Source organism: Hyaena hyaena, unplaced genomic scaffold (genome assembly GCF_003009895.1).
Source record: "Hyaena hyaena isolate Hyena2069 unplaced genomic scaffold, ASM300989v1 scaffold_461, whole genome shotgun sequence".
In the NCBI taxonomy this organism is placed as follows: Eukaryota; Metazoa; Chordata; class Mammalia; order Carnivora; family Hyaenidae; genus Hyaena; species Hyaena hyaena.
In genome coordinates this window covers 592,845-664,933 of record NW_024081095.1, presented here as the reverse complement: position 1 = coordinate 664,933, position 72,089 = coordinate 592,845, and the positions used below count along the sequence as shown (strand labels likewise).

Below are 72,089 nucleotides of genomic sequence, written 5' to 3'. Positions count from 1 at the left end.
TTATGAGACAACATTGCATTAATTGCTGTATTTCTTGGTCTCTCTGGTCTGGACATTTTTAGTTTTTTTCTTATTTTTCATGGCCTTGATAGTTCCCTCCCAAACCTACCCCTCTTTTCTTTTATCACCAAAACAGTTTTATTTATTTATTTAAAATTTTTAATGTTTATTTTATTTTTGAGAGAGAAAGAGCATGAGCAGGGGAGCAGCAGAGAGTGAGGGAGACACAGAATTCAAAGCAGCCTCCAGGCTCTGAGCTGTCAGCACAGAACCCGACCTAGGGTTTGAACCCACAAACTGCAAGATCATGACCTGAGCCAAAGTCAGATGTTTAACCTACTGGTGCCCCAACACCAAAACAGTTTTAAGTGATACTGACTGGGTGTTCTGTTGAAGGTTCCTCTATTTGGGTTTTTCTGATGTTGTTTTCATGGTTTAACAGTGGTGATGGTTTGGGGGATTTTATTTGTAATGAAAAAGGTAATGTAGGATTGAAAGGGATAAAGGGTAAAAAAAAAAAAAAAGCAAGAGAGAGCACACAAGCAAGAATAATCACTCTATTTCAATTTGGTTGCTTAATTAGCTCTAACTACTGTCCTAGTTAGCATGCCCCTGTGGCAGAATAGAAGTTTGTACATTAGCCTTATAAGGTACCTTTGAGAATGGCAAGAAGCCTCCTTCTCTCTCCTTATACCCCTGAGTGGATCTAGGCTATCCATTTACTCTCCCCTCCATTCATTCTGGAAAAGCACCTAAAAAGCACTAGGATATGAGTCTGGAACTTGATGGCAGACAGTTATCCAGTGGTATGAGCATCTTGTCTCATGAAACAGAAAATAGTCTATTTCTTTTTGGTTTCTCTCTCTCTCTCTCTCTCTTTTTTTTTTTTTTTTTGGAAAAACTTTACTGACAGCTTCAAGGCCACAGTGAACTGGTTGGCAAACCCTTAGCATATTGAGAAGCTTTTTCTTTCTTTCTTTCTTTTTTAATAGAGAGGAGGGAAAGGTGGAGGAAGAAAGGGAGAGAGGAATATTCCAAAGGCAAATACCAATTTTAGGTAAGTAAAAAGATAAGAGTTGGTGAATTTAAGATCTTGAAGAAAAGTTTCAATGAAAAGTTTCAATGAACAAGGAGGCTAAAATATTTCCTTGGATGCTGAACTAGTCTGACTCCCCTGACATAATAAAGGGAAAGCAATATTTTGATTGGGAGAGGAATTAACTTACATATTTCATTTTGTATTTATTTTTCAAGGTGATCAAGTCCTGGGCAAGAACCTGCTAGGCAATATTGTTTTTAATATTTAAGTAAATATATCCATCTGGAATGGCATTATGATTACAAAAAATGTTTACTATGTCAATTCTTCTCTGGCTATAGAAAGCCTTGAGTATACAAAATTCCCATCAGTGTGTACACATGTGTGTGTGCACACACACCTATATTTAAAAAAACATCTAAATAGAGAAAACTATGACTAGGAAGGATCTAATTTTGATTAAATCCAGAGAGCATTCTTTGGAGAGATCTTTTAGTTAAGTGATCAAATCTAATCCGTGGATAGCTCTGTATTGTTATCTTTCATTTAAGATCCATCCCTGGAAATCTTGCCTAGGCGTAAAAGGCAACAACACCTCAGAGAATACTTGGCATATACAATCTTTGTCAGCATCCATTTTTCTCTGTCAATACCTGGCTTCCCTCTGACTATTAATCTCCTGTTGAGCACTATTTCCCTATATTCCCATTTCTTCCCCCACCTAACTCCCTCTTCCTTCAAACTCACATCTCAGTTTTCATCATGTCCTGCTGAGTCTGATTCTTAAGTGCATCTTAATTCCATCCATGTCTTTCTTTCTTTACTATTGGGGTCTAACACTACCACTTTTCTGGTGTGACACTCTACTACCATTTTTCTTCTTCTTTTTAAAAAAATGTATGTATGTATGTATGTATGTATGTATGTAATCTCCACATGCAGCATGGGGCTTGAACTCAAAACCCTGAGATCAAAAGTCATATGCTCTTTGGACTGAGCCAGTCAGGTGCCCCTGTACTACCACTCTTCTTCTGGACTAATGCACAGTCTCCAGTGCAGTTGCAGTCATATTTCTGAGACGTGATTCTCTTTGTATTGGTTCCACATGTGGCTTTTAAGTAGCTTCATCTCCTGATCCCCATAAGGAAAAAAAAAAAGTTCCTGAAAAATACTGATAATAGATCTAGCCTTGCCAGATCTGGTCTACCCATATTTTCCCAGCCAAATGTTTGGCATTTCCACCTTGTTGTTCCATTCACCATCTCTCTCCTGTCTTCCTCCCTTACCTTGCTCATTTGTCTCCCACCATTGGCCCCTTGGCCATTTCTTTCTGTCCTAAAAGATGCCCTACTTTTCCCCTCTCTTCCTACGACCTTCACTTACTCTCCAAATCCCTTTTCTCTCATCTTCAGGATTCCATGCTCCCACTTAGCCCCCAGGAGAATCTCCCTGACCCTTGTCTTCTACTAGTTTAGGCTGGTTTCTCAACTCTGCATCCAAAGCATCCTCATCTTCTTCTTTAATAAACTATCCTCTTTATTTGTGGGCTTGTTAAATCTTTTGTAAATAACTAAATTTCTTAACAATTTCAAAGAAATACATACATCCTAAACCCATAGTGGACCACATTATAGAAGAGTAGAAGATTCATCAAAGTTGTAAAATATGGCAAGTAAATGGTAACAGGGTCTAATACCTATCCCTTCTTCTCAGTGCCAAAGTTTTCTTCTACTATACAGATATTATTGAGAACTGTTCTGCATTGCACTCTAAACCTGTGGGAAAATGTCTCCTTAATTAGTATGCTCTGAATTTAATTTTCTCTACCTCCTTTACTATCCTAAATGAGAGTGCACTTAGGAGCTCTAAGTAGGAGGAACTGGGCAGTGTAGTTGAACAGGTTATAATTCTAATGGAGAGAGTTTAAGAGATGTCTAAACATGCCTGGGATTACTCACAGAAAGTCACTGGCTATATCTGATTACCACATTGGTTTTGTTACATGCCTGCATATACAATAGTTATATTCTTTAACTGATATCCAAATACAGTTACCTGTAATAACTGTTGGATGCTTCTAGAGGATGAAATATATCATGAAACAAAAAGTATAATTGTGGATGGTAGGTAGCAATTCCAAAAACATTAATAATCACCGGTCTGTTTCTTGTCTTCTAAACCCTTGTGTTTAAGCTTCTAACTTATCTCTACATAACATATTCCCCCACCTTCTACCTTGATAAATATGTTTCATAAATACATTGAAAACATATATATTTTTCCTTGATTATTTCTAGAAGAATAGTTTTCAGTTTTTAGTTATTAAAAAACAGCCTTAAATTTAATCCTGGAAAATTTGCTTTTGTAGCAAAAAATGTAGATGTGTTCTTTGGAAGCTACTGAACACAACTCACAAATTTCTGTCATCTATATCTATTCACAGTGAGAGAAAAAGTGCATTTAGATCTATTTATAGTGTTAAGTCACTAGAAATTCTGTATTTTATTCCAACTGAACATAGTAGATTATGGAAAAACAGACAGGAATGTCTTGGTATTTGCATTATGACTATGATTGACTTGCTGTGGCATTCCATTCTCCTAATGAATATAAAATTATTGCTAAAATGTCCTCATTCAACAGAAAGACATAAACAATGAAGGAAAACTAATTTAATTTTAACTTATATTTGACTGAATGGTTACTAGTTTGGGCTAGGAGCCACAGAAAGCCAGGCAAATTTCCATGATGCCAGGCAGTGACTGGCAATAACAAGTGATTACAGTTTTCTTCTTAGAAAAGTCCCCAGATATTTCATAAAAAGTACTTAAGGTCGAATAAAGCATATATTCTCTTGCTTATGAACATGCGTTCTATAAACATCCTTTATGTACTTTTTCTCGTTTGTGGCTGCCATGGAGTTCCCTTCTTTCTCTGTTGTGAGGGACTGGCTTCTTCCAGCTGACAAAGTCCTGTGGTCACTCAGACCCTGCCCTGCAAGTGCCTGCCACCTCCGCCCTCCCAGCCCCACTGCCAGCACTAACCCATTTTGTCACTCCTGTCTTCTGGATGCCAGGGCAGAGTTGAGTTTCACAACTCTAGGAATATGATGTACTTGGCACAGTCTCAAATGGAACTCTAAATGTGTTCCCCTTTAGGAATTACACGGTAGAATTCCTCCATAATGGGGTGAATAGGTTTTCCCCTGTGCCTTGGAACCTAATCGCTACATAATAATGGTTGCATAGAAAGTATGTTGAACAACTGACTTGGGGGAAATTGTAATTGTCTTGGCTTCTGGCACTATTCATATTCGTATACTCTTTATATTTACTTAGTATCAAAATGAATGGTGATTTTGAGAAATATAACACTTTGGAAACAATCAAAATAGACTATTGTTATAGGCGTGGTATAGCCATCAAGTCAACAGTGAATAGCAAAGCTCAGAGGACTGACCTCTGAGTGTGGCCTTTACCCCGTATTTACAAAGTGTAATTCTAAAATTTCACCAAAAGATAACTATGTGAAACCTGTGAAATCAAGATAATCTGGGAATAATTTCAAGTTTGACTTTTCTTTTTTAACCACTACTGCCCCTAAAACTTATTGTATATTTAGAAAGCAGACTTAGCTCCTTCTCTGGAAAGATACCAAATGGTGGATGACACTGGTATGGCCCTGGAATGGGAGGCCGCAGCGACTTTTTAGGGGGCGTGTGGGCTTCAGCAGCGGCATCTGGGGCTGGAACCGGCTGGGACTGGGGCGGGGCCGGGCGGCGGTGGGGGGGCGGGGCTGAGACCCGGCCGCAGAGCTAGTGGAGGCAAGGCCGAGGGCAAGGAGTGCATCCCAGTCACCAAGCTGGGCCACCTGGTCAAGGACATGAAGATCAAGTCCCTGGAGGAGATCTATCCCCATCAAGGAATCCGAGATAATGGATTTTTTCCTGGGGGCATCCCTCAAGGATGAGGTTTTGAAGATTATGCCTGTGCAAAAGCAGACTGTGCTGGACAGTGGGCCAGGTTCAAGGCATTTGTTGCCATCGGGGGTTAAAATGGACACGTCGGTCTGGGTGTTCAGTGCTCCAGGGAGGTACCTGCTGCCATCCGTGGGGCCACCGACCTGGCCAAGCTTTCCATCATCCCGGTTTGGGGAGGCTACTGGGCAAGCCCCACACTGACCCATGCAAGGTGACCGGCTGCTGTGGCTCTGTGCTGGTGCACCTCATCCCTGCCCCCAGAGGCACTGACATTGTCTCAGCCCCTGTACCCAAGAAGCTACTGATGATGGCTGTTATTGACGACTGCCACACCTCGGCTAGGGGCTGCACTGCCATCCTGGGCAACTTCACCAAGGCCACTTTTGATGCCATTTCTAAGACCTACAGCTATCTCACCCCTGACCTTTGGAAAGAGACTATATTCACCAGCTCTCCTTATCAGGAATTCACTGACCATCTTGTAAAGACCCACACCAAAGTCTGTGCAGAGAATCCAGGCTCCAGCTGTGGCCACCACAGAGTTTTGTACAAGAAAAATAAAGTGAACTCAGCTTGGAAAAAAAAAAAACCCAGCAGATTTAGAAGTATATGGTGTTTTATTAGGTTATTTATAAAGATATTTTTATTTTATTTTATTAATTTAAAAAATTAATTCCAATTAGTTAATATAGAGTGCTATATTAGTTACAGGTGTACAGTAATTCTAAGTTATTTATGTTTTTTAGAAATTCTTCCTAAAGGAAATGTTGTCAGTTGAGCCTTAGTCATTGTTGTCCTTTGGAGGTTAGTGAGAAATAAATGGGTGACAAAGAAAAGAAGTGGTTGAATTAGTGAAACTGAATGTACAGGTTAGAAAACTCCTGTGGCTTCAAGAATGGGAATGGATTTTATTAATTAAAATTAAAAGCTTGGACTGGAAACCACATGGGAAATAAATCTTTAGAGTAAAGAGAGAGCGGCTTTTCAGACAGGAATTAAGTGATTAAGTGGCCCCAAAATGGTCTATCACATAATTGTATAAAAATATGGATATTTTCTTTGATGGAAGGAAGATAATTTGAAGACTATAAATAAGGAAGCAGAGTGGGACAAATAAGCCAGATATAGGAAGGTCTTTTCTTCTTCAGCCAAAATCTTCCTCTTGATGCAGTACCTTTATTAATAGACGGTGGAAATTAAGTTTTCTCTAAAGATGAGACCTCTAGCATATGAGTTACATCTTTTGCTCTTCTATTTTTGCACTCTAAATTCTTTGCCTTTCTAAAGGCAGCTTTATAGAAAGATACTTTGAAAAGTATCAGGGGAATTGTGAGTAACAAGCTGAGAAGAACCAGGACAAACTGCAAACTTGAGGAGCTAAGACTGCAAAAAGGAGATTGCATCTTAGTGTAGAAACATCTGTTTATGGAGGAGAAAAAGTGTAAAGGGTACTCGGCTTACAGAAAGGAAAATCAAAGTCAAAATGTCCTGCTAAACTAGTGTTAAAAAAAGAGGCAACAGGGGTGCCTAAGTGGTTCAACGGGTTAAGGTTCTGACTCTTGATCTCAACTCAGGTCATGATCTCATGGTTTGGGAGGTCGAGCCCTGCCTGAGGCTCTGAGCTGACTACGTAGAGCCTGCTTGGGATTTTCTCTCTCTCTCTGCTTCTCTCTCTCTCTCTCTCTGTTTCAAAATAAACAAATAAACTTAAGAAAAAAATAGAGACAAAAGGCCCCCAACGAAGTAACTTGTATTAAGCCTCACATCTGCAAACCAAGATTTACTACTTAACCTTACCGTAGTTTCTATAATTTTATCTGGCCAGCACTAGTGAGGTAATCTGCCCAATAGACACCTGCCTTCCTCTAAAGGGAGGTAACCTTGCCTGGAACTTGTCTTTGTCACATCTGGGTCTTTAGGACCTAGAGCTTGGAGCTGAGTTGTGGCTTAATGTATAGGACTCTTTAAAAGTCTTCAATTGTGATCTGAGGGGAGCACAAACAGATCTGAATAAATTAAAACAGGTTCTAGGTATAGTGAATTGTAGAGTATCAAAGTATTAGTTGAGATGCTGAATTCAGCTTACAGGCTTATGATATTTTTTTCCTTTGGCTTAATCAGCTCAGCTTTTTAAAAAGCAATGAATTTTGATTCCCTGGAAGGGAGATGCACCCTCCAGTTTGTCTTGCTTATTCTATGACAGGATTATTTTACCAGCCTCATGCCTGAAGCCATTTGAGTTTGACCCTTTGTCTCTAGCTGGGAAGCAAAGAAGCACAGTCAGCTGAGTGAGCTGATGTTAGTGAGCTGATATGATAAACAAAATTTCACAAGTTCAACTAGGATGTTTCCAAAATCACATCACTACCTCAAAACTAGGAGCAGAAGGCTATGTCCTCTTATTCAATTAGTCTTCAGTACCCACTTGCCTATCAATAGAAGCCTAGAACCTCTTTTTTAAGGACCCACCGAATTGATTGAAGGACTGTAGCCAGGTTGGTCATATTTGTAAACACCAGGATTTGCAAACAGCATCCAAAACTGATTGTACAGTTGGTTGACACAGTTTTCTTGGTGGTACTCACAGGCTTAAGTGCTTGTTAACTGCTGAGGCCAGGTTCACCAACTGCATGCTGTGCTCAAACTAGCACTTCCTCCTCCTCCAACAAACTTGCGGTGCTTCACCCCAGGTCTTTAGCCAGACTGACCCTCCTTTCCAGATAACAGTATCCAGGGGCCTCCCTGGTTCACCCAGTCAGTTTTCACACTTTCAGGGCTCTGTAAGTAGAATTGGACAATGGATACCTTCTCTCCCAGAAAACTTTTTTTTTTTAAGTTTATTTATTTATTTTGAGAGAGACATAGACAGTGCGAGTAGGAGAAGGGCAGAGAGAGAGAGGGGGAGAGAGAATCCTAAGCAGGCTCTGCACTGTCAGCACAGAGCCCACTGTGGGGTTCAAACCCATGAAACCATGAGATTATGACTTGAGCTGACCAAGGGTCAGATGCTCAACCATTGAGCCACTCAGGTACCCTGACTCTGGATTCTTTATGTGAAAAAATTCATTTTTCCCCCCAAGTGACAGCTTTGCTACCTGCTTTTTCCTCAAACAATAAAATCTTGTTTGAAAAACTACTTTTTTCTGTGGAGTCCTTCAACCACCCTATGTAGGCCTGTGGCCCTTGAGGTGATTTGCTAACTAAGGAATACCAATGCTTCCTAAAACAGAGATAATTTCCTTCTTTGTAACTTTCTCTAATTTATTTTGAAACCATATCAACCTGTTTATCCCAGACATAGGCACCCTATGGAATCACATTTTTCATATAAAGCTCTGCATTGATTCAGAAACAAAAACTCAGGTATAAAAACATTAATGTGGAAAGAATGATCAGATTTAGTAATCTGAAAAAATTCAGTGAAATACTTACCTGAGTTACAAATTATGTTAGTGAGGCTGTAGAAGTTCAGTTCTTAGAAGGCTCTCTTTTACCAAATATGATATATAGGTTCAAATTTGACCTATTTTTAAATAGGTCAAATGCCATAACTTTGTAGATGTTGAGGGCTTTCCAACAGGGTCTCCTATATGTTCTCTTCTATTTTATACATAATTTAAAAATCTCAAAGAAATTACCTGGGAAGACTATAAATGCAAGGGAACAAATCTTAGCCAATTAATTTTTTTCTTTCTAAAATCAGTTTTACCAGTGTGATTCCATCTGGCCAGATTGAGAAAGTACTTTATTATATTTGGTAAAAGGGTAGCCCTTTTACTAAATTATAAATATGTTAACTAAATGGAAATATCATCTAAATTACATGCCTGTTCCCTTCCTGATACACTGCAAGTCTGAGCTTCCAAGATAAGCATTCTATAAACAGGCTTTCGACGTAGGGCTTCTATTACTGATCATCAAAATAGTTAGGTATAGAAATGTTTTAGAAAAATACAGACATTTATGATTTTAATTTGCTTGTTTTTGGCTTTGACTCAAAGCAGACTTAATTATGGCTTAATTTACATGTGCTTAGTAGACATCCTGTTTAAAAATTTATAAATTTTTTTAAGTTCATTTATTTTGAGAGAGAGAAACAGAGTGAGGGGCAGAGTGAGAGTGAGAGAGAGAATCCCAAGCACGCTTTCCACTGTCAGCACAGAGCTTGATGTAGGGCTGGAACTCATGACCTGAACCAAAATTAAGAGATGGATGCTTAACTGACTGAGCCACCCAGGTGTATTATTAATTGTTATTTTAAAAATAACAGACCTGTTGATTAAAAATACCTGTAAAATTCTGTACACTGAGAAGGCTCCTACCCACCCAATCCTCCCTTGTTTTCCCTTCCTTCATTTTCCTTACCGTGTTTATCCTCCTTCTAATAAGGTGATCACATTTATTTCATTAATCTTGAAATTTTCATTGCATTTTAATGGGGGAGATGGGGAGAGAGAGAAATGAGAGTTACCTTTATATATATAAATAAATACAAATGTTATTCTCTGCCCTTTTTACATACATAAATGACAGGCAGCATACTATACAAATTGTTCTACATTTTTTTTCATATTTATTAATATATTTGGCAGATAATTATATAAGAGTACATGAATAGCTTTCTCTTCCTTTTTATAGCTACATTATATTATGTTGGATTGTTTTCAATTTTATGCTGTTACAAAAAGTGCATCCGTGTTTAAGTGTGTACATCTCCCACTTTACATATGTATTTCTGTAGAATAAAATGTTAGAATTGGCATTGTTAATACCAAGAGTATATTATGAGTTTGTTGCTCTTGTAGATGTTGTCTAATTACATTCCATGAGAGGTTGTACCAAGTTATAACCCCACCAATTTATGAGAGTGCCAATTTTTCCACAGTTTAATCAACACTGTGTATTATCAAACTTTTGGTTTGTTAATTCATTCAACAGATAAAAATGACAGTTTTAATCTGCATTCCTTATATGAAGAGGGATATTACACATCATTTTCATATATTTGAGGCTCATTTATATTTCCTTTTTGGTGAATTATCTATTTATATCCTTTATCCATTTGTATTACTTTTTTTCTTGTTTGTTGAAACACACTTTATATTTTAGGAATATCGTGTTTTTGTCCACAGTACATTTCAAATATCTTTATCAATTTGTCATTTGTCTTAACTTTGCTTATGGGTTTGTTTTTTTTTTTTTTTGATCTCTGGTTTGTTTTATCACACAGTTTTGATTATGTGGCTGAATTTATCAATTTTTTTTTCTTTTAAGACTTTTGGAGGTTGGAGTCATTGTCAGAAAGATCTTTCCTTGTTCTCTTCTAGTACATTTATAGCTTTATTTTTTATTTCATTTTTTGATTTGTTAAGAATTTTTTCTGATGTTTATTGAGAAATTTGAGTTCTATGTTAGTTTTCCCCCCAGATGGCTATCCACTTGTCCCAGCAGCTTGTCTTTTTCCCTACTGATCCTTAATCCTCTTATGTATTTTTATCTGTTTTTAGACATTTTATTCTTTTACTTGATCTGTTTATTCATGGGCCAGACAACATTGCTGTAACTGTTAATTCCCATCCTCCTATATTACTCTTCATTGTTAGTTTTCCGGCTGGTTTTGCCTATTTTCTTTTTAAAAATGTACTTCAGCATTATCTTATCTAGTTTTAAAAATGTTATTACTTATTGTATTAAAAGAATGAAAAAACTTACAGATAAATGTCATTTATATTATGTTGATTTTTTCTCATATTAAAAGTATACCTTTCCTTTTGATCAATTCTTTTGTGTTCTTCAGAGGATTTTACATTTTTCTACTTTTAGTTTTTGTTTATTTCTAAAGATAATTCTTCGGTGTTCTGCAGTTTTTGTTGGTATTGTAAATGAGGTCATCCCTTCAAGGTTGTTGACACGTGTAAGGAAAAATACAAATTAAAAGTAAAAGTTTTAATTATTCCTGTTGAAAATAAGGGAAGAGATTCTCCTCTCCTTCTTTTTCTTAGAGCATTTCCTTTAGGAACTTATAACTGGAAATGTTTTATTTTTTCTTTGAACTGTATATAAATTCTTATGAAAACTCGATAGGTCTTTTGTCAGCTTTTCAGCTGGGGAATGCCTTTCTCAAGAACTCAGGAACCATCTTTTTTCCACGTAAACATCCAAGGAAGATAGCACTCTATTTCCAAGGTTCAGCAGGAAGGTAGGAGCCTAACTCGAGTTGGCCTGGCTCCCAGTTGTAAAACTACCTCCTATGACAAAAATATGGGAAGTTTGTTTATCCTTTGTCAGTTAACCAACACAGATGGGAACTTCAATTGCCAGGTAAATTTAGAATGAACTATATGAAATAGAATATTGTTGTCAAGTCTGATGGCTTAAGGACCGGTTATTTTTTTTCTTGAGAACATGTACGTAGTGAGTTGTGTCTGCCTGACTTTGTGGCTGAAGGGTGGACTTTCTCTCTGTCTCTACAATTTCCTATCAGATTCCCTGTAATATGTATCATGTTCTAGTTTAATGCTTATTAAATAATAAAACTTTTCTTTTTCTACTGCCTTTGTAGAGAGGATTCCTGGATTGGAAGAAGATTTTGTTTTTTATTATCTTTCCTCACATTCAGTGTCGAGTTATATCCCCCTCCTTCTCCCTCTTCATATTTGGGCATGTTGACAGAAGCTGTGGCTGCTATCTTAGCCTCTGCCAGTGACCTTGAAGATGGAAACTTCCCTAAGATGGCTAAGGTATTGAGAAAAGAGAAGAATTTTGGAGCCTGATGACTATGGAGCCACTGTACCAGCCCAGAATTGTTTAGCTTTAGATTTCTCTCATGTGAGAGAGAAATAAAATTCTCTTGTTTCAGCCACTGTTATTTTGGTTGTTCTGTTACATGAGGCTGAATCAGTTATTCTAACTGATACACTGCCAGAAAGACTAACTTCAGACAAAATTAAGCCAAATCAGCTTTCTTATTTAAGAATCCTTTAACATTTAACTGTTTTTTTGCTTACACCCATGTACTACTGGAAGTCAACTAACTTAGTTTGCAACCAGTTTATTTTTGGTCTTTTACCATGAAGCCATTTGGTCAAATTTAAATCTCCTCTGGGTGCTTTTCTGGCTTTAAAAAACGACTAAGATGGACTTTTGATAATACATATCTTTATCTTCTACAGATAAAAATACTAAACTTTGGTCACATTTTGAGCATCCATCCACCATTAATGCATATGTTGAAATGGGCCTAAAACGTTCTTTAAGGGAAATCTTAACCCTCTTATAGGCTCACTTGTAGTAGATCTTCTATTTCCACATGGGGCTGTAAGTGCCTTCAGCTCTTGTTAAAGGATGTTAATTCAGTTCTGGTGCTGCTGATGATTAAAACCCATCATTCTGTCCTACAGCAGCACTGGAGAATAACTCCAGGCACTTGTCAGGAAGTATAACATTAAATTCACAGCCACTCAGTATGAAGCAAAAGCCCTCTGAGAAGAGTAATATTTATGGATGATAGCTTGAAGAATATGCAGTCCTTCCCTTCTTCAGATGATCTGAAATCCATCCTTAACTTAAACAGATCCTCTCAGGGCTCTTTGTCTGGATTCCATTGTTTTGGTCCCTTGTACAATGACTTTTATATGTTTTGCTGTTATGACTTCTGCCTACATGTAAAGATATTATAAATAATAGCTATGTGAACATATTTAACTACAGTAAGGCTATTGTTGACTCAGTTATTCATTTCATGCCATGGTGTTTTCTTTATGAGGTCACATGCAATAACTTTCTCTCGTTATAAAATTGCATTTATTGAGTAAGTGACTGGTTAGTTTTTATTGAGCAATTGGTTTGTTTTGTGAATTATAGATTATTTTGTGCCTTTTTGGTGTGGTATATAATATACTAAGTCTGATGACATCTTTTTTCTGAAACAGGAGCATCAAAATAAACCCTTGGCTTAACGTAGCTTCCTGTTTCACATTTCCACAAATTGTCCTCCTTTTTCATGATCACTATTCCTGTGATTTTTTCCTCCTTGGCTCATCTCTTTTTTTTTTTTTTTAAGGTTTTTTTTTTTTTTTTTTTTTTTTTTTTTTTTTTTTTTTTTTTTNGAGTGAGCAGGGGAGGGTCAGAGAGAGAGGGAGTCACAGACTGAAACAGGCTCCAGGCTCTGAGCTGGCAGTCAGCACAGAGCCCGACGCGGGGCTCGAACCCACGAACCGTGAGATCATGACCTAAGCGAAAGTCGGACGCCCAACCGACCAAGCCACCCAGGCGCCCCTTGGCTCATCTCTTTGGTTTTGTCTCTGTGGATTAAGGATAAAGAAGGCTACTTGTATTCATTCTGTTTTTCTTAGCAGGATTAAAAAAAACCCAACAAACAAAAATACTTTCTTTTTGTTTTTTACAGTGGAGTTCCACTGAGCTTTTAAGAAAAAGAGTGTCAAAGTTGACAGTCTTTTAGAATGATTATTTTAAGAAGAATTGGAATTTTGACTTGATTTTTCAGGATAATAATTTAGTTATTTATTTTTTAAACCTTTTTAGAATTGTTGTTTTACTTAATTTTTTGAAAATTGACAATATAAGTGTGGCTGGGTGGCTCAGTTGGTTAAGCATCCATCTCTTGATTTCAGCTCAGGTCATGATCTCACGGTTTGTGAGATGGAGCCCCATGTAGGGCTTTGCACTGACAAGCCTACTTGGGATTCTCTTTCTCCTTCTCTCTCTGTCCCTCCCTGCTCATGCTCTCTCTCTATCAAAATAAGTAAATAAACTTAAAAAATTGATAATAAATGGGGTGCCTGAATGGCTGAATCAATTGAGCATCCAACTCTTGGTTTGGGCTCAGGTCATGATCTTAGGGTCATGGGATTGAGCCCCATGTCAGGCTTCACACTGAGTGTGCAGTCTGCTTAAGATTCTTTTTCTCTCTCCACCTCCCTTCCTTTTGTCCTCTCCAGTGCTTGTGCTCTCTCTCTAAAACAAAATTTAAAAAAATAAAAAAAATTGGTAATACATCCATGCAGCTCTAAATGCAAAAGGAACAAAAAAGCATAGAATGAAAACTCCTAGCCCCCAGTTCCTTTCCCTTGGAGGTTGCCAATATTATGTTTCTTTTGTGCTATATTTTTGGGTATATTTTTTATATAAGCAAACAAATACATATAAACTCTTTCTTCTGATTTTTTTATGGTGACATACCCATCACATTGTGTTGCCTTCCCTTTTGGTCAGAAATGGTATATATTAGAGCTTTCTCCATATCAATACTAGAGTGCTTCCCTATGCTTTGTTCCGGTTGCCAAGTATTTTATGGTTATACTTTATTTAACTACTTCTCTCTTCTTGGTCCTTTTGGTTGTTTCTAATCTTTTAAAAAATTGTTAGTATGGACAGTATAACCTTGTACAGAACCAGGTTGCCTAACTGAGTGTATCTGTAAGATAGAGTCCTTAGAAGTGTAACTTTCAGCTCACTTTGTACATGTATTTTATGTTTTGATGGGTATTGCCAATTTGCTGTCCATAGAAGTAGCAGTAATTTACATTCCCCTAGCTATTTTGTTAAACTTCTTAAATGAGGCCCTCAAAGCATCAAATTACTTTATATCATTTAAGTGCTATACAGAATTATATAGATGGTCTTTGCCCTTAGCAACTAACATTCAATAGAGATGAATGTTTTCCAAGCACACATGTATTTTTTAATTGACTGTTTAGCTTTTTGTAATTTACTTGCCCACATTTCTTTGTGTGGCCTTAGGAAAGTTGGGAAGAGTAAACATGTGAAATGCGCAGAAACAGCTAGAAAGGTAGTTAACCAATGGTAGTCCTCCCTTGCCCCAGGGGCAATCACGTTGTCTTGGTTGTCTCTTGTTCCAGGATTTAAAGAGGCCTGTGGCTGCCGGAGATGAGGGTGGAGAGAGATGAGCTGGAAGTCTGGTATCTAAAAGCAGAAGCTTAAACATAGCCTTGGTCAGGAAACTGTCCAAACTACAAATTACTCGTAAAAAAAAAAAAAAAAAGCCTCAAACCACTCTCATGAAGGGTTCTGATGTGAAAGAATAAAAAAGCAATTTGCAAACAATGTCCTGTGCACTGGATACAGTCATGAAGAAATATCTACTTTCCCAGGGGTGGTCCTGACAAAACAGCTCTGTCTCCAAATGATTCTAGACCTGTTTCTGCTAGAATCTCACTCTACCTGTGAAATAAAAGGACAACTTGGTTTTTCTCTTTGGTAAAATAGAGTCTCCGAGAGCTTGTTATAGCAAACACTCGGCTCCCAGGAAGAGACAAGCTACACGCACTCGGGGCATCAGGAAAAGACTATTGTGCACTGGTGCTGGCCAGCAGAGTCACCTCCAAAAGCTGAGCCCTGAACCTTGGCATCGGCCTCCTTTTATGGCTGGGATGGTAGAGGGTTGAGAGACAAAAGAAAAACAGAAGGGGGTGCTTATCAGTGGTGCTAGTCTGGCTTTTGGTGTCCACAGGGGGCAAGCAAGATTACAGAAGCCAGAAGTGTGCAAGGGGCGTATCCAGGCTCTGACTCCTGGCTGGCCCATTTTATCTTTTTACTAGCTTTTCTTCTCAAGCTTACCTGCTTTGCACTGGGATTCTTCAGTGGAGATGTGGCCAGAGGAGCACGAATTTGAGAAGGTTGTGCTGCCTGCCTCCCTTTCGGTCCTCACACCTCTATTCGCAGTCTCCTGAGAAGACAGAACTTTGCCTCGAATTCAGGGCCCTCCCTCCAAAAGTAGGTCTCAAACGATTCTGACTTATTCTTAGATCAATCCTTTTCACAGAATCTGCACCCCAACACACAGAATTACATGCTTATCTGGTAACATACTCTGTTCTTTTCCCACATCATGTCATTATGCTTCTCCTGTGCCTGGGAGATTCTCTTCCCATTCACTACACATCAAAATTCTAGCTGCACTGTGCATTCATTAAGTTTTCCCTAACTCTGCTCTGACAAGCTCTGTGTCATCTCTCCCTTGGCCAAATGCACATTGCACTTTCTCATACTTCTCATCTGGCATTCTGGGCAGGGCTGTTCATGTTTTTGAATTTGCCTCTTGTCTTCCCTTGTATTGGATTATAAGCCCTTCTATAGCACAAACCATTATCCTTATATCCATTGCAGTGCCTGACTCCCTTGAGGAGCTTAAACACACACACACACACACACACACACGTACACACACACGTGAATGTATTTAGCATATGCATAAAGCAATTATGATTGAAGTGAATGAATGAATGAATGAATGAATGAAAACATGTAACTTTATTCTTGTAAATTGAATGGTGGAAAACATTTCTTATAATTGATGCAACCAGAAGATAATGTTTCCTCCATTTCTAATAAGTCAGCTGTTCTCTATGCCATCAGGGTCATCTGCATAGGTTGCTAAAACTCAGGTTGCTGGGCCCCACCCCAGATTTTGATTCAGTATGTCAGAGATTGTATATTTATAACAAATTCCCAGGTGATGCGGATGCAGTAGGTTCAGGCACCAGATCTTGAGACCCACCGTAATAAGCTATTAATTGTGTAAGTATAGTAACATAATTATTCCTCAGTCACTTTTGTCCAATTAGCCCTGGTCTGTTTACTCAGGAGGATGTTTGATAGATTCCAGAGAGAGTTTAGACTGTGCCAGTGTGTCAGTAGACTGTGACCGATGAGACCAACCTTTGTGGTGGGCATTGTTTGCAAATTGCTGCTCCCTTGACCGTGTGAGGGAATCTAAAGAAATCCTTTTTCCATGTTCCTTACCTCCCAGATGAAGGACAGTAGACTTGAAGGTCAATCACTATTTAAACTCAGTACTCTGCTGTGACAGTGCCTTGGGATGGTATACAAAGAGCTAAGGCATTGTACTGACGTGGAACTGGGGTGGTCCTGATGCCTAAATTTTTAAAAGAATAAGTTAACAAGACAACAATCTATGGGACCCAGCACAAAATTTAAATGAGGGGTCTTCTGATAAAGAATGATGATGAATTTCAAGGTGGCAACAGCAGAGGATAAAACAAACGTGAGGTCCTTCTAAGTGTAAAGCCCATGTGATTGCTCAGGTCACATTTCCATGAAGTTGGTCCTGACCTTGGCCATGCAGGGGTTTCCAGCCATTTCTGGAAGAGAAAGCAAATTCCAGGGAAAGAGACAGGGTGAGACAGAGGAATTGTATGGTGCATGTGGAATGGTGGAGCAGGAAGATGGAGTTAGAGCTGACTTTCTAGGCCCTTCTTTCTCTCCACTTTGTTACTGTGGTGCCCCCCTCAGAATACAGAACAATGAAGGGATGGTGTGTTCCTCAGGATATATGGGCCATGATGGGTTAAGCAAGAATGGCAAGGATGCCACTGCCACCCCCTACTTAGCGCAGTGAAGAACCAGGTTGGCTGGAAGCAGTAGGTCACCCCAGGAGCCTACCAGAACTTAGAGTGGATGCTGTTTTCCCTTTTTAGTGTATCTTTTTCTTCAGGTGCTTCCTTTAAAAACCTGTTTTTTTAAAAAAAAAGTTTATATATTTATTATGAGAGAGAGAGAGCATGAGCAGGGGAGGGGCAGAAAGAGAGGAATAGAGAGAATCTCAGGCAGGCTCCACACTGTCAGTGCAGAACGTGGTGTGGGGCTCCATCACACAACCCTGGGATCATGACCTGAGCCAAAATCAAGAGTCAGATGCTTAACCAACTGAGCCCCCCAGGCACCCCTTAAATTTTCTTTTAAATGACATATATTGTTTTTCTGTGGAAAATTTTTTTCTTGGAAAAAACTTGTATTTATTTAAAAAAAAAATAAAGGAATCTATAAGTTTTCCATTAAGTGCCCACTAGATGGCAAGTTCCTTGGGAGCAGAACCTGCCCCATGCGTCTTGGTGTCCTTGTTCCCAGCACAGCACTAGGCCCACAGACAAAGGAAGGTACAATTATGTTGAAAAATTGAACAGAATTGTTTCTGACATTTGCTCTGAACTTCAAATATTCTCCATGGTGTCTAGCACGGTGTCATTGTTTAAATATGTTAAAAGAAAATAGCTAGTATGAGGCACGCATTTGAGTTATGAGCTAAAGTTTTGCCAGCTCTAGTACGGAATTTTTCTTGTTATGAGAAAATCCTTTGCTAGAATATGTGTGCAAAAAATTTAAGACCTTTGGGAAGATTTAATTTGACACGAAGCAGCTGTGTCATCTGTGTAGCCAATTTATGAGTCTGGGCCTTCTTTTTCGTATTCATTAATTTGTCATTTAATTGAGCAATCAATTAATTAACACCCATTTATTGAGTCAGGCTTTGCTAAGCCCAGGGGATCTTAACACACACAAATAGATGTTAAGTGCTCATTCTTACTTTATCAGTTGGTGATCACGGACATGGAAAGAAATAATAGTGTGGTTATGACGTGTGCCAAAATGGTAGTGGTATTAAAAGGGCTCTGTGAACCTAGGGGAAGAGCCCCTGCCCTCTGCCCGGATTGCTGAGACAGATTTCACAAAAGAGGTGCACCTGAAGAGTGTCTTCACAAGTGGTAGATGGGCTCCCTGGAAATGGCCTCAGACTTCTAAGTATGTCACCAAAATGGAAGACTCCCTAACGTTCCCTGCAGAGGATTGAAGAGATGGCCTAAAAACATTTGGGAGCAAGCACATATTTCCATTGACTCTATTTGTTTCTCTCAGGCACTCAGCTATTTCCAATTCCAACACATAACTCTTTTGATCACGTGGCTCTGTTTGTTGTGGTGAGCAGACTGTCCTTTAATATTTTTATTAAGGAGCAATATTTCTGTCCTCCCCAACCTCGTATACTGGTTTCTTCTTTGCTCCTTTTCTTTTTTCAAAGATCCTTGATAAAGCCTTGTTTTACAGAACCCTCCTGAGGAAAAGCTAATTAGTTTTCTCAGCGAAATTAAAGGTGAATCATCTTTGAAACTCATAGATCTTTATACATTTTTTTAATTCTTCAGTTTCCAGTAAGAGTCCCTTATCTTCTTTTTAAAAAATTTTTTTTAATGTTTTATTTATTTCTGAGAGAGAGAGAGAGAGAAAGAGACAGCATGAGCAGGGGAGGGTCAGAGAGAGAGGGAGACACAGAATCTGAAACAGCCTCCAGGCTCTGAGCTAGCTGTCAGCACAGCACTCAACTCGGGGCTCGAACCCCATGAACCATGAGATCATGACCTGAGCTGAAGTCGGATGCTTAACTGACTGAGCTACCCAGGCACCCCAGGAGTCCCTTATCTTCTGATGAAATTTTTGCTGATGATCATTTGTGATGCAAACAGATTCCTTAACTCTCTCTCCAGAGGGTGGAAGAGAATCTATTTCTAAAGAAACTAAATAATACTTAAGACTTTTATGATTATATTTATTTGGGGAAACATTGTAATGTGACCCTTTTTAAAAGAAAAAGGGTGTAATAAAGTTTCATCCTTCCTCTTCATAGTCGGAGAACTTGTTAAAAAGGGAGGTTCCTGAAGGCGGTTTTGACCTTGAACAGCAATTCTGTGTTCTCAAAATTGCTACAATAGAACTTTGAAAGTTTTGTGGGAATGAGGACAGCAACTCCTTAACACGCCAGGATCTCACTAAACCAAAACATTCCCATCCCATGTTGCAGGATGATGTCGCTTCAGTTTTATTCCCTCAATGTCGTTTTGAATAATGGGAGTGAGGGGCCTGGATAGGTGGGGAATATGCCACATATGGGTTCTTTTTGTTTGTTTTTATAGTGTCATACACATGAGTGTTTAATAAGGATATTTTGGTGATTGCTTGTGTCATTATTGAAGGAAGCAGGGACTATTGAAGGAGGCACGGAACTACTGAGTTTTGCCCTTCCCTATTTGGCACAAAGATGCATTGCTCATCATCTCCCAAATTCTGCTCCAGCTTTAGGGGTGGGAGTGGATTGAAAAAAACTCACAGAAATCGGTTTCATGGGAGGCCAACACTCTCAGCCTCCCAAGGATCTACCATTCAACCTCATGTCCCCCATTGTCAATTGGAGCAAAGAATGTTTTGTCTATTTTATTATTTTGGCATTGCTCGGTCTCTTCCTTTCCCCATCCCTTCCCCCTGAAAAATTTGGACTCCATAAGCAAAAGATGCCGCTACCAATATTCAGCAGTTTCAGGAAAGCTGAAAAGCTTGAAATATTTGGTTTTGATTCTCTTTCCCTGCATATTTATCCATGGATTTAAAAGCAAAATCCTAAGAGTTATTGAAACAGGGTTTACTTGGTAACTGTCATAACTGCTAAGGCACCAGTGTTCTCTCAGCTGAACTTCCCCCATGTGGAAACTTTTTTTTAAATATTGCTTCCACTGCTAAACCAAAGACAAAATAAAGATGAAGTATGATGACAAATTCCTAAGAAATGTTTCACAATTCGCTCATTCAGAGTAAGGTAGAGTCCGTCGTTCACTTAAAAAACAAAAACCATCCTCCTCAGCAGAATTTGCTTTTGTTTTGCTCCCTGTAATTTATTGCCTGGTTAGGGTTTAATAACACAATATACTCTAGTTCACTGCCCCCATAAAACTTGCAGGCGGAGAAGCTGCTATAGTCGGATACGTTCCCACTCTGGGTAAAGAAATGAAATCCCGAAGTTTAATCTTGGTGGCACTGGAGCTGTGAAATGATAAGACAAATCAAGTTTACCAGACATTTTTGCTGAGATCAGGTTGGTAGATACTCAAGCACTGCAAAGCTCCTGGGGGCCCATCTCATTTACTGCACTCCACTGCTCTCACTTGGTTTAATTCCTGAACATTTATTTGTGTTGATTGTTAGTATCAAGTGATGTAATATTGCAAGAGTTATGATTGAACTGAATAGTGCTTTCAGAGGTTTTCCAAACAGAAAACACTTTGGGGTACCAGAGGGGTTAAAGCTGCAGTGATTTCAACATGGTTCTACTTTCTGTTTTTTATGAGAAGCATTTTTCACTTCGTTGGGATTAAAGGGAATGCAGGATGTGATGAGGTGTAGATTGCTGAATTGTTGGAGATGCCTGTGTATGTGTCTGTTACAAAATGGGAGTTTTTATGACCCGGGGGTAGGTTTATGAATAGGCATGTGAATGCTGGCTGAAGACATAGCACCTTTTATTAGCTGTCTCCTAGTTTTTAAGCCAAAAAATCATCTATGATCTGGTCCATTTAATTAATATCACATGACTAATTGGATGTATAATATCTTCTTTCATACTTCTTAGCATGAGGGCTGTTTGCAAGGCAGATCTGCTGATGCTTCTTAAAAACCCAAATGGGAAGAATCACAAAAGAATGTAAGAGCAGTACACTTTGTACAAAGATACTAGAAATTACTAAATGTTGGAGCTGGCAGCTGAGCCCAGACCCTGTTAGCCAGAATGCCTCATCTCAAGTCCCAGCTTTACCACTTACAATCTCATGATATGGTCAATTTGATCTTGTGCCTCAATTTCCCATCTGCAAAGTGGGTACTATAAATTTATAGTACCTCTTAGGTACTATAACAAACCTCTTAGGTTTGTTAAGAGGGCTAATTCATTTAATATAGGAAAATCATTAGAGCAACTTGTGGCACATGCTGTTCGTTGTTTTGTTATCATTATTTGCTATTATCATTTATCCCAAGCTCCTGACTTCTAGTTGAATGCTCTTGTTTTATATGACTGCTGCCCAGAAAAGAACCTATTCTATAGGTTCAAATGGGCTACATCATGAAAACTGGAAATATATGTGTATGTGTGTGCATGTGTGTGTGTGTCTCAAATATAGCAGTCTATACTTCAAGTCATGCTATAGCAGAGTACTTGAAAGAAATGTTTCTGTCTCCTTCCATTGAGGAAGATCATCTAGAATATTGTAGGTGCCTCTTAAGTGAAAGTGATAGTGTCCTCAGCCATCACTGTCATGGCCTTCCCTGAGTGGGCTTTCACCCAAATGTTGAGCCTCTTCTTTGAGTGGAAGTTTTAAGGTCATCAGTGATGTTGTTAGCAGTTGACAAACCTTCTCAAAGAAATCTTTTGGCCCAAGAGCTTGTTCCAGCCTCTGTTTGCACAAGTCATCTGAGCAGGACTTTGGAATTTGCAACTCATCAGTAGTAATATTAGTCGCAAATAACCAGCTCAAGACCAGGAACATGCCTCCAAAAATTGTACATTTTTAGAAGCGGTGCTAGTTTTTCATCACTGACCATTGTCAGCATTGGATTTACTGTTTTAGTTTTCAAGACTCTTGCTCTTTTCTGAAAACAAAAAAGTGCCTTTACCTTAAGGGCAAAATGTAAATGTGTGACATGTGCTTTTCCCCAGGCAAGTGACTCACTGCAGATGTAATGACAAGCTATCCTTCAGTTTGATAGTAGATCAGTGAACTGGATGTGGAAGTGCAGGAAATCTGCAATGTTAGGAAATTAGGTAAGCAAGCTTATCTCTAAAATAAGCCTCAACTTGTTAAAAGTACTTCTGCAGCCAAAGTTAATGGCTATCAAAATTTAGAAAGAGTATATTCATAGATCCAATTCATTCCCTCAACATTAATTTAATGAGCATTTACTACCAGTCTTTCTGCTATAGGGTTGAGGACACAAAGACAAGGAGACACTGTCTTTGCCTTTGGGGCATTTTGAGTCTTTGGCTGAAACTGACCCTAAATAAATGCTTTCCAAAATAGAGCCATAAGCCTAGTGTAAAGGGGGCACAGAAATCTGGAGGAATGTTTTCACAAGATTAAACACGTAGAGTGGGTTTACAAAGGGAAAAATAAATTTCTGGAGAGAATGGGTGCGGGACATTCCAGAAACAGCCAGAGAGCCTGTATTGAGGAAGAGAGAAGAGGTTGTATAGGATGTGCTTGGGGACCTGGCTGGAGGGAACATTTCATTGAAAAGGGTAGTGAGAAGTAAAGTTAGTAATAGTAATTGGGTCCAAAGGTACAGAGCTTTGAATACCCTTCTGATGGGTTTAAAATCCACCCTAAGGCAACATAACATCACACTTTTTAAAGTATGAATGTGACTTGGATAAATGTCTTTGAAAGCTGACTTGGGAGATAGGCTAGAGTATGCATCAAGATGGGGAGAGTGTGGACAGAATGGGGGGTATGTTGGTCAGCTCAGGCTCTATAACAAAAACCATAGACTGGGTGGTTTAAACAATTTATTTCTCACAGTTCTGGAGGCTGAGAAGTTCAAGATCAGGATATTGGGTGGTTTGGTTCTTGGGGAGGGCTCTCTTCCTGGCTTACAGATGTATACTTTCTCACTGGCTTCATAAGCCTGAGGGGGCTGAAGGAGGAAGGGGGTGTATGTGTTGGGGGAGAGAACATTGTAGTCTCTCTGCTTCTTAGGAGGACACTAATCCCATCATGACCTCACATAAACCTAATTACCTCCCAAAGGCCTTACCTCCTAACACCATCACATTGGATTTTAAGCCTTCAATATATAAATTCTGGAGGCACACAAACATTGAGCAGGTAACAGAATTAGAAGGCTCCTTAGTAAACAAGGCATTAAAGAGCAGGGTTAGAATTAAGGCTGAGATAGTCACTCTAGCAGAGATAGCTCCTAAACAATGTTAACAGAGCTTCGATGACCCATTAAATGTGGGGAGGAATAGAGAACTAAGTGTTAGAGTTAAGGATTAAAATTGCCCTGTAATGATTAAATTATAGTCTTAGGAGTTAAACTGCCTATATTCACTCCTTTAACTGCATGGTGTGAGGCCTGGTTCTTAAATTATCTGTACCCCAGTTTTCCAATCTGTAGAGTGGCAAAATTAATTATACTTAACTCACAAAGAAGTTTTGAAAGTTAAATGTCATAATGTGTATAAAGCAAGAAGAATAATGCTTGTTCTTTAGGAAGACTATACATGCCAGTATTTTATTATCTACAATGACAAATAATAGTATTCACTAACTTTTTCAATTGCTTCTTTCAGATTGGTAACATTTGAAACTCTAAGGATCAGGATTTGTATTTACAGCCATTATATGATTTTTTCTCCCTTCATTTCAAGTGCTTTGTTATCACAGAATAGTCTTTCTTTAATTTTTAAGATTCAAATTGAAGTTAGTTAACATATGGTGTAATAATGATTTCAGGAGTAGAATTTGGTGATTCCTCACTTACATATAACACCCAGTGCTCATCCCAACGAGTGCCCTGCTTAATGCCCATCATGCCATAGAATAGTCTTAATTCATAAAATTTGTTGTTTCTTTTCTAGCTTTCACTGAATAAAACCCAAGAATAACAGCCAAAAATTTTTACTAAATGTTTTCCAATTTAATATTTTTATCAGTTTTACATTTATATCATTAAAAAAAATCAAACTGCATTTTCTAATAGCAGTCCTGTGCCTCCCCCACAGCTCTGACACCTCCCACCAGCAGCAACCCCCACCCTCTGGACAGCTGGCTTATCTGTCTCACCCTAATCGTTCTTACGCTGAATTGGTCCAGGAAAGAAGGGGAAGAGGCAACACAAACTTCCTTAATTTTCTTAGGGCATTTTGCTGGTGCTATTTCTGGCGTCTCCAGTAATGAGATTTCACCGAAGTTGACTGCTCAGAACAATTTAGCACAGCCAGGTACACGGCCAAGCTGCAGGCTGCATTCAGACCCGAGTTCTTGCTTTATAGCAGTCTCTCATTCTCTTCCTGTCCATTAGCACAACAGGAAACCAAGCAGTGGGTAATTGGAAAGGTCCTCCTTTTACTTCTAATGAGCATTAAGTTAGTGGTAATGACTAAGAAGAGGGTTACTTAACTAACAGTCTCAGATCTTCTTCTAAAGTTTCTTTGTATCTAACTACACATCCGTTTCAAATTCACTTATAGGTATGAGATTGAAATTTGGCTTAATAAGCTTTGTTGGTCCAACTACCTTAGCTTTCTTCTCACTGGTTCTAAGGTGTGGTACAGAAATGTGTCATTTCTGCAAAAGAATTAATATAATATAATATATAAAATAAATTATAATATAATATAATATAATATAATATAAATAGAATATGGGACATTTGAGACTTTATATATGCTGTTGTCATTTTCTACTGTTGACAGAGGAAATCTCACCCACATTGTGCATAGTCCCTTGAATGTACAACTACAATAATAAAGGACTTTAGCACCCCTGTTTTTGAAGGACCAGTTAGGTGCAATGGGGCCTATGTTTTCCTTTTTTTCTAGGTAATAGCAATGGATATTTATGAGCTTCCATATTTCCTAGGAATGAATTTTGCTGAAACTGGCTTTTTGGTGTAAGGAAGGCACTTGCTGTCTTCAGGTTCTGATAGGAACTGTTCCTATATAGCCTATCTTCGTAGCCTTTCACAATGAGGACATCTAAGATATTCTTCTGGATGCATTAGCAGTTGTCCTGGTTCTGACCCTTGCTTTACTTAGTAGGGAAAATTTGCCCTGTTTTTTTTTTTTTTTTTTTGGTTCCTCCTGTATTTTTCTCTCCTGGCTGTTTCGTGGTCCATCAGAGTGTGAAGAAATATCCTACAATTCTATTAGATAGAAGATCTTATATGATAGAAATAAAAACTAGAAGCCTGGGTAGAGGTGGTATATCATAGGAATGCTGGAAATGGAATCTGGAGATTTGGGATTTGGTCCTTGCCTCTGTGGCTAATAAGAATTATAGAATGTTTGGAAGTTTCTTAAGCAATTTAGGGGAGGAGACTAGATCAGCACTTTTTTATAATGCTTCCTAGGTACCTATGGCTATAGATCACTCAGAGCTGACCTACCGTTTTGTTGTAGGTGACAGTTTGGGGGACCTGGGGAGGACAGTCACTTCATTGAGGAGGAATTGAAGGCAGTTTTGCTCCAAGGATCTCCACTGTCTTTCATGCAGAACAATAGCTCTACGTTCATAAATCACAACTTATGTTCTTAAAGGACTGTTTTGTTTTGAAGGGCTGTCCCCAAATAAAACAAGTCAAATAAGACTAAGGGACTCTTGATGGCCCCCTTAGTACTACATATTTAGTGGTTTCCTACGGTATTTATGTATTTCACATGCTGGTTCACTTTGTTCTCTGAGATGAGACCAGTCTGTGAATCTGGGACAGAAATTCCCTCCACACTTTGATAGATAGCCCTGCAGGATGTGAACTTTCTATTTGCTAGTGCTTTGTTCACACAGGTATGAAGATGAAAAGAAATGGAGGAAGCAAAGGAAATGTGGTTTTACATGTCACTAGCTCAACTCCCCCTGCATTTTCTTTTCTGGTAAGGGAAACTCCCCCAATCTTTCAGAAGGGCTGCAGCAGTGCACAAGGGCCCCACATTTTTTTTGGTACTTTTCTGAGAAGCAGTGCAGCAGCCAACCTAGCGGGGGGCCCAGATGCTGCATTTTCTAGTTTCAGAGCTCTCTGATCAGGACAGAAAGGAACAAACTCCCCACCACAAGATAGCCAGAAACTTGGTTATTTACCCCGTTAATTGTGGCGAGCACTGGGGTTTTTCTGTCACCCGGGACTAAGTAAATTTTTTTCAAGGATGTTGGCTTTGGGGTGATGGTGGTTGGGATTTAATGGTATCTCTCTCTGGAGAATTATTTGTGTGGTGGAGGTAGGAGACAGCAAAGACAATAAGAGATGTGCAAACCAAACAATCAATATTCTAAAACCTTCAATAATGTATCTAAAATTATTGGTAGTGATTTTACTAGGGGCTGTGTGTGTGTGTGTATGTATATACACAGACATACAAAGTGATAGTAACAAAGTATATTGTATGTATCATGATATATATGTGATATGATATATATACTTATATCACAATATATATATAATATACTTTGTTACTATCACTTTGTGTATATATGTATATATCACATATAACAATATGGATGTAACATATAACAATATACACACATATAGTTTTTTTCTGGAGAACACTGAGTTAATCATCAACATAAGATTGTGGTTTTAATTTTTACCAAATAAGAACTCAAAATTTAAATAAATAAATACCATCAACTGTTACTATCACTTTATGAAAGAAAGAACAATTTTCCATTCCCATAATAGAAAAGATATAATCTCAGAATAAAGGGCAGATTATTGATGGAGTAAATTACGTTCTACTACACGGATTACCATACTGCTTTACAGTTTCATTTTCCATGGCCAGGTGGAAATGTCCAAGCCAGTTATTAGGGGCTGAGCTGCAGATTAACGAACTTCTGACTGTGTGGCAGAATCATCCCATTGTTTCTCCTAATAGAAGTATTTTTCCCTGATAAAAGAATGTGGGACAGTAATAAGGTGTCAAGACTTACGGCCTTTTTTTTCTTTCTACAGACAGTACATAGAGAATTAGATAGCTGTTTATGAGCCAGGTTGATTCTGCTGTCTTTTCTCTTCTGTTGCAGGTGATCATACAACTATCTTGCTGTAAAAGCACCTCACAGTTTCTTCTTAAATGAAACCACACTTCCTTTATATTCTTTTCAGCTCAGTTCCGCTGTTCATGCCAGGGCTAGGGAGATTTTCCATTGCAGGCTTCTTAAAATTCATGATCCTTTTAGGGTATGAGCTGGCAATTCCCCTAAAGATCACCAAGTTCAATGTCACTCTTTACAGATGAGAACAAGGCTAAGAGTTAGAGCGGTGCCCAGCAGTGACAGAGGAGAGTCAGACCTAAGTTCTCGAATGACAGTTTAGCAATGCCTTCCTCATTATAACTTCCTCTTCTGCCTTCATCACTTTCCATTCAGTTGCCTCTTTTTCCCTAGAAGAGCCCTTCTCTTTTCACACTGCCTCTGCTTTGCTTTGAAGTTGCAGATCTGAAACTGTGTTTAGCTATGCTTTGGGTTTCCTCCATACTCTGTATCCCTAGCTTCTTCTAAACTGCCTTTTATCTAGGTTAGACACTTCCCACTTCCTATGCTGAAGTTTGACACCAACGGACCTAGACAACAGTCTAGTCCACTCTTCAAATAAAAATAAATGCTTGAAAATTATTCCTTAAGTCAAAGCCACAGAGTTCATTTTTTTTTTTTTTTCATCTGCTACACACTACTTGTGGTAGCTTTTCAAATTTCCCATTTTCCCCCATGTTTGGAATTTGGTCTATTGGGGAGGGTTTTTGTGAACTTTGTTTTTGATCCACAAGGTTATCTGAGTTTCAGATTCTATTTTCAGCAGTGCTTTCAGCTGAGTTTACTCCAATTGCAAAAACATTCCTATTCTGTGCTTACAGTAACAAATCTGAATGCAGATTGAAAAATTCAATCAACAGAGAGTCATAGACCCCAGTTTCTACCTTTTCTGAACACTCTGGCAACCTGGCCTCCTGTAGCCAGGATCTCTCTCATGGCTCAGAAAGCAGCTACTTAGCACTTCATCACTTCTCTTGAGCCTCTGACCCCATCATCACTTCCTTTTCTCTCAAGGAAAATAGAATAGACCATGTAGGGGTTTTTTCAACTTACTCTTCAATGAATCTCCCTTGAACACGTTCATCTGCAGTTTTGCCTTCTCTCCAGTGTGAAAGCCTGAGATGATCCCAAAATTTTTCAAAGAGAAACTGTTCTAGATATGCTATCCTGTTCTGCTTCCTCTGTACTCTACTCCTTTGATTATGGCTACTTCTCTATCTGTAGCCTTTCCACTAATCTATCTTCTTAGTATTTACTCATGTTAAAGTACTTCTTAACCTAAAAAGCATAGCCACATTCTGACCTCACCTTCATTTATGGTTAAAATTCTTAGAGATCACACTCCAGATCCACTATCCTACCATTTTACCCATACTTCAACTCATCGTGCTCTATTTTTTCTCCCATAGGTCCATTAAAACACTTCTCATTGGGGGCGCCTGGGTGGCTTAGTCGGTTAAGCGTCCGACTTTTGCTTAGGTCATGATCTTGCGGTTCGTGGGTTTGAGCCCTGCGTCGGGCTCTGTGCTGACTGCCAGCTCAGAGCCTGGAGCCTGTTTCAGAGTCTGTGACTCCCTCTCTCTCTGACCCTCCCCTGCTCACGCTGTCTCATTCTCTCCTAGAAATAAATAAATAAAAAAAAAAACCATTAAAAAAAAAACCACTTCTCATTGAATTTTTGGTTGCTAAATCCAATGGACATTTTCAATCCTTATTTACTTAACCTTGGAGTGGAATCCTTTTCAATTGACCAACAAAGCCTACAGTTGTTGTTAAAAGAGTTCCTGGCACATAACAAAGTCTCAGTTTGATGAAAAAAAAATTAAATGGAAAGCAGGCAGGAGCCAAATGGTGAAGACTTTTAATGCTGAGTTCTAAGGATTCGTTTTGATTATATGGGCAATGGTAATATAGAAAAGCCTGCACAGGGAAGCAGTAGTATCACATCTTGTGGGAAGTAAACTCTGGGGCAGTGGATGATTTAGAGCAGTGGTTTGCAAAGTGCTATGTACACCAGCAGCATCAGCATCTCCTGGGAGTTTGTTAGACAAAAATTCACAGGTCCCAACTCTGACCTATTGACTCAGAACCAGCATTTTGGAGAAGAAACAGAACGAGTGTGAGTTATTTCATGGAGGTGTTGTAAAGTGGGGTGCGTGGAGAGGTGTATTCAATCACTGAAGGCCTTAGGCATACAATCCTAGTGCTGCCTCTGAAGTCTCATTCATTTTGATTCATTCAATAGATGCTTACTGGGCTAAAGGTCATTTGGTATTTCCAGGGAGAACACAGGCAAAGCCCTGAGTTAAAATTATGATCATCACTGTAATAGATCATCTCTTCCAAGATCCTGGTAGATACAAACCATAAGCACTTTCAGTAATTAGTGGAGAACAGCAAGAGGTTCTCCAAAGTCACCCCAAGTGTGAATAATGAAAATGTTTAATTGGAAAACAGACATCCACATTACCAAAAGGTATACTTTCTCTTCAGAATCTTCCCATCAGATTCAGCTAACCCAGCAGGCAGACCTTGTGGTCTTGAAGGCTCTCAATTCACTTTTAGAAACCAATTTTGTTAAGATTTCAGAGCAGGAAAGCATTGAACGTGGACCCAGTGCATGAAGTGAGGAGTAACCGAGTTCTCAGTTGCAAACCAGGGAAAGCAACTACTTGACTTAGGCTGAAAAGGAATTTATTCAATGAGCAGAGTTCATGCAGAAGGCCTGGAAACCATAAGGAACAAAACCTACAAGATTCATGGCCAGATTAACACCAGATGCCAGGAGCTTACCTGTTGCCCCCACTGGATACTGGATGGTGGATGTTTCTCCTCTTCAGGGACACTGCCGCCCTCAACATGGACCTTCCCTACCCAGTTTCTTTGCTTTGCCAATCAGAGTGGGTGTGCCTGATGCAAGAGAGGTTGGGATTAAATTTTGCTACTAGAAGTAAAGGTGGTTTGTGCCATTTAAACACTGGAATGGAATTCAAATGGAGCACCATTGAGAGAGGGAGAAATCCATTGGTATAAACTTATGTCATGTGTAATTTAAGATAGTAATGATCTAAGACATCATCTAGATCAGATACCAAAGTGAAACATTTTACTAATACTCAGAATCCAATATATAAATGATATAGAAAGGATATTATTCTGACCACTGCTCTCCCTCCGTTCTGTCAACACATACACACACACCTACTTGCTAGGCTCTAAGTTATCTGCAAAGAATTCCAGGCCCTATCATGACATTTAAAAATGAGGGAGAACAAATTTAGTTTTAAAATTCCCAAGAAGGCTTGGAAACTGGGTAGGAACAAAGGTTGTAAAGGGGCAGTAAGCTTGCCTTTTACTATTTGCTCTAGCTTCGTGAATTCAGACTTAGAAAAGTTAAGTGATGCATTTCCCTTAACATCACAAAGTAGTTAAAGCTAAACAGGAGAGCAATTTCATTTGTGGTCTGGTGCTCTTTCCAGTATTTTCTCCAAACCAGACTCCCTTGACCTTCACTTGCCTCTTCTAGAAACAAAGTGATTTTAGACATTGAAAAGACCTTCAAGGATGATTACTATTCTCTTAGCAACGCATTAAATGTTTCAGTTCTCAAACATCCCTTGTTTTGCATTCTACCTCTGATCTTTTTTTGTACAACTGTCCTTGTTTCCTAGTTTTAAATTACTGCAAAAGCATTTACACATTACTTTAAAAATCAGTTGTGGGGAAAAGTAGTAATTTGTAAATATTTGGATGGATTAATAATGCTAACCACAATTAATAACCCTGAGTATTTTAATTTTGATTTTTAATATTGTTTTAAAAGCCAACTTAAAAATATTCACGACAGCTTTATTCGTACTAGTCCCAAACTGGAAACAACTCAACTGTCCATCACAAGTGAATGGATAAACAAATTACAATACATTCATACAACAGAATACTAGTCGGAAAAAAACAAAGGCATGAATTAGTGATGTTTGTGTTAATATGGAAGACTTTCAAAGCATCCTGTTGTGTGAAAAAAAGCCAAAGGCAAATAAGTACAGTACATCTTGTATAACATTTATGTAAAGTCCTAAAGCAGCCAAATGCAAATTACGGTCATGGAAATCAGAACAGTGGAGGGGAATGGGGAATGAAGTCACTGGAAAGGGGCACAGAGGTTGATGGTTACACACTTGTGTACATTTGTTAAAACTCAATACCACTCTTAAAACCTGTGTATTTATTGTATGCAAAGTATCCTCCGTTTTAAAAAGTTGCAGACATCCAGTAAGCTACAGGAATCTTATTTCCTGTTTCTGGGCTCTTGGGATAGAGGGAATATTAATTCTCAAAGAGAGATTCTCACGAACAAATTAAGATAAATTGCTAGATAATGACTGTTAAGTATAGACTCCCTAAGCTTGCAAAACAAAACCTTCATATAGGTCAATGATTTAAGGAAAGAAAAAAAAAAGTACACTTAAAAATATCCAGTGCGGTGCCTGGGTGGCTCAGTTGGTTAAGCATCTGACTCTTGATTTTGGCTCAGGTCGTGATCTCATGGTTTGATTCGTGGGGGATCAAGCCCCACACTGGGCTCTGCACCACAGCGTAGAGCCTGCCTGGGATTTGCTCTCTCTTTGCCCCTTCCCTGCTTGCACTGTCTCTCTCAAAAGAAATAAACATTGAAAAAAAATTCACTGAAGCTAACAGATAACAAAATATTTATTTTATTGTTGTAAAATTAAAAATAGTAGACAAGCATATGTAGTTACATTTCCAAAGCAGAACAATACAAATATATAAATTATTGCAGTTTTAAAAGAAAAAACATAGCCAAGTAAGGTCTAAAACTCTTTTGAAACCAACTGGTTCTTCACGACTACAGTTTAATTTTCTTTTCCCAAAGACCCTAGCACAATTTTGTAAAATAAATTTCTAACAGCAAGTTCAATGATCACAGTATACACTCAGATTTAAAACAAAGTTAACACACACACATGGACTGTAAAAGTAGGGATGGTGGTATTTAAGCAGAAGTCACTACTGAACACTTTGTAAACTGCCTCTTTTGGAGGCAGAAGAATGGAAATAAACATCCTACCCATGTTTGAAAAAAGAAACACATATTTGCTAAAGTTCCCTTTGCTGTGTAAACAGTTGAGGAAAGTTCAACTAACACTTCATTTATGGGGGCGGGTAATACTCATCTTCATATTTCTGTTTTACTTTGGTAAGCTTAAAATTGTGTACTAATTCAATATTACTAAAATGCCTTCATAATCTGGACACTTTTTAAACCAAAGAGAATGGGGAAAATATATGTTACAAGCTAGGTGCTAAAAAAAAATCTAATGCTAGCGACTTGCTATGATTGGTTCATAGCAAGATGACCACGTTGCTTAATAGGTTAGACTAAATTCTGTAACAAGAGCAATTGGGAAAGGAAGAAGTTAATGAATATACTGAGCTAGGACAGAACCTCGTAATTCCACTGTTCTAGAGCCCTCCTCCAAGATACCTTTCCTTGTGCGGGAGCCCTATTACCTTATTTTTTTGGTAAATAAAGTCCTTCCCATGATATCACCACAAAACTTAACATGGCAAGAATTACCTTTTGAAGGTTTTCTCTTTATTTCTTACAAGTTTTACTTTTATTTTTGATTTTCACCACAAATTTCCTCCATAATTATTCCTACCAATCTGAAGTTAATAATGCAATTAAAAAACACTGAAATGGAATTAATCACCCTTGCATTATAGCTGCATCCGAACAAAAGATCTTTAAAAAACGTTTTAGAGTACTAAACTTTTTATTAAGTACTTAGAAATACTCAGATATCTTACTTCAGTATAAGCAATATCTGTCAGTAAATCAGAAAAAAAGAAACACTATTAGAACTTTACACTGTCCCATTTGAAAACTTTTATGTCACAACCTAATTTTATGGTCACCAACTGAACCTCCTTCTAAGCTAAACAAATAATTTATTCTTTAAAAGTTCTTAAATTTAGAGTCTATACATTTTGAATTGCATTTTACAACATTAATGACACAAGCAGATTTCTTTTAAAAAACAAAATAAAAGCAAAATGGGTAAACATCAACACACGCAAATAGACCCTCAAAAATTAATTAAAAAAAAAAACAACCTAGGAAAAAGAAGCCTCAACAGTGTAAACACCTAGGTAAAAAATATCTAAACAAAAAAGAAAGCATTTTATACCATTTTCAGTGTTAAAGAATGTGGTCAAATGAAAAACCCAAGAAATCTCAAGATGCCTGTCAAGATGCCAATAAAATATACTTTGACTATATTTTTGAAATCACTTTCCAACATGAACTTATTATTTTAAAAATAATTCTCAAGTGTATATAAAAATGGGCACTTTGTGGTGAAATGTGCATAAATTTGAAAAACTAAGAACATTTCTTTGCTCCAACATCTAAGAACTACATAATGGAACAAAACACTATTTTGCTGTCTGCATCACCTATTATTGGTGTCCTAAGTGCATGCCTTTTTTTTTTTTCCCTAAAAAAAAAAAAGACTAATTTGGATATTAAATGTTAGGATCAAAGAGTGATGATCTTAAAGTAGATTTTTACCTTAATTTAAAGTCTGAACAAATTTGAAAACTTTAATTTCTAAAGTGAACAATTTCATGTGGTCAAAATCATTTTGGACTTTAAGTTGATTTTTAAAACTCCAATTTGTTTAATTATGAAATCTAACATGAAAAAACCGTCTTATTTCACTCCCCTTAATCATATAAGCTCTGGAAATGTTAGATTGGCAGTCTTCTCCCTTCTGCCATTTTTGAAACTGATGGCTGAGATTTTCTTCTATACTTCCTCAAAAAATACTAACAATTGTACAGAAGAATAGCCAAGGATGGTAACAATATTTGTAGTATTTCATATTCTCCAGATAGAACTCAACTCTCCCTTATTTTGGCATATACAGTAATTGCATCTTCATTCAATCAAGAAAACTAACACAGGAATCAAAGTTTACCAAATGGCTGGATAAACTGCTGTGCAAAATCCTTCAAGAAAAATTCTTCCATTACAGTATTCATCCAAATAAAGTACTAGTGTGAGTACCAGCACCGCAGATTATTTACAGCACCTTTCCTTTGAAGAACTTAGGTAGAAAGATCTAATGAAATGTTAGAATCCTCAGTTAAGACCTTAATACAAACACAATCCCACTCAATTGTTCCAAACTCATTAGTAAAGCTACATATTTGCCAGAAACAAAGCAAATACTTTTCTTTGGATTAACACTGTTACATTTAGGACCACACCATATGGCTCATACTCTGGAAATAGACTACTACTGATACCAAATGCAACACATCCCAAACTTTTATGACTGTCCCTAAGTGATCTACATAGAAGCACAAATGTGTGCAAGCGCACGGCTGGTAACATTCTTGATGAATTATACCAAAAAAGAGTAAAGTCAAATTAAAAAAATGTGACCTAACAACTAAACACTTACTATTTACTGGCATCATCAGGAAATGTCTTTATTCAACTTGTGTATATTGCACACATTCAGTTTAAAGCTTATCAAAACTAAGGCAATGTATCCCCACACTCCCTGGATTTCAAATTCATTTTGGATGCCTTGAAAAAGTCAGAGAAATTGAAAGCATTTTTCAAAAACTCCATCCGAAAAGCAGTTATGTCAGACTTACATGAAAACAAAACAAAATCAATTGAGATATCAATTAATACTCTCAGGCAAATTTAACACATGTTAGTATTACAAAAAAATTGTCTTCTACTAGACTGAGGCGCTTCTTTGCTTAGTCAAATACTGTTTGTGTTCAGACTAAAATCTGACCCAAGCCAGGGCAGGCTGCCAAATTTAAAATAGAAGTCATTCATATCTTTATGCATGAAGCCGCCAAGTTAATGGGCTTCACTGTAGATTCTTTCAAGCAAAGATCTTACCTCATAAATACAAGCTAAGTACCAACAGAAAACAGAATTTAGAGCCCATTTTAATTCTGTATTGGTTATAACTTTTACTATAACACATTGTTATAAAACTTATCTAACTGTTTAAAATGATACAGTAGCTCAGAATTCTTTGGAAACATCACAGGCAACTTACAAGAATATCTTTTTAAAATGGGCTTATTTTTTTTTGAATTAGAGTTTTGTTTTCCTGTGTCAAGCAGTCTTCTCTTTTCCACTAAATTCTAAAGTTTGGAAAAATGCCTCACAATGCTCTCTTTGGATCAGTAATGCTGATAAGAGAATTTGGACAGTTTCAGGATTCTTGAGCCTGTATCTGAAGTGGCACACAGAAGAATTTTAAATTTTTTTCAAAGATAGGACAACAATTTCGCAGCACATTCAATTTGACATATATTACGTTGGACTTGGAAGTGAGGCTTGACTTATTCTGTCCAAATTCTAACACATCAAAGTCATTAGAATGAAAGTAATAATGAAGTAGAAGAGGTTTTTATTTCTACGGAGACAAGCTGACATACGAAAACTAGATTAGCATTTTCTTTCTGAACGAGCTCAGAACTGTTTTTAGAAAAAAAATAATGTACTTTTTTCTTGGATACTTGCTTTAAAAAGTTATTAATTCCTCTTTCATAAGAGTTATTAGAAGTCAAAACAACTCAACTAGATAGATTTCTACTTCAAAATACATTTATCTTTGGAAAACAATAGTAAAAAGAGTGTATTAAGAGAATAAAATGCAGTGATCTGAAATATGAGTAAACGTAGTCACACAGGAAAAGTGTAAATATAATATACAGAGGCATTCAAATACATATTTATAAAGAGAATGGAAAGGTACCTAAAATAGCATTTTTATATATAAAACTTTCATATTAAAATATTGCTCATAATAAATAAGAGGTGTATTATGAATTCCATTTCCCTCTTAAAAGTTATCTTTAGTAGTTGAGACTAGTATAAGTTTTTTAATTTTCTATTGTTTTGGCAGGTGAATTACATTAAAATGTTTAATCAAATCACATTGTAACAGTAGTCACTTGTGTTAAGTTAGAGAGGGCCACTTAGTAATAAAGGGAAGAAAGATTCCCAGAATGACCAAAATGATTAATCCTAGAAGACTAGAGTGTAACGATCTGCTTTATTTGACAAAGATGTTATATACTGCCTTCAGCTTTGCAAATTTAAGGACCATAAAAAAATGGGACCAATAACTTGCTTCAAATTCTTTAAAGTCGGCATGCCTGGCAGACCAACAAATGGTAGGGGCATGAGGGCAAAGGAAGGAAATATTAAGTTTGGTTTAGTTGTTTATGGGTAGGTGTGACTTCGTTCCTGTTCGCCCCACTTGCTGCAGACATGGTAACTTGGAATAGTTCTTGAGGAGTTGTTCGATGGCCACGTGGCGGACATGGAGCTCTGAGGCCAAAGAATCTTTTTCTTGCACTTGGTGTGTTAACTCTTCAAAAACTTCTGTAAAGATTTAAAAGGTAGTTGAATATATAAATAGGTTCAGTCAGTATCTACTATGACTTATGGAGAGGAAGTATCCCATCAATACTCAGGTCTGGAAATACCTCAAAGAGGTTTTGGAATCAGACTACCTACTTTTTTGAATTCTTGTCCCTACACTTTTATAAGTCTCAGGCAAGTGACTGAAACTACACTTTAATTTCCTCTTATGTATAACCTTGGTATCAATAGTAAGCACCTTACAGGGCTACTGTGAGGATTAAATGAGATCATACTTATAAAGTACTGTCTACAGAATAAGCACTTGATAAATATAAGATGCTATTACTATTATTATTGTTACTATTTTATTATTCTGAGATTATGCATGATTAAGAAGACTACTGGCCATGGAGTTAAGGCAGGAGTTATAGAATTCTTAATCTGTTACCACTAACTGAATGCACAATCTTTGCAAGCAACTTAATATCTCTGAAGTGTAATTTCCTCACCTAAATGGAAATCAACTGTTTAAAAAAAAAAATAAACAGGAAACAGCTGGGGAATTTGAATATTAACTGTTGTTAGTGTTAGCATCATAGTTGATGATGTTAAAAGAATTACTAGCTGTTTTTTGTTGTTGTTGTTGTTTTTAGGTGTGATAATGAGGTTGTGATTACCTTTAAAAGAAGTTAACTTTTAGAGAAAATCCTGAAGTATTTGTGGACAAAACAATTTGTCTGGGATCTGTTTCAAATAATCCATGCTGGACGTGGGGTGAAAGGAATGGGTACAAGCAGAGATGAGGGGAAATGAGCTATGCTTCTGATAATAGTTGAACCTGGTGAAGATGGGTCAAGGGGTTCACTATACTATTCTCACCACTTTTGTGTTTGATACGGTTTATAATTTAAAAAACTCCACAAAACAGGGCTTATACAACCTTAAGGAACTGTTAGGAAGCACACTCATCCAGTGCCTAGCATAATAAAATGCCAGGAAGAAATACGGGTTTAGCTGTCTCCATTTTTACTTAAAAAAGAAAAACTTATTTCCCCTTTAGTTCATAAAGGAGTTGTTTTCTTATTCTTTTTGCTCTGGAAGTTCCAACAGGTTCTAATCCCCTTTCTGGATTTAAATGCAGATAAATCTAAGAATGTCCTGTCATAAGTGATTTTCTGTTTCAAAATTTTCACATGTATAAAACATTGACACTGTGTCTTTACCCTGTATTTCCTGTCGCAGCTTTGCATTCAGTTGCTTTACCTCACCAAGAGTCATCGAATTCACTGAAACATGAAAATAGGTTAATTACTACTACAGTAACCCAGGAAAATAAATTGTCTACATCACCAATACAATATTTTATTTAAAAAAAAATTCACTTAACTCCCATTATAATACTTACCTGTACTTTATGATTCATTCATTAACTCCTACAGTGTGGAGGATATTTCCAAATTCTAACCACAACTTAAAGCAAGAAACATATTTTACATCACTCCCAGTACACCTTCACCTGAATCAAAAGTTTTGCCAAAGAATACTTAGTAAAGTGCTAGAAGTGATACTCATCAAGTTGATTATGCTTAGGCACTACATAGTTTATGATCCACAGTTGGGAAAACACCAAAGTACTGTGGAAATAGTTTGAAAAACCGATCTATCTCATTATATAACCTTAGATAAAAATACACCTAAAATCCCTTCTAGTTCTAAAATCACTTGACTTAAAGTCAATTAGAATTACCTCTAATTGTAAAGGCCAACAATTAGAGGTAATTCTAATTGTGAGTTTTTGCAAGAATAAATGAAAACTGAATGGGTCACTTTTCCTAACTTTAGCATAAGTATACATATTATATTTGTCCTTTAGTGAAATGTCAGATTTTTGCTTTTGAAATGCTATCCCCAGTAAATTAGTCTTCTATCAATGAGCAACATGACGATGTATGTTAGCCAATGGGTGAAGATGTACTTCTAAACTACATGAACTTCGAACTTCCAATTCTGTGTCAATTCCATTTAGATTAATACATTTAACTTATTAAAGTTATTTATTTAAACTTTTTTAAAAAAAGATGATGGGATTGCAGAATTTGAATGCTTTAGGACATACTAAAGGGTATTTGAGAGGACTGATGGAGAATTTAAGACACCTCATTTTTGCTAGGGTGAACTTGTCATTTAAATATTCTATAAAATCCATAATTCTAGAGCAAAATTGACATATCATATACATAAAAATGTAAAAAGAACAAAGCCAACAAAACTGCAATCTTTATTTTTCTGCCCATTGTACTTACATTCCTCTCTGCTGTAACACGGATGCTGGGCCTGGACATTAGCCTCTGGATCAGAGATTATTTCTTCTTTTTTCTGTGCCTGGCTGGGACTATGAGGCCACAATACACTATTGTGGCATAAAGTGGCACCTGAATCTTGCAACACAGCAAGCTCAAAGTCTGTATTTTCCCGCTGCTCCAATATTCTTTGTGAACAGTTTGAGAGGGCGCCTGCACTTCCGTCTATCCACTTTGCAGAATATTTTGGTACTTGAGAGTCAAACTGTGGGAGTAACTTTTTATCAGGCTTATGCCTGCAATTTAACAGGTGATGCTGGGAATTTTTAGAACACTCAGAATCTGAATCCAGATCCTTATTTTGTGCATACTGTACAATCCAGTTTATCTTCTTACTCAAAAGAGTTTTAACTTCTTCATAAGTACTTTTTGAAAGTTTAGATCGAGGACAATCCTGGTTTGCAATCAAATGGTATTTTTCAAAGCAGTCTTTATGGCCCCTTAACGATCTGGTGTGCAAGAGATTAGATTTTGGTACTCCTATAGAGAAAAAAAAAAAAAAGAAATAAAAGACAACATTTTGTTTTTAAAAGCTGCATTAAGAGTATAAAGATCTTAGTAAAACATGGATCTCAGTCATCAGATTTGTAAATTAGAGGAAAAATTCTAAAGAATATTGGTGTTAATAACATAAAATATGGTCTAATAATTTCTGCTTCAGTTTATATATTCAGTAATATTAAATTCTTATGAATAATAAAGCCTTTCCAAGGACTTAATGATTCAATTTAAACCTTGGTCTAGAGGCATGTTATTGCATATAATATAAAAATAGTCCTACCAAATGAGCAATTTACATTTACAAAACGTTGGCCTTTACAATATAGTGCTTCCTTCACTAAGCCTCCTGAAGCACACACTTTCGATCATGTTCTTATAATTATGTTTTATTGGGGAAGAATACACCAGAACCAGAAAAATACACATTAATAAAAGCCTTATAAAGCCAATGAGCTAGACTGTCTATCTATTTAGATTCTATCTAGCAGGTCTCCTGCCCAGCATGGAGTCCATCACAGGGTTTGAACTCACAACGCTGAGATCAAGACCTGCGCTAAGATCAAGAATTGGACACTTCAGGGCACCAGGGTGGCTCATTTGGTCAAGCATCAGACTGTTGGTTTCAGCCCAGGTCATGATCTCATAGTTCATGAGTTAGAGCACAGAGCCTGCTTTAGATCCTGTCTCTCCCTCTCTCTATCCCTCCTCTGCTTGCTTGCTCTCTTTCAAAATAAATAAACTTTAAAAAAAAAAAAAAAAAGAGCTGGGCACTTGACTGAGCCACCCAGTTGCCTCTAGACTTATTGTTTTAAGAAAATGAAAGCATCTAAAATGTTTTCACATTTGTTTAACTTACTAAAACTTTATCAAGATAATTTTATCCTCTAGAAGAAATGCATTACACACAATTAATTTCATACAGCGATAAATTCTGTCTGCTCCGATACAATAACCAGTATAATTCTTCAACTCATAAATGTTCATTATATACCATAAATAGTGGAAATGTTATTATCACTTTTCTATCTCCCAACTTTTTAGTAAGCTTAAGTATGCTATTTCAATTGTTTTTTAAAATACACATTTTCAAACACATAATACATTTCATAATACAGAATACATTATTACATTTTTATAAGTTCAAGCCATATTATTAAAGTCAAACAGCAGTTATGTTTATACTGAAAGAGAATAAGGGATGTTGAGTTGAAAATGAATGCCTGCCAGAATTAACCAGGCTAAATGTGCTTAGCTTTGAAAACAGGGTAAGTGGAGTGCCACTCAGGTGCTACGTTAAAAAAAAAATTTAGCTTACTTATCAGAAAAATTACACCCTGCATTCATCCTTTGTTTTAAAAACTGAAGTTGCAACAATTTTATTAACTCAACTGCAGACTCTGGCTAATAGTTAAGATAATGAAATATTTGTACTTAAATGGTATTAAATCAGGTATAAAAGTGCTTTTAAGTATTCATTTGTTCTAAAACGACATAACATCAGCCAACGGTGGGACCTGCTGAATTTGCCAAAACCAGTGCTAAATGGGCCATCAGTTTGCTCACGAGTAAGCTATGTGAGTATACCTCCTGACCAATGATCATGTAAGCACGTGGGGACAGCTGCTCTCATGAGGCAAACTCAAATATCTCAGCCTTGTGTCTTCCATTGAGTACAAAAACAGACCCTAAACAGAATTTCATAGGCATTTTATTTATCCCTTTGCTACTTGTGCTAGTTGTGTGTATGTTTCTTTCTTTCTTTTTTTAACCAGTTACTGTCCAATTAGGTCAAATTTCCAGCAAAATTAAGATATTTAAGTGCAAACCCTTAAAGCTCTATTTGATAACACAAGTACACCTTTAAGACTAGGTAAATTAACATGAAAAGGAAGTTCACAAATCCTGCACTTTTTAAACAACTTTTTGATATTTATTTTTGACAGAGACAGAGTGTGGGCAGGGGAGGGAAAGAGACAGAGGGAGACACAGAATCTGAAGCAGGCTCCAGGCTCTGAGCTGTCAGCACAGAGCGCGATGCGGGGCTTGAACTCACGAGCTGGGAGATCATGACCTGAGTAGAAGTCAGACACTCAACCGAGCCACCCAAGCACCCCAAATCTTTCTTTTTAGAATAAAAATATTATAAGTTTTGTTATTATATGTTTTAGGCCATAAAGGAGACAAAAAAGTAGCTAGTATAAAATTATAGCCCAAATAAATAGCTCCACTCTGCTGTTTGATTCTAATACTTACTGCACTGGATAAATAGTAGGTAGGTAGAGAACTTGAACTTGCTTACTTTACTAATTCAGGAAGATTTATTCAAGAGCTGCCTTACTCTGCAACCTCCCTTTAGTCTCACTGCCAACAAATGGCTCACCAATCCCCAGTCAACGGTCTCCTTCTCAGTCCACTGCCACAGCTCTAAGCCATGATTTAGTTGAATCTATTAAACATAGCACATTTTAAGTTTCACTGAACTATATGAAAAGAAATTCTTTAGCATATTAAAAAAGGGTTTAAACTATGCTACAGAAATTAATTTTTGCTGTTAAATATTGTGGGCTTTGGTATTTATTTAGAAACTTCAAAAAGAAAAAATAGTATGAAACAATGAATTTCCTGATGTACTCCGAATTTCAACAGCAGGTCAATAGATGTCTATTTGAAGGATAATGTGGGGTTTTAAAGTTAAAGAGGTTTCTTATCCAATGTTCCTTCTTAGTAAATTTTCTTCGAAAACAATTTTTTAAAAATTTGTATTTATTTTGACAGAGAGAGAAAGAGTGGTGGAGGGTCAGAGAGAGAAGGCAAGAGAAAATCCCAAGCAGGCTCTGCATTGTCAGCACAGAGCCCGATGTGGGGCTTGAACCAACGAACCGTGGGACCATGACCTGAGCCAAAATCAAGAATTGCTGAACTGACTGAGCCACCCATGAGCCCAAAAATAATTTTTCTTTTAATTTTTACCTAAATCTCCAAATTACTGCTAGGAACTCAGATAAGAACATGATTACCTGCATATAAATAATCTTTTGGGATGAACAGCAAATCAGAGAACAATATTCAATTTACTGTCCAAATACACAAATGTAACATAAATTTCTTTCAGATATTCAGGAGTAAAAGTCACCTATAAAAGACATGAGGGGCACCTGGGTGGCTCAGTCGGTTAAGTGTCTGACTTCCACTCAGGGCATGATCTCAGGATCCATTGAGTTCGAGCCCTGCATTGGGCTCTGTGCTGGCAGCACAGAGCCTGCTTTGGATCTTCTGTCCCCTCTCTCTCTGCCTCTCTCTTGCTAACACTCTCTCAAAAATAAATAAATACTTTCTAAAAGAAAAAGAAAACACATGAAAAAAGTATCATGGGCAAAAAGAATTCTGAGTATACACTTAGATGGCACATGGGTTCCTCCAACAAACACCTCCTGAATGAAATGGCTCTTCTTCCAGTCTAAGTGCCCAAACCTTAAATCTGATTCTCTTCCTGAGTTTGGCACCACCAACTGCTCAAGGAAGAATCCTAGGTGTCCTCCTTGACAGCTCGTCCCCTCACTTATCCCAGATGTTTTGCTGTCCATTTTAAAGGATGCTTTTCCCTATAAAATCTAGCAGTACAACATCCCAAATCCTGCTTTTCCTGATCACCCCTCTCACTGAACTGTCTGGGTCATCACCATCTCCTGTCTCCTTACTCCAATACACCTGGGTTAGCTGATAACACCAGATTCCACAAGTGCCCCTTCACTGGCCTTTATCTCCGGCTATGAGTAAGTTCTGTGAGAAAGGGCACATGCCTGGCACATGGCGACTACTCAAGAAAAAGTAGTTAAATGAATAAAGGAAAATTTAAATTATAGTAAAACAAAACAAAACAAACTTATTACCAATTGTCATTCAAGGTCTACTGCAATGAATCAGGATGTGCAGTTTTGCCAGACTACTCAGAGGTTAATTAAAGAAAGCCATCTTCAGTGAAGTTACTCCCTTTAGTTTAATGGGCCATTAGTCTGAAGAACTGATGAGTGGCGCTGATACACAGATGGCAGTCTTGTGGCATCATTCAATATGCCAGGCAAAACCACAAACTTCTACTCAATTGTATAAATTAAACACATAGCGAATGTATAAGGCTGTTTTATGTAAGCTGTAGCTCATTATTACTTTTAATTTCTTTAAGCTCACTAAAAATTTAAAACTTGACTGAGTTTTAAAGTTCAATTTGAAAATGTTTGTTTTGTAAACATGGGTTAAAATATCCCATGCAGTAGCACAGGAAATGAAACATCCAAAAAGTATAATATACTGACCACTTCATATACTTGAACAAATTACTTTTTATTTTATTTTATTTTTTTTAAATTTTTTTTTTTTTTAATGTTTTATTTATTTCTAGGAGAGAGAGAGAGACAGCGTGAGCAGGGGAGGGTCAGAGAGAGAGGGAGACACAGACTCTGAAATAGGCTCCAGGCTCTGAGCCGGCAGTCAGCACAGAGCCCGACGCGGGGCTCGAACCCACGAACCGCGAGATCATGACCTAAGCGAAAGTCGGACGCTTAACCGACTAAGCCACCCAGGCGCCCCGAACAAATTACTTTTTAATCTAGAAAAAAATGTGAGTAGCCCACTTAATTTGTATCAGCAATATACATGCCATTTTATAAACTCTCCAAGTGATTTTGTTTTCTCCACTTCATCAGCTTGAATTATTATAAGAGAAACAACTATTGCTATTATCAGAGATCCCATTGAGTTTCCCTACTGACTTTTCAATTTTAATTGCATTTACAAGTGTAAACTGCTCTGAGCACTAATTTGTTTCCTCAGCAGCTTTTGAAAAGGAATGAATCTAAATGCAATTAAATGAGTTGATATTTTTGAAGAGCTGAGTTATAAGGAGTTTCCAAACCAGTTCAACAAAAACTGCACTACAACTTCCTCACTAATAAAGATGTTGAAGGCCAATGTAATTGACATCTTAACTATTATGAAAACTTCTTTAAAACATACTTCAAAAATGTCCATGTATTTTTTTTTTTTTTGTCATGAAGTCATTATTATTAGAGAACCAAGACCCTAATTGGAAACCATAATTGCATTTTTTTTAAAGTACTAGCTCCTCTGGAGAGAGGCCATTTAGAAATTTATACATGAAGTTTATTTCTGTATGAACGGGGTATTTTAAAAAGTCAAGCTATTCCTATTCAATAGTTTTTCCTTTTTTATCTGTTCCCACTTTCATCTCTGATTTTGTTATACCATTCTCACATATGCTGAAAACCCTCCCACTAACGCATCTGGCATGCTATCCCCATTTCTATTCTTTAAGTCCCTCTTTAAGATCAATTTACTTTTAAGAAAACTTGGTTAAACCCATAGAAGAGCAAAAATCACTCAGATATAGACTTTTCTATCTACCTACCACTGTTGCCCTTTTCAAATAAGGATGTTTCCATGCTTATATTTAATCTGCCTACTGTAGCAACACATCTCTTTTCCCTAATAAGATGAGACTCCAAATGGCACTAAAATAATAGGCATGAAACCCAAACACTTAAAAATTGTATTACATGTCCCACTATCCTTGGATTAAAAAAAAATTTTTTTAATGTTTATTTTGAGGAGAGCGAGCGACAAAGCATGAGCAGGGGAGGCAGAGAGAGAGGGAAACGTAGCATCTGAACCAGGCTCTAGGTTCTGAGCTGTCAGCACAGAACCCAACATGGGACTTGAACTTCCGAACCATGAGATTATGACCTGAGCTGAAGTCAACATTTAACCTAGTGAGCCACCAGGCACCCCATCCTTGGATTTACCCCCAGTCTCTTGAAGAAGATGTTATGTGTGATTTGGTGGTAATGAGGTAAGCAAAGCAATCTTTTCTTGATGGCTCACCAGCCGGTCCTGTCAAACGGCACCGTTTCTCAGTGGACTTCACTGATGCTACATGGCTTTATACTTTATACATACCTGAATCCCGTCATCTGACTTACTCCAATTCTGCCTTAGTAGACTCTATCCATTAGATTTCATTTTGAATTTGATTACTTACTTCACTTCCCAATCAAAGGAATGGCTTCATATAATTTGGTGCTCCTTAGGCAGAGCAAACATAACACAACCAGTAGTTGGATGTAAAGCTGTGAATACACACATCAGCACATCAGGAGTAGACTGGACAGCTCTAAGAGAGCAAGCTCTTCAAGTTTTACTTCAAACATAAAACAGCAATAGATTAAGGTGGCAGTGTTGGTTCTCCAAACTGTGGGTTTGTGTGTTCGTTCTTAATATTTAAATAAGGCAAGGAAATTTTAGTTATAAATTTAAGTTCCAGGCTGTTAACATGCTGTGAAGAAATTTGAAACATATTGCCTTCAAACATGACCAACATTTGTGCAACAATTCATGTGGTACTGCTTCAGAATCTTTTCTATGCAGGCTCACAGTTTGCCCAGTTTGAAGAATTTTCCAAGAGTTAAGGTGCTTTTCTTTTTATGATGATCTTATCTTGGTTGCTAAGAAAGGGAGTACAAGGACCTGAATGTTTATATGCTGCTCCTATCAAGAACTAATCCTGAGCTTCTTTAAAGTGCTAATTGTAAAAATGGCAGGAGAGCTAAACTTTGTTGTGCTAAGAAAGACTAAAAGGATTAAGATGTTACTTCTTTGTGAGGATCAGATTCCCATTTCCAATAAAAGGAACAGAGGAAAAGCTCTGTAAATAGACATAGCACACCCACGTCCATGCTGCAGACAAATTTTGTTTAGCCTACGAGTGTATTAAAAGAAAAAAAAAATAACTACTTAGAATTTTCAGTTTCTTGGTTTCTCTTAAAAGCCAAATCTGAAGATCTGGCAGCAACTGGCTACTAGTGAGCAGCAGCTGCCATCTGAAAAGAGGGCAAATGCTTCTTTAATTCAAAACAGTTCTTATCATTTCCTTTGTGAGTATGCAGGGCACATATGACCCAGCAGGCTCTGCAGCCATGGTGGCTAGTGACACATGTACTATACCAAGACTGTGCAGTGATACAGGTCTGAATTGCTTTGGTGTAAAAACTACCTGTCCCAATGATGCTTTGACACCTAACTTGACCAGGCTAGTTTACATCTGATGAGCAAGCAGAGCAGCCAAGCTAGGATTACATAAGAATTATTACCATTATATCTATTGTCCTTCACAGCCACTCAGTGGGAAGGATGCTCAGATCGTCTGTCCTGCCATGGTGCTAATGGTGGGAAATTAGACCAAAGGCAGGAAGGCAAGGATGGATACCCAGCTGGAGCACCTACTTCCTTTCCACACCCATAATAGGCCAGGCTTCTATTTTTATTGGATGCCCAAGTGCCTTAGTGAGTACTGTGGTTAACAAGTATCCTATCCCTCCCACCGCATGCCTTTAGCTAACTCAGGAGTCACTGAAGAGTGTGTCATATTCAAGTACTGAACATACTGTTTAAAAGTAATAGGTAATTGCTTATCTCTGCATTTAGAAAATGGAATTGCTGGCAACCACAGTAAGTCAATATACAGATGGGCTCAGCAACTTGCTTTTCCACATTTTGAGAATCAATGCCCTAAAGAAAGATATACCAACAGGTGGTCTTTAGACAGCAGACTGCAGTGTAGAGATGTTTATGCCATTCTGAAGTTTCTGTATGTGCCGGGAGAAGGACTAAGCAGTTAAACAGCTTAATCCAGGAAATGAATTATAAGGGCAAATTTCAGTAAGCAAAGAGTTCAGGGAGATAGTGTTAAACGATAAACCTCAGTCTCTAATAATGAAGGAGCTGAAGTCTGGTTATGAAAGGAGCTATATAAGCTACAAATGCCTTGTCAAAAAGAAAACCTCTCAGTGAATTTTACTTTTCCATTTTAACAGTTGGAAAACTGGGGAAACATACCTATGTAACAGCTGTTTATTACTAACGGTACAAAAAATAAGTCCACGTTCAATTCTATTCCTTAATTTAGCTTCCTAGTTTCTTGTTGTTGTTGTTTGAGAGACAGCGTGCACAAACAGCAGAGAGGGCAGGAGACAGAGAGCCATCCTCGGCATGGAGACCAACACAGGCCTTTATCTCATGACCCTGGGATCATGACCTGAGTCAAAATCAAGAGTCGGATGCTTAACTGGCTGAGCCACCCAGGCACCCCTAGCTACCTGTTTTTTAACTAGCAATGTCCAACAGAACATTCTCAGATGATGGACATGGTTTATATCTTATCTAATATAGTAGCCACTAGCCACATGTAGTTATTAAGCATTTGAATATAGCTGGCATGACCAAGGAACTAAAATATTAACCTTATCTAATTTTAATTAAGCTTCATAACCACATGTGGTAAGGCTACCAAATTGGACAGGGAAGTTTCTCTGGAGGTAATTAAGCAAAAGGGTACTTGGAATGAGAACATGGGCAGAAGCTATCCATGTTCTTATTAATCATTTAATATGGGCTACTAAGCTCACAGTAGCATATAATATAAAAAAGTTATGTGTATCATTTTAACTTTATCGTTAGGAATGTTGGGAGGGTTTTTTCTGCAAATTAGTGTCTCGTGCCACATACAAGACAGCTCAATCATACTATAGTTAATTAGAGTAACTTTTTCTTAAGTTTATTTACTTATTTTGAGAGAGAGAGCGCACAAGCTGAGGAGAGTGGCAGAGGGGAAGGTGGGGCGACAAGGGGTAGAAAGGGAACCCCAAGCAGGCTCCACACTGTTAGCGCAGAGTCCATTGTGAGGCTTGATCCCGTGAACCGCGAGATCATGACCTGAGCTGAAATCGAGTCAGACGTTTAACTGACTGAGCCACCCAGGCATCCCTAATTTGAGTAAGTTTATAGGAGTCTTTTGCACAGCTTCATGCACAAAAACAATTTTTTAGTAAATGTCAGTATACTCACTTAGAGCTCTTTTGGGGAAAATGGAACAAGTAAAGGCTTATTGAGTCAGTTGGATTATTGACTTAAAACTTTTTATCGTACAACTTTAATTGTACCACTTAAAAATTACAGTCTAAATTTGACATATTTTAATGTAGTAGACAAACGTTTTTTCTGATCTAAAAGTCTACCTATGGGAATTTAAACTACAGTGAAATGGGGATTTAATCATACATGCATAAAAAAATGTACATATAAAAATGTTTTAGTACCTGTAAATTACAAGCAAAGCTAAACATTCATCAATGGGATGGTAGTTAAATGAATTAGGGCACAAGGGACTGCAACCTTAAAAAAGTAGTAGAATTTTACGTAACGTGGAAAAGATGTTCCTAATATATTAAATGAAAAGGCTAATGATTAAATGGTATACATAGCTTGATTTCATTTTTAAACACAATTTACTACACATACACATGTGTGCGTGCACATATACATACATAGTCTACTGCAGAAAACAATTTAGAAGAACACACCAAAAATATCAAGATATTTTTGGCATTATGAATCTCAATATTCATACTGTTTCCTGTATTTTGATTTTTCTGTAATAGGCATAATTTGCTTTTTCAATGAAAAACATTTTTTAAAATGCCTAGGAATAAATACATTTTGGTTTGGGAAAGAACACTGCATTCCTTAGTCCAAGACAAATTATGCTTTTAGTATTGTACTGTATGTTCCAAAGAACTAAGTAAAGGATAAAAGACAGGGATACTGACAATGGTAAAAGACACACATACCTAAGATTCTTAATTTTTTCGAGACTGTGCAAATTTTCTTAGGTGAACAATGTACCTAGCAAGGAAAAGTATTTTCCTTCAAATGAAAGCAGTTCCTCTTCTCCAAAGAAAAATCATAACCACAGTATCGTTTTATCTGGCAATCCTTGCTGATGACCCAAGGACCCAAGGGGGTAAGGGAAAAAGATATTGATAAGTGAAGACAGTTCATACTGTTGATTAAAAAAAAAAAACCACAAAAAACAAAAAAACCCCAAAGAATGTATGGTCAAAAAATTTGCTGAGCAGCTGCTACACAAGAGAAATGATGAAAGCTATAGCTGAAAAATCTAATGAAACCAAATCATAGAAAGGTAAAATCAGATAAATTCAAACCTCCTCAATGTACATTAAACATTAAATTATTTTGTCAATGGAGAAGCTGTTCAATATACAAACCAAGCATAGCAATTTTCTCAGTAGTTTTTCATCTTTTCAGATTGTTCTAATATTTGAATTTAAATTAATACTAACATTTGATTCATATACTATATTTACCACAAGGCTCATCATTTGTTGTGACTCTCACAGCTGTCTCTTGAACACAGGCAATGATGCTATTATCATCTCTATTTAATATACCTCTATTTAGTACATGTATTAAATAGAGCAATCTCCAGTTGCTCCACTAGGAGAAAGGAGAAGGAAATGGTGTTTGAGACAGTGGAAACTTAGAAAGATATGCAAGTGAGAAAGAAATGGAGGGTAGAGGGAACCAGAGTGAGAAAGGCAGAGTTAGAGTGGGCACACAGACTGGCTTGTAGAGTGCCTTTGGAGGAGTAATGAAAGATGAAGGTGGCCAGTGAACAGACATAACACAGTAATGACACATTTTATGTGTCGTGTTAGGAAGCTAATAAACTGAATAAAATGGCAAGGAGTCAATGGATAGTTAGTTCTAAGACAGTGAATGGCATGATCAGATCTGTACTTTAAAGATCTTTCTGGTGCTCAGGAGAAAGAACTGGAGAGGTAGGGTAGTTGTGGGGATAAAAGGATTAAATCTATGAAGCTAATTAAGTGGTCTTGGGGTAATGTTGGTAAGGAGGTAAAAGGCCTGGACAAAAGCATAGCAATGGGAATGAAAGTAGGAAACGAATGGGAGACAATCAACTGGACTCAGGGACAGAGTAGAAAGAGAGGGCAGGGGGAAGTAGTGGTTTAACAGACAGGCCTGCTGCTAGGCCATAAGCCAATTTGCCTTTGTATGTTGGAAAGTCATCCCTGCCAGGGCACACAGCTTGAACAGCAGCGCCTAGATCAGATTCTCCTCTACATTATCACTGCACCCACACAACTCTACATGGGAAGTCCTGAAGTACCAGGAACCATTCATTCACTAAGGGCAGTTTTTCAAAGTTTGATCCGAAGAGCACCTGCAGAAGAGTTAGCTGGGATTCTTGTTAAAATGCACATTTCTAGATCAACTCTAGACCTATTAAATCCAAAGCTCTGCATATAAGGCCCAGAGTTCCATGTGAACCAAAGATGAATGAAATACAAAATGCACGTGTATATGGAAGTAGACATACATTTAGTTCTGAGAAACTTAAAGACAGGTACAAAATATCCAAATGGAAGGGTTGAGCAGGGAGCTGAATATACAGGTCTGGCACTTAGAAGAAAGATTTGGTTTGGCCTGGCAATGTGTCTGTGCTATAGTACAGAGGTATAGTTGAAGACACATCAGTGCAAGAAATAGTAGAGTGCAATATGAGAAGACAAGGAAAGAATTCAGTGAAACACTAGTATTTCAGGGACCTGTACCTGGCAATGAACCTGAGATGACAGAAAAGTGGGCAGAAATAAGAGGAGACAAGCTATTTTATCACAGAACCCAGGGATTCAAGGGTTTCAAGAAAGACGGAAATGTTTTATGTCAGATTTTGAAAATGGCACGAACATGAAACTATTTACTGCACTGTGAGTTCACTAGTGAGAGCAAAGGAAGACAGCAAATTGTAGGGGACTAAAGGATAGGATGGGAGGACCGAGGAGACCCTGACTGAACATGACCTTCCCAGAACTATGGTTTCAGGGAAACAAACCATATGGTTTTTGATTTTTCCTTTTAAATACGGGAGGCATGAGCATTTCTGCCACTCTAACCATCTTTTTGGTCGAACTGCCAGGATACAGAGATAGTAACTGTAGGTAGGCAAGCTGATGAGTAAGCAGAAGTTAAAACAAATGGAGGAGAGAGTAAATAAATGAAGTAAGGAGAGTGGGTGGTAGAAAAGACAGTCTGTAAAAGGCATGACATTTAAGACTGGATGTAGAATTGTGAGATTTTAATTTCTTTCTCAAGATACTCATGGCTGGTATTTATCAGACACATTTAGTTAATACACTGGTAACCTAAAACTGAGTTTTGGGAGAACTTTCTGATATAGTATGTAGGAATTCTATTTTATCTATACATATTTATTATTTTTTGTAGTAGAAATACAATCAAAATGTTGCTTGACACAGAGTTGAAAATTGTTAATGTCCTGAAAATACTCGATGAGCCAAAGTAACATAATCAAGATTCTAAAGAATACCTTAATAATAATAAACAGAAATGTTATCAGGACAAATATATTGATAAATAGTGTTAGTAAGGAAGTAGAAAGAATACAAAAACTTTAAAATAATTTCACTGTCCCCAATACCTAAAGATCTTTTAAGTATTTAGAGACAGAAATATAAAATTGAGTGAGAGTATTTTATGTTAATTTTGTAACACTCCAATACCACTAAACTTCCTTAACATATGAGTTTTCAAATCAGACTAACAATTTTTGTTCATTAAATTCATTGTAGATATTACTTTACCAGTTATCCTAAGTTTCAGATATTAAAAATGTCATTTAAGTATATTTATATAGCACTTTAGAAATTGGAAAGTGCTTTTACTGTCAATTAAATTTAATCTTCACATTATTTCATAGGTAATACATGGAAAAATATACTAATGATTTAATTTCTTTCATAAAGTCAAATAATCCCATATTCTTTTCCAACATACTATGTAATTCATTTATTATATTATATTATATTGTCTCTTCCATTCTCTCATGTAAGCTTCACAATGGTGGGGATTTATGTTTGTTCAATGTCTTATTCTCAGCTACTAGAATGATTTGCAGCACACAGTGGTTGATTAGGTAATATTTACCGAAGAGTTGTGCTTAAAAATTGTTATGGACCCAACCACATGGCTTTAATTATGAGATTTAGATTTTAATGGGTACACACAAATCATTATTCTGCCTTACTGGTATACAATTGAGACAGGAATGGCAAAAAGCTACCAGAAATAGATACACTAGTTTAAAATTATTTGTAAATAAACAGGCAAGGTTCCCTTATCACAAACTATAAATCCAAGGCTGTGTTTAATGGGTTTATTACCCTTATCAAAATCCTAAAAGACCATATGGTGTACCAAATTGGATTAGCATAATTTCAATCCACTCTAACTAGCACTACAGTTAATATCAGTTTGATAATTTTTCAGTGTTAGCCTCTTCGATTTTAATCACTTATACATTTTTCATGTATTAATTTGAAATTCACACTAAATGTTAATTTCCTATATAATGTGGAAATTAAGGTGCCAAAAAAGCACCTTCCAATTTCTAAAGTATTATGCAAATATAAAGGTATACTGTCTTTATCTTATATTCAGTAATAAACACTGGAAAATTTAAGTTATTTTTTAAAAATTTTTAAAAATGTTTTATTTATTTTTGAGAGAGAGATAGAGACAGTGTGAGCAGGGGAGGGTCAGAGAGAGGGAGCCACAGAATCTGAAGACAGGCTCCAGGCTCTGAGCTAGCTGTCAGCACAGAGCCAGATGCAGGACTCAAACGCACAAACCGTGAGATCATGACCTGAGCCGAAGTCGGATGCTTAACCGACTGAGCCACCCAGGCGCCCCATGGAAAATTTAAGTTTTTTAAAGCAAAGGTGCTATATTTCTAAATATGTTCTAAATATTTCTAAAATCTTATATTGACATAGTTAAGTTCAATGTTCATTACCTTCTAAACTTAGAAACTAGAAAACTCACCTCATAAACTATCTGTTTCTCTCTTTCTAAAAGTGCCCCAGGCACTTACTGGGGCTGATGAGCAAAAGGACCATGGTGTGTGATTCCAGGAATGGTTAACATCTTCACTTGTGTTTGCACTGACTGTATCCACTTAACTCAGAACCCTATTCCCTCTTGAAAGACTGATAATCAGGCTAAGTATGTTAGCCTCCATTACCTGGATGGTGGGGAGGACAGAAAACAAGTGTTAGAACTGCTGCCTCATTACCAGCTGACACCTGCATGATTCTCCGGCAAATGTCAGTCTACAACTCAACTGGGTTATCCTTTCTGGGCAGGAAGAGCAAGACAGTCACAGGTGTGTGTCACTTCTCTCTGATCATTACCAGCCCAATCCAGGAGTTCTAACAATTGTATTTTCTTGACAGATTGTTGAGATTACAATCTATGTGAAGACTGCATCATCCTAAGTCATCAGAAATGTATATTTTCAGATATTCCATGGAACATGTATTAATATCATGAGGAGAAATAATTTTTAAAAATTACATGTCTCCTGGGGCACCTGGGTGGCTCAGTAGGTTGAGCATCTGATGTCAGCTCAGGCCATGATCTCATGGCTCATGAGTTCGAGTCCCATGTCGGGCTCCATACTAACAGCTCAGAGCCTGGAGCCTGCTTCAGATTCTTTCTCTCCCTCTCTCTCTGCTCCTCCCCTGCTCACACTCTGTCTCTCAAAAATAAACAAACACTTAAAAAAAAAAAAAATTACATGCCTCCTGAGACCCAGATTTTGTTCCTTGCCTCAATATTCACATTTGTATAATTCATCTAACTTTTCCTAACTTAGTATCTCCTAAATCTTAAGGAGATAATTCATGTAATTTTCTTTGGAAGCAGAAATGATTTAGGCACTTGGTTTTTTGGAATCAGAGACCTTGGGTTTAAACTTGTAAGCTGTGCAGTTTTGGACAAGTGACCTAGACCATCTGATCATTTTCCTTATTAATCAAATTGGGATAACACAGTACTTCATACAGTTATATTAATAAAAACAATGCATGTAAAGGACACAATACTCAACAAATAATAGCTTTTATTTAAATAAGTCTCTTATGAAAGTGTAAATCCCTTAAGTATTTACTGACAGTTGAACTACCTTCTTCCTCACTTGAAGGTGGTATTTCATTTCTTCAAGAGAACAGAGAAACTTATCTTTGTCTTTTTCACAGGACAATATTATTTTGCATATAATAGAAAAACTACCCTTTAATTTCTGGGTAGCTGATTTTTCTTTCTCAACTTCTCAGTAATGTTTTAAATTATTTTAAGTCAGATAAATTACATCCCTTTAGTGAGAAGAGCTAATTTTGACCTACATATTGAAGATTTTCTATCTAGATGTATTTCTATATCTCGTTAAATATTTTTCATTTTTGTCAACACAATGGGATGAAAGAATTATGAAGTTGAACCAGAATGCCACCTTTTAATATTCTAACAAATCCTTTTTATTTATAATTATGATGTTCTTATTAAGAACAAACACACAAGCAAACAACTACAGTAAACAATCATAAAAAGTGCCATGAAGAAAAGGGTGTTATGAGGAAAAGAACACTGGGGAGAGTGTGGTGGTGGGGAAGAGCGGGGTGAAGAATTAAAAGGCAGGGAAGGCTCCTTTGAGAAGTAACTTTCTAAGAATTAAGATACAGGCAGGCTCTCTCTGTGGGGCTAGTTTGCATAGATTTTAGTTAGGCATGTAAGTCCTTTGCCTTTTCCACACTTGACTTCCAACCCTGATATTTTTGGTTTCAGGGCCAGAGGGGGAATTTGCTTATTTATTCATTCCCTCATTCTGAAAAGAGATATGGCTAAGGTAGGAATAATAGCTTAGCTTTAGACATGTAATTTGAAGTACTTATTGGTTACAAAGGTGAAGGTGTCTAAAAATTAGTTGCATATATTGTTGTGTAGTGGGGGAGGGGGAAGAAGGGAAGGAGGAAGGTTTTGCTGGTTTTCATCATATAAAAGGTTATGAAAGCCCAGGGTAAGGATGAAAGCCTAGGACAGACTAGGCCAACATTAAAGAAAAAAGAACCTATACAGATTATCAGGACTACTCAGAAACATTAGGAAAACCAGTGAATGAATGGCATCATTATAGAGGTGCTGGTCTACAATTTAAGCTGTTAAAATATGACAAAGGAAACAGAGAAATGTCCATTTCCCAGAGTGGTACAGCAACTCTGATATGAGACACCTGATTGGAATCTCTTCTTTGTCGTTTACTGTCTACGTGACTTTAGGCAACTTTACTTGTCCCCAGAGCCTTTATTTTGCCACATACACATGCGACTACTACCACTTACCTCTTAGTCCTGATGGGAGAGCTCTGTTACCGATAATAAATGCTTGATTATGCTTGAAAATCAGTAGGCAAAGTGAGGTTTTCCAACCTTCCTACTCATTTCTATAGGCATTTTAACTATACAATGTATCACTAAGAGAAAATAAAAATTAATCATTTCCTACTTAAAACTCAGATAGGCAGATGCCTCCAGCTGCATTGACAGAATAATAATACACTTAAGCAACTTGCCCAAGTTCTCCCGGTTGGTAAATGGGAATGGGAGTCCAGTCTGGCTGCAGTGTGTACTCCAGCTGGAGTTCGGGGCCTCTGGAGCACAGTATTAGAAACCTGTGCTCCCAATAACTGTTGCTCATTACTCTGCAGCTTCACCCTGAGCATCAAGAACAAAAAAATCTGACATCCATTGCTTACTCTGCCAAGTACCCTTCTTGGAACAAATGGAAACAACTGGAGTTCAGCCTTTTGAATGAGATTCTGGCACAATAATTTCCAAGTACAAATGTGAAATTGCTCTTACTGGTAACATTTGAGAACCAGTATGACACAGAAACTTAGGTATCTTGCCAAGGAAACCCAACTAGTTATGTGGCAAGGTCAAGATGCAAGGCCAGGTCTGAGTCCAGGGCCCTCATGCTTAATCAGCAGAGCAGAAGTGGAATGCATGCACCCGGCTGCAGAAAATCAATCTTCCCTGTAAAAGTACAAGGAAGGTGGAATTACCATTTGGTCTACCATGAACAGAGTCTGCGAGAAAGAAGGGAAAAGTTTTTCCAAGTTTATAATCTTTAAATTGCTTAACCACACAAGTTGCTAACAGGAAAATATTTGGGAGACCTCTTTCAGAGCAGGAGCATTAATCCTTCATGTTACATATTGAGATAGGTTAGAAACTTCAAAATTCTTATAGCTTTCTGGCAACAAGTCCACATGTGATCTGGCTGCATGCCCATACTCAGAATACAATCCCTCATTCTGCTAAAATCCCTTCCAGTTCTAACTCCAGGATTAGAGGAATCATCAGAGCCTTACTTGCTAGTATTAGCTGTAGCTAAAATAGTTTGTCTTCAACACGGAATAACCTGTAATTACTAGAAAGGGCCCTCTGTAGCTGATTTTGCTTCTTGCCTACTCAGTATCGCTTGTCCCATTTTGTGAATTATTTGGAGTAGCTTATCTTAATGGCAATGAAATGTAAGAAACTATTAGGTGGGAATTCAAGAAAAACTCCTTTTTAGATGCAAGAGACTGCTAATATGCATCTTTTGTCAGATGTCCTGCTGTCTTTTCTTTCTTGTCTGAGAATAAGGAAACAATGGCTGGAGTTCCAGCAGCCACCTTGGCTCATGAGGTGACCTTGAAGATAGTTAAGTATGTGGTAAAGAAAGTGGAATAGAAAAACAGAAGCAGCTTGAGCCCTTCTGATCATGGAGCTATCATACCAAGTCCAGATTCAACTTCTATTTATATGGGAGATATAAATATCCATTCCATTTTATTTCACCATTATTACTGGGATTTCCTATTATTTCGGCTGGATCTCATTCCTGATGGATATATCTTCCCCACCTAAATTTGTGCACGATCTAAGTTTTAAATTCATGCTAGTCTTTAGAATTAGAAAGCTTAACAAAGTTATAAGGGAGGAAAATCTGGGAGTAACTAAAAGAGGCCACCATAATTAGGACACGGATAAGACTCTAGAACCTGGCTCCTTATAATTGGGTTGGTAGTTAAATCACAAGTGTTCACCTGATGCTGTTAGCCTGGATTCAATTATTTCTCTTTTAAAATATTCTGTAATTTAAACTTATCACCAGTTAAAACCACTTTCCAGTTTCATCCCTCCCTACCCCTGTCCAAATAATGAGGTTTTACCGTTGCAGCCATTTAAAAAGTATTCAAATTTATTTAAAGTGACATTAAAAGGCAGTTAAAAAAATTAACTTTGTGTCTGTATTTCCAAGTATATTAAAGATAGCCAAGTTAAAGTTTAAAAAAGTCACACTGAGCTTTATATTTAAAGTACTCTCGGGGTGCCTGGGTGGCTTCGTTGGTTAAGCAGCTGACTTCTGCTCAGGTCATGATCTCATGGTCCGTGAGTTTGAGCCGATTCAGGCCCTGTGCTAACAGCTCAGAGCCTGGAGCCTGCTTTGGATTGTGTCTCCTTCTCTCTCTGCCCCTCCCCTGCTCACACTCTTTCTATCCAAAATAAATAAACATAAAAAAATTAAAAAATAAAGGTACTCTCTTAGTTAATACGTATCAATGTTCAGGTTATATGAAATAAGAGGCTAACCCCAGATTCAGTTAGCTACTAAATACAGTTTCCTTATCAAAAGAGGTGGGTCTTTTTACTTAAGTGGAAAGATGCTTACGTGTCAGAAGCAGGACAAAGGAAGAGCTATTAGCAGACTTTGAGCAGTAAATGACCAGTCTTAATAAACAAACTGAATCAAGATTTAATATTGAATTTCAAAGTGTTCCCTGACTACTAGCCATGTGAACAGTGGTTGGATCAAAGACAAAATCAAGGAAGAACAAGATTAAAAGTAAGCACTGGGTGAACCCAGTGCTTTAACCCAGAGAAAACACCTATAGATTTTTCTTGCTGGAAAGATTACCAAGGATATGAATTTGGGTCATCTTCTAGAAAAGTTCTTAGAAACTTCAACAAATTAGAGGGAGAATGAAGTCTGAGATGAACTAGTAAGCACTGGTGGTGCTTACTAATCAACCATCAAGTTCGACTGAAAACTTTGCTTGGCATAAGAGGAACTCTGATCCAGTCTTTTTTTTTTTTTAATTTTTAATGTTTATTTTTGACAGAGAAAGAAATAGAGTGTCAGTGGGGGAAGAGGGGAGAAAGGAGGAGACAAAATCTGAAGCACGATCCAGGCTCTGGGCTGTCAGCACAGAGCCCAATGCAGGGTTCAAACTCACAAACTGTGAGATCATGGCCTGAGCCAAAGTTGGACACTTAACCAACTGAGCCACCCAAGCACCCCGATCCAGTCTTGTAAAAAAGTTTATCTCCACAGAAAAGAAAAGAAAGGAAGTCAATTATTAGAGGAAGGTAAGAATGCTCTAAGAATTATTTGCACAGTCTTTTGGCACAAAATGAAAACAGTATGAAGTAACAGATTGGAGTCATGGACCTTTGTCCCCTCTAGTTTCATTTCCAACTTTGCTACATTACAGCTGAGTTTCACTACTGGTTCCTGACTGTCCTGGGCTACCTTCCTCTCAGACTCAATAGCTTAGGGAAAGGTAGTAATCTGGTCACTAACTGTAGAGATTTTAGTATCATGAACAATGATGCATATTAACGCATCTGATCATACATGCACAAAAAAGTTTATAGTGTCTTGGGGCCTAGGACAGGTCATGAGTATAAAGAAGTTTATGCATCTGTTTTCTAATCCTGGAAGTAAACAAGTTATTTTAATGTGAATTACAGGTACAAAGAAAAATAAATCTTGCAAGCATTTCAAGAGTTAAGTCCTCAAAATACATTTCTTAGGTCCTTGAAGTATACAAGGAAGTATACAAAATGTAGGTACCATTTCCTTTTAATTACTGTAAAGTCACAGAAAAAAGGCAATTTAGAGCTATGCTCAGAATACGAAATCTCTCCAAGAAGATTTGACTGTCTTTCTTTCTTTTTTGTCTTCATTTTATAAATATATGCACACACACAGCTTTAAACAAGAGGCCATTTGATTAGACTAGCTTTGATTTGATATAATCAACAACCCAAAAGATATAAAATATTTTTGTTCACTATAAATGTGTGGACTCAAAATTAGGTAAATTGTTATTATTCCTCAAGAGAATTTTTAAACTGGCCTCTTAGAGAATATAAAATGCTTTAGAACAAATTTGGCAATTAGTAAACTAAGAAATCAGGTAAGAGCAACACTATCATACTACAAAAAGTTACACCAAACTAATATAGTTAAATGCCATATTTTTAAAACTTCCTCTTACATTCTAATATTTATTGGCTGGTATTGTGCTAACAACTTCATAGGGAAGAGAAAACTTAAAACACTTTAAAAGATTTTTTGACAAAGACCAGAATATACCTTGTTATTTTTCAAGTATACAATTACTTTATCACTTCTTTCATTGAGTTTTAAAGACCTGTATACCGATTTGAAAACTGAAATTTCGTGGAATTTCAAAGTTCTCATTCCCTTTTCTCCTAAAGTAATCATATGACATTAAATTAAAATGGTTATAATAGACTAGCTTGTCACTGTAGTAAATATAAAAATGTATAGATTTGGGAAATCAACATCAGATAAATGGAGAGGAAGATTTAATTCTAAAATAATTTTTGTCCATGAAGGTTTAACTCACATTTTAAAAGATAAAATCTTCAGTGTATGTAGAATATAAAATGAAACAGTTCTGATTCAAATTGAGAACTGTTTACGTTATACACCACTATTATTTCAAGAACATGACTTACGTTATGCTTATATATTAAAACAGATGTTATCAGAGATGAAATATTTACAAAGATGATACCTGAGGAATATTTGTATGTTCTCTATATAATGACAGAAAACCAGACATATTTTTAAAAGGCTAGAAAAGCAATTATGGAAGTTTAGGTTTCTGTGGAAAAATTCTATCACGGCATGAATGCCACTAATGATGATTTATTAGGAAGCGCTGGTTAGGAAAAGTTGGCTTGACTGAATAGCAAGGATAGCTAATTAAGATTCAAGAAATGGGTTTCTGACAAAACCCATTTGTCTGACTATTGACAAAAGATCAATGGACTTAAGATCATATATACTGGAAAGAGATCACCAGGCTTCAAACCCGGGTATGTCCATTACTGCTGTGTGACTTCAAAGTATGTTTCTTGAAGGTCTCAATGGTTAGGTCCCATTACCTTTAAAATGGATAACAGAAGCCGTCGCAGAGCTATTTTCAGTTCAATACTATAATCCACATAAGGTGCTTAGTACAGTGCCTGGGACCTTAATGACAGTTTGCCATCACCACTGCAACCTTGAACAGTCCTACAAATTGATCCTCAGTTTCCTTTGATGTAAAATACAGGTTTGGGCTGGATCATTTCTAATGCCTTTGCCCATTCAAAATTAAAATCTACAGTGTAGAAGAATACATAGGTCCAACTCTATTTCCAAAGAACATAAATTTAGATCTTTCACCTTAGCATAATTAAGGACATGATAATTTAAATGCTATAGAAGAATCTTACTTTTAAGTCAATCCTTTCAAATTACTTATAATTACTACACTTATTAAGGCCAAAGGTATATGTATTCTATTTACTCCTAAGAAATCCATGATCTCCCATCAATTGTTATGTTCAGCAACTACAATTCTTCCAGACAGTAAAATGGCAAAACGACCATAACCAATATGATCTTAAGGGGAAGATGAATATCATATAATTTATTATGATTTTAGTGGTCTACTTATGATTATAATTTTGGCTTGTTACTACAAGAACAAACATGTTCTAAACAAATATGTTTAGAATAGCTAAACATATTAATTTGGTGCCTACAACAATATCTGAAAAGGCCTAACAGGAATCTCAAAAGAAAATTAAAAACTATAACAACAAATACATTAGGATTAACTATAAGAACATTTCACATCTCCTATTTAATTAACAGAAAAAGCAAAGGTAAGAAAATTTTCAAATATACAATCCAGGAAAAAAATTTAAATACCATTTTGAAAGTGTCCAAAATCTAAAAGCCTAACAAAATCTCTCTACCAATGTGACAATTCAAAATTCAAATGACATGACACGCAAACTTTTATCACAAGAATATTAAGATTCTTTTTAGTTTGAGCCATAAATATTTAAAAAAAAAAAAAATCAGAGTTTTATCATAACATCAAGATTGAAGAAGCATCCCACATGTTTCTTGGGGGCAAACTATTAATGTACATACACATGTTAACTGTACAAGAATCCAAACAAATAGTACATTTAATAATAGACTTCTTTTTTAATAATTGGAGAACTATTTCATATGCTTTCGAACTATTAAGAAATGTAAAAAAAAAAACTTTCTAGCTTTTAAAAATTATTAAAGGTGTGTGTGATCACTGATCACACTGAGGAAGATTATCTAAACATTTAAAAACGTTTTTCCAAGTAAGACAACATTGAGGAAGAGTTCTCTAACACACCAGTTAGGTACCAGCATGAAACGCCAAAGGAATTAAATTACATTTGCTCATCAATGTAAATGCTTGGTTATGTTAATTCTTAATATAGAAAGAACAAAAGAATCCACCTGACAACTTAATAAGGTCTCAAACCAGAAAACATGTTTCCTACTCAAAACTGGTACCTTATTTTTATATTTGCAAAACTGGGGTTAGTACGTGGTAATTAAAACAAGGAAAAAAGATTTATCTTAATCCACAGCTGTGAGAACTTCGGCCTCCTTTCCATAAATTCTTAGCTTCCACAGATTTTCACACATCATACTTGGCACAACTGCCAATCATTCAAGAAATTTTCATTTTACCTTATAGTTAGTTCAGCAAAAGTAGTTATGTAAAGTTCATGCCATTAAAGTGAATCTATACTGTGTCCTTACCCTCAATATTTAGCTCAAAACAAACGTGGCAGAAGGAGAGTGTTTCTTTGTCTGTTCCCAGTTTACAAACACTGCAAATGTTGTCATCATTCAAATCAATGTTTACAAACTGCTCCTCTTCGTTCATACTGTCCCTGTTAAGAAACAGAAAGGGTAGGTTATGCAATTTCAAGAACTTGACGGTATGGCAGAATTAGGAACTTCTAGAGGAAGGATGCTGTTTATCTAACGCAACAGCCCCATCAAACCAGCTTCATATCACACTTCTATCGTGGAAAGTCACAAAGCTGGTAAAACTTAAAGCCTTGTCATAGGCGTCACTAAGCCGAAGTGCCTTTTTGGATCCCGTACTTCAGATGGTTGAGAGGGCGATCTGAAGGAAAGCAGTTTTCGGTGATCGGCTCTGCCCCATCCGGGCCCTGGCACCGAATGCTCAGCAGCGCAGCCGGGGTCCTTCCAACCTACTTAACGCTGTTAAATGCAGGAAAAACGACCCGTTCGGGACACTGCTTTGCTAACTTCATTGTGAGAACCCTTAGAAGCGTTTCTCTAACTCGATATAGCGAGGCTTGCTATTGGAGATCCGCGGCAGAAAACACACGTGGAAGCGCGAACACCCGGAGAGGGCGTCCCGGCAGCGTCCAAAGGACCTGCACCGAAGGCCGGGCAGCGGCTCCACCGGGCGGGTCGAGCACGGCCGGAGCCGGGGAGTCCCAGGTGGGGTGCTAGGAGCCTTGGGGTCCCCTCGCCCTGGACTTCCTCCCACCCAGAAGGCGTCCGAGTGCCAAGGCAGCCGGACTGCCCGGGACTCAACGCCTCGGGGGGGCCAGGCCCCCACTCCACATCCGGCGTTTTGGGGGGGGGCGCGCCCGTCCCTCACGAAGCCGCGGACCCGAGTCCGACTCTCCGTCCGTCCCGGCGCCTCGCGATGAGCAGCGCGAAGGGCCGCGGGGCTCGGAGCGCAAAGGCGGCGGAACCGCGGGATCACGGGGCCAAGGCGCGTGAGGGTCGGGGGCCGGGGTGCGAGGTCTTTACCGTCGGCTCCGCGCGCCGCAGCAGCCGTTCCGCGCGGCTCAGGCTCCTCCACTATTGTTTCCGGCCGCAGCGGAGGCGGCCGCCGCGGAGCAGGCAGCAGCGCCCGGCCCCGCCCCCTCCCGCCGGTGCCATCCCGCGGAGGCTGGTAGGGGGACGCGCGCGGGGGCGCGGGCGCCACTGCGCGCCGGCCTGGCGACTGCGGGCTCCGCCTCTCTCCGCCGGCACCGACGCCGCGTCCTAGGCTAGGATTTTCTCTTGATTCCGCGCCTCTTGGGCCAGATCTCTTACGGTTTTCCGGAACGTGGCTGCTCCTACGTCCCCCTCCTCGAGGCAAGTAGATACAGGAGTCCGTTACCACCTCCCCCTTTAGCGTAGTGGAAACTACTGCCCCCCGCGGGGGCCGTGGGGGGCGGGGACAGAAAAGTGACGACGGGATCCGAGAAGACGACAGAGATGCGTTGGGTAGGATTTTGTTTGAAATCACTAGACTGAAGCAGTTGTATCATTGGACGTCGGATTAAGTTCCAGTTGAAATATTTGATAAGGGAGAAGTTCAGATTTCAGGTTTCATAATTTAGGGATAATGTTAAGGAAGCTTACTTTTTAGATGGGGCTTCCCTCCGGTATAATATGGTCCATTCCTTGCCCGCCCACGGGGATAATCCCAGAGCCCCGCCTCTTATTTTTAGGTCCCGCCCTGTTCCCAAACTGTGTGGTACTTAAAATCTTCTGCCTACTTTGCTTGACATTTTAAGCCATTATATTTTTTTTAAGGTTATACTCCATGCTGCTATACTTTCACTTACATTTTCTATTGTAATCTTCACAACAGCCTAGAGAGGAGAAACCGAAACTATTCTTTCATTTCACAACTAAGAGTGACTAACTCAGATGATAGTTGTTAAGAAACAGAACTGGGATTTGGACCCAGGGCTGCAGATGTAAAGTCAATTATTTTCCACAGCATCATAAGCATCCGTATTGGTTACGTTCACAGATAGGAAACGGGCTGGGTTGTCAATCTGCATGTAACTAACTGGTGGTAGGGATGGATTCCGTAGATCTGGGAAACTTCTAGACCAAATTGACACTCAGTACAAACCATCGATGCCTCAGACTCTTTATCCGTGTTCTTGATGCCTCAGACTCTTTATCCGTGTTCTTGCTGCGTAAAGTGGAGTGGATGAACCAGCAGCATCCGTATAACCTGGTGTTTTGTTAGAAATGTAGAATCTCAAATCCTACCCAAGACTTCATGAATCAGAACCTGCATTTTAACAAGACCTTTAAGTGATTCCTATGCACGTTAAAGAAAACATTTGAAATAGAAGTTTGAGAGCATTAATTGAAATAGAATAGTCTGTGCCTTTTCTATTTGAATTTGTCAGTCTAGGTAAGTATAACTAAAATGGACTCTACACATCTTTTCAATAAAGATGCTTTCTAAAATCACTAACACTTCTTGTAGTGAAACAAGTTCTTTTCAATTCTCAGAGTTATCTTTCTTTCTGTGGCATTTTACCCTATTAATTTTCCTTAAAACTCCTGACCCTTGTTGTTGATTAAGTCAAGAAATCCAGGCCTAATTTACAGAAATAAATTTTTCCTATTTTAAAAATACAGTGAATTTATACAAATGTACGCAGTGTGTAACCACCACACCAATCAATTTATTGAACCTTTCCACAACCTCCAAATTTCCTTATGTCTCTTCCAAGTCAAGCCCCCTCAACTTTTGATTTAATTTCTATCATTTAACGCAAATTTTGCCTCTTCTAGAGCTTCACATACATGGAATTAAATGGTATGTATTCTTTTGTGGTTGGCTACTTTCATGCAAGCATGTTTTTGAGATTTATGATGATGTTTTGTAGTAGTTTCCTTTTATTACTGAGTAATATTGCACAGTTTGTTATCCCCGTGAGTTGTTTCTAGTTTTGGTACTATTACTATAAAGCTATTATGAATATTAATTTAAAAGTTATTTTGTGTATTCATGTTTTCTTTCCTTCAGGTAAATGCCTAGGAGTGGAAATTGCTGAGTAACATGGTAAGTTCGTATTTACTTTTGAAGAAATTGCCAAAGTGCTTTCCCAAGCAGTTGTGCCATTTAAAAAAAAAGTTTATTTATTTATTTTGAGAGAGAGAGAGAGTAAGTGGAGGAGGGGCAGAGAAAGAGGAGGAAAGAGAATTCCAAGCAGGCTGCATGATCAGCATGGAGCTAGATACAGGGCTCCATCCCATGAACAATGAGGTTATGACCTAAGCTGAAATCAAGAGTTGGACACTTAGCTGACTGAGCCACCCAGAAGTTATACCATTTTTTGCAGTTAGTACTATTATGTCTTCTTGATGAGTTAATCCTTTTATCACTATACAGTTTTTCTTTTTATCTCTGGTAATAGTTCTGAAATCTGCTTTCTCTGATGCCACTCCTGCTTTCTTATGATGAGTGTTTGCATGTGTATCTTTTTCTCTCTTTTTATTTTTACCTCCTCTGTCTTTATATTACTATGTTTTTTTTGTTTGTTTTGTTTTTTTTTTTTTGTAGACATAGTTGTGTCTTGCTTTTTAAATTCAGGCTGACAATCTCTGTCTTTTAATTGGTGTGTTCAGTCCATTTATGTTTAGTGTAAGTATTGATATAGTTGGGTTAAGTCTACAATCTTACTATTTGTTTTCTATTTGTTCTATATGTTCTTTGTTCCTTTTACCTTTTTGCAGGGCTTCTTTGGATTAGTTGAGTTTTTTGTTTTGTTTTGCTGTTTAGTATTTTGTCTTCTCATTTTATCTCCTCTATTAGCTACATTTTATGTGTGCAGGGATTGATGGATATATTTATGTATTTGGGGGCTGAAAAATATCTGAGTTTAGTAGATTCATCTTTAACTTATCACAGTCTACCTGAAAATAATATACCATTTTATGTAAAATATAAGAAGCTTACAATAATATATTTCTCTACTCTGATCATTTCTTATTGTCATATGTATTATTTGGAGTATTATACACTCCAAATACATTTTTCTTAATAAGCTGTATTTTAAATAAGCTTAACACATGTGTTATATACTCCAAATACATTTTTCCTTAATAAGCTGTATTTAAATAAGCTTAAAAAGAGAATGAAATAACTTTTATATTTACCCACATATTTACCAGTTTCAATGTTCTTCATTCCTTTGTATATATCCATGTTGCCACTGGTATCATTTTCTTTCACCTGGAGAAATTCTTTTTTTATTTTTTGTAGCATTTGTAAGTTGATAACAATTTCTTTCAGCCATCATTTGTCTAACAATGTCTTTTTCTTTAATGTTTATTTATTTTTAGAGAGAGAGTGAGCGTGCACGCATGTGTGAGTGAATGGGGGAAGGACGGTGGGGGGTGAGGGGTGGGGGGTGAGGGGTGGGGGGGAAAGAATCCCGCAGGCTCCCTGCTGTCAGCACAGAGCCTGATATGGTTCTCGATCTCACAAAACAGAGAGATCTGAGCTGAAATAAAGAGTGAGATGCTTACCAGGAACCCCTGTCTAACCCCTGTCTAACAGTGTCAGAGAGAGAGAGAAAGAGAGAGAACAAGTTGGGGAGGAGCAGGGAAAGAGGGAGACCTAGAATCTGAAGCAGGCTTCAGGCTCTGAGTTGTCAGCGTAGAGCCTGATGTGAATCTCAAACTTACGAACCATGAGATAATGACTGGAGCTGAAGCTGGATACTTAACCGACGAGCCACCCAGGCACCCCTTTAATAACTGTTTTAAAAACTCTATCTGCTAGTTCCATTATCTCTGTCATTTCTGCCTATTTATATTAATAGATATTTTGGGGCATCTGGATATTTCAGTCAAAAGAGCATACAACTTTTGATCTTGGGGTTGTGAGTTTGAGCTGCACATTGGGTGTAGAAATTACAAAAAAATAAAATTAAAATATCAAAATATATTAACAGATTTTTTTTTCGTCTTCCTGGATGTAAGTCATATATTCCTGCACTTTATCTGATATGCCTTGATTGGATGCCAAACATTGTAAATGGGACATTGTGGAGCATGGTGGGTAGAATAGCTCCCCAAAGACATTCATACCCTAATCCTTGCATCCTGTGAATACAGTATGTAACATAGCAAAATGGATTATGCAGATATAATTAAGGTTATGGACTTTAGGATGCGGAGATTATCCCAGATTATTGGAGTTATCCCAGTCTAATCACATGAGTCCTTAAAAGCAAAGAACTTTCTTCAACTAAAGTCAGACAGATGCTGCAGAAGGAGAAATGAAAGTGACTGGAAGCCTGAGAAGAATTTTAGCCACCATTGTTGTAGGTGCAGAAACTGGACCCCAGCCGATAACTAGCAGGAAAATGGGGACTTGAATCCTAAAACTGAAAGGAACTGAATTCAGCCAACAAACAAAGGTTTTGGAAGTTCATTCCAATACCCTGCTGACACCTTAATTTCACCCTTGTGAGGTTCTAAATAGAGGATTCAACTGAATCATGCTGTACCTAGACTTTTTACCTACAGAACAATGAGATAATAGATGGGTATAGTTTTAAATTTATATTAATTTGTTACAGCAGCATGGTGAAACTAATACATTAGATATCTGGAATTTTAAAGAGTATTGGGCTTTGTTTTGGGAGGCTATTACTCTAGTAGTAGATCAGCTTGATCCTTTTGAGACTTGTTTTTAAACGTTGTTTGTGAGCGTCCAGATTATTCTTTTGTTCTAAGGATTTTCTAGTCCTTTCTTAGAGAATTTGGATTAGGCTTTCTATTGTCTGTCCTAGGTCTTTAATAAAGTTTCTGTACTCTAATTAGATGAAACCTAAAGGACTCCTTTCCCATGTGAGTGCTAGTAGTCATTCAGATTGTAGTTCTCCAGTATTTTTTCTTTCTTCGGGTAGCTAATTTTTGCCCAGCCTCTTGGAGCCTCACCCTGCACATGTATGGTTTATTATTCAGGCAAAGACTTAAAGAACGGGTATCATGGAATTCTTTCTACCTATAGTTCTTCCTTTGTAACTCCTTATTGCAAATTCCAGACATTTCATACTCCCCAAACTCAATCTTTATCTCCTCAGCCCAGCTTTGCTTTGGGTCTCCCTATGTTGATCATGGCCTGAAAATATCTCCAAGTATAAAACTGGGGCAATTGTAGGGCTCACCTCATTTTTTTCTCTCCTATTTGCTTTCCTGTGTTTCAATGTTTGAAAATAGAGATTTAATACATTTTCCCATGTTTCCTAACTTTTAACAGAGACTCTAGTCCTCCTCACTCCATCCTGGCTGGAATCACTTATTTTGTGAATAAACCCTTCATTCACCAAAAAGGAGCCTCTTCACAGAATTTCTTTGGTTCTAATCTGGTTTTAGCAGTCCGTCCTTCACAGTACATTCTGAAATAAACACAGATGAAATTTTCTTCCCCAAAATGTGTGGGGGATTTCTTGACTTTCTCATAACAGTAATACATAAATCTATTTAGCATTTAGACAGTTACAGTGGATCTGCCAGTTTACCATCTCATTTGATAAAACCTAACTTATTTACTAGGATAGTCAAGGATTTTATCTTTAACTGCAATGCTTTCAACTCTAGTAACTCAAAAGAGTGGGCAAAAGTGTGTTATAAACTGTAAAGTAATATAAAAAGATGAGGCATATAATTGGTTCTTGACCTAAAACAGTTATTACCTTGACTTCAGGCTTAAAGCAGTTAGGAATTCTTTCAGATACAAGTAACAGAAAACCTGATTAACAGTATCTGAATTGAGTAAGGTTTTATTTGTTTCACAGAACAGAATCAGAGGAACAAACTCTGTTTCTTGGCTAACTGTTGTCAAGACTAACAGGCAAGAAGATAGTGATGGAAGGGGTAGGTGAAGTTGGAGGAGAAGCTGCCTTTTTCTTCTTCTTTTTTTTAAAAGTTCATTTATTTATTTTGGAAAAGAGTGCATGCATGCGTGTGCACAAGCAGTGGAAGGACAGAGAGAGAAAGGGATAATCCCAAGCAGTCTCCAAGCTGTCAGCATGGAGCCCAATGTGAGGCTTGATCCCACAAACTGTGAGATCATGACCTGAGCTGAAATCAAGACAGACGCCCAACCAACTGAGCCACCCAGGCACCACTGGCATTGTGTACATTTTAAAGTAAAGGATTCAGGGACACCTGGGTGGCTCAGTTGGTTAAGCGACTGGCTCTTGGTTTTGGCTTGGGTCACCATCTCATAGTTCATGAGTTCAAGGCTGCATCTGTCAGTGCAGAGCCTACTTGGGATTCTTTCTCTGTCCCTCTCAGCTCCTCCCCTGATCTCTCTCTGTCTCTCTATCTCAAAAATAAATAAATAAAAAACGTAAAAAAAAATAAAGGATTCAGTATACTTAGTATATCTATCCATCCATCTCTCACCCCTGCCGTCTTTGCTTCTCTTCACGTGTTATCTCTTTCTCTGCTGTTGTAGATGTGTCTCATCCGTTTAGCCTGGAAGATGAGCACATGATGCCACTGGCTTAGAACCTTTTAATACCATGACTCTGAAAGCACCAGAAACTCAAGATATGTGCATAATTTGTTACATTGTCATTTCTGTTTCTTCATACCCTCCCTCTGCCATGTGACCTTACAAATCACTACCCTGGGCAGAATATATTTTCCCTCTCCAATGGAATGTTAACAAATGTGACATGAGCAGAGACAATAAATGTGCTTGTGTGGTTTAGCTTGGCTTCTTATTATCTCTGCCACCTGTCATGAGAACTTCACCCCAATGATTGCTGGTCCAAGGAGCACATGAGCTGCGGAGCAGGCCTCGGCTTAATCTGCAGCCTAAAGCTAGGTAAACCCAGCTGACCTACAGACCCATGATAGATGTTTGTTGCTGTAAGGACTGACTTATGGTTGGTCTTGATATGCAACGTATTGCACTAATAGCTGTTAATATAGTGAGATTCTAAATGGTTAGGTTTAATTCATATGCTCATTCCTGAATCAGTTACAATGGCTAGTACTTGAACTGGCCAGGCTTAGATTACATTCCATCTCTCCCTTCCTCCCCACCTCCCCAAATCACAAGTTGGCTCAGGAATGGGGCTAGAGGTACTGAAACTTGATCTTATGATATGTGAGAAGAGTTACTCCAAGAGAAATTGACTGCTGTTATCAGAAGACAGTTCATTTGAAAACATAATAAACAGGCAAAAACTATTACAATCCACTCTGGCACTGTTTATACTTCAGTATTCATTGCTAAATTTTAAGCTGAGTGTGTGCAGGAATTCTGCCTTACTCATCTTGTATTTATTTCAACACTTAAAATATCTTACAAATATCTTGTATCAGTTAGGGTAATGTTTCACTGCAAGTAATATAAAAACTCCAAACAACAGTGACTTTAAATGATAGGACTTTTTTCGTTTGCATTAAAGTCTAGAGATGGGCAGTCTAGGGTGGGTGTGGTAGCTCTGATTCACAAAGTGCTTAGGCATTCATGCTCCTTCTGGGTTTCTGCTCAGTCATTCCCTATGAGGTGGGTCTCATGTTTGTGTACAGGACATAGACTCTTTCATTAGAACCACGTTCCAAACAGCAGGGTGGAGGAAGGTGAGAAGTCAGAGCACAGAATACATGCCAGATGCTTTTTAGGGATATCTCTCAGAAGCTGCCACATATTTCTGATTACCCCTCACTCTTGTGGTGTTAAGAACCTAGCTGAAAGGGAAACTAGGGTGTCGGGTCTTTATTCCAGCATCTGTGGGCTCAGCCAAAAATCAGGGCTTCTAAAAGAGCAGGGATATTGGAGTAGGCAACAGGCAATCTCTGCTACAGTACTCAATAAATGTTTGTTGTGTGAGAGTGTGAGTGAATGAATCGCATATTAAAAATTAAAATTGGTTAATAAACACTGAAAACTAAATTTTCATCCTTAGAGTCCATGCATGCTTAATATATTTGAGGTTAAAAATGCCTATTTAAACTATATCTCATTTTTAGTAAGCAAGAACACAAAAGTTGATGATTTATTTTAGAATTCTTTTTGCGTTGTGCTCAAATTGAACAGCACAGTGGGCTTATTTCTGCTTTGTCGATCCATTTTCTAAAAGTCTAATCCTTAACAGTATTTTAGACGAAGTCTGGTGCTGCTGTATTGGAAACCTTACCCCAAAGAAAATGTCTCTCTTAAAATCATGTCTCCTCTTAAGCTTTGACAAGCATCCCTTTGAGAGTTTGAGATTCAAATATTTGCATTAAAGGGATTTACCACCTATAGTTTCAGTAATGCTGACATTATGGGTAAACTGTCTGCTGATCCATTGTCCTGTTGTGCACACAAAACAAAACAAACCTATTTCCAGTCTCTGGATAAATTCACTCTTGGCATTGCTGGGAGGAGATTGGGAGGTAACTACCAAGCTATTGATTTTCTTTTTTTTTTCTTTTACTGTGGGCCAAATCCAGTCTTTAGTAGTGTGCAGAGTTCCCACTGTTAAATTCAAGGTGATAAAAGGAATGTTTGGGTCTGATGTCTCAAGTTAGAGAAGAGTCCATTCCATAAAATTTTATTAGAGGTTTATTTTTATAT

General features: G+C 37.6%; 1 protein-coding gene and 1 pseudogene across 4 annotated transcripts; one reads left to right on the top strand and one right to left on the bottom strand.

Moving 5' to 3' along the window:
- The window catches only part of LOC120246288, a 19,409-nt pseudogene extending 13,825 nt beyond the window's left edge, over positions 1–5,584 (top strand).
- Positions 5,585–32,116: 26,532 nt separating this feature from the next.
- On the bottom strand, positions 32,117–63,828 carry CUNH21orf91 (chromosome unknown C21orf91 homolog). 4 transcript variants are annotated; one of them, XM_039253756.1, is made up of 5 exons: positions 63,509–63,824; positions 62,474–62,607; positions 39,161–39,697; positions 38,081–38,143; positions 32,117–36,875 (listed from the first exon to the last, which is right to left on the bottom strand). In XM_039253756.1, exons 2-5 carry the CDS (start codon positions 62,598–62,600, stop codon positions 36,706–36,708), a joined length of 897 nt encoding a protein of 298 aa, XP_039109687.1. In that variant the 5' UTR covers positions 62,601–62,607; positions 63,509–63,824; the 3' UTR covers positions 32,117–36,705. The 4 variants fall into 4 exon arrangements, with proteins under 4 accessions (XP_039109687.1, XP_039109689.1, XP_039109688.1 ...); XM_039253758.1 differs by lacking the exon at positions 63,509–63,824 and adding an exon at positions 63,366–63,383; XM_039253757.1 differs by lacking the exon at positions 63,509–63,824 and adding an exon at positions 62,825–62,899.
- Between the last annotated feature and the right edge of the window lie 8,261 nt (positions 63,829–72,089).

Excerpts from the sequence above, each read along its gene's own strand:
- CUNH21orf91 (XM_039253756.1), bottom strand. The coding sequence starts at position 62,600 with ATGAACGAAGAGGAGCAGTTTGTAAACATTGATTTGAATGATGACAAC. Across the intron at positions 39,698-62,473 it reads TTTTGAGCTAAATATTGAGG|GAGTACCAAAATCTAATCTC; the intron begins GTAAGGACACAG and ends TTTTCTCTATAG. Across the intron at positions 36,876-38,080 it reads GCTGCGACAGGAAATACAGG|AAGTTTTTGAAGAGTTAACA; the intron begins GTAAAGACACAG and ends AAATCTTTACAG.